Here is a 70,413-nt window from a genome sequence, read left to right as displayed (position 1 = left end):
AACGACCTGGTGTCCGAGTACCAGCAGTACCAGGACGCCACGGCCGACGAGCAGGGGGAGTTTGAGGAGGAGGAGGGCGAGGACGAGGCCTGAGCCCCGCGTGCGGCTGGACGTGGCCGGAGGCCCCGTGGCTGGAGGCCGGGAGGAGAGCGAGGGGGAGGGGGGCCTGCGGAAGGAGAGAAGCATGGGCTGGGGTCACCGCGGCCGGGCGCTGGTTCACAGGTGCTCTTCACTGTTGCCCGTCCCTTTTTTTTTTTTCCTCTTTGTAATATTGATGACATCCATGTAACATCTGCGATCTTTCTGAACTACTGTTGTAATGGCTAAAATCACATAAACGTTTGTGTCCTAATGGTGTCCTCTTTTCTGTCTCTTTATTATCAATTTAAATGTCACTTTCAGAACACATTATATTGAATCCTTCTTTCAGAAAAGCGAAGGGATGGGGAAAATCTCACATGAATTTACTGTTCAATGTGGTAAAACTGAACCAACCACAGTCACAGCCACTTTAGGCGGGGAGAGCAATCCGAACTTTAAGATGCCTTCAAGTAAATATGTTAGAGTTGAGAGATGCCTGCTTGAGGGCACACTGACTATTCTCATGGAGAAACCCTGCTATACCTTTATTTCCTCTACAAATAGTTACTACCTGCGCACAGCACAGAGAGTGGAAAGAAAGCCGCTCTTCCTCCTGTGTCTCGACGCATTTTCTTTCCCGGAGGGCAGGCATTCTTATATTGTTCTCTTTCTTGCGTCCTTGCAGAGATTTTCCATGAGTCTTGAAACCTACTGAGATTATGCCCTTTTTCTTTCTTCACAGGTTATGATACCAATACTGTTCTGCTGCCTTTTTTCACTAAACAGTGTATCTTTAAAATACAGAGCGGCCGCCTCCTTTCAATGGATAAATAGTTCCCATTACGTCGCTGCGCCATGTTTTATTTAACCAGTTCCCGACCAATGGACATGTAGGTTGCTTATGCTTTTATCTGATAGCGCCACAGTGAATAAGTCTGTCCATATATCGTTGTGTGAAGTACTCTAAGTGGAATATTCTGTCAAAGGGTGTATGATCCTGTGACATTTTAAGTTAATGAAATCCCCTGTACTTAGAAATCCCAACAGATTTATAAATTGTTAATAGACTAAAATTCTCAAGCAAACTTTCTCCCAGCAATTATGTTTATACTACATTACAAACTATTTGCACATTAACTACCTTTGGATTCATATGAAATTATAAATTCTGGATTATTGGAGAGTTTTACTTTTAATAGGTAAGCCACTATAATTTTCAGTTTATCGTGTTCCTACCATGCAGCTTTGAAATTTGGGATTTGACCCCAAGCCTGCCTCTAGACTTGAACTCAATCACCAAAGAAGCTGTGGGATTTTAACAAGTGACTTTTAGTAAAGATTATATGCTTCTGTGGGATCAGTTACACTTTGTCAAAATGTGCCAATGTTCTGCCTTAATCCGGGCCAGTCAGTTTCTCATTTTGGGAAGAGAAGTGAAGTGTAAGTAATAAGCAAATGTGCAAAACATATTTACGTACCCCTCTAGGAAGAAAAAAACACCAAGGAAACTGTAGGTTTATGATTTTCTCTAATTTTTAGACAAATTCAAAATTAGAGAAAATATTACTTTGAATCTGACCCTGTGTTCATTTCATTCTACTTGGTTCTATTCCTACTTAAGTGTGTTTTTTTTTTAAAGAAGAAAAACAAGGAGGAAGAGGCTGAAGTATGAAAACAGTTTCAAAGAAGAAGTGTGAGCAGCGCCGTTCTAAATAGTGTGAAAATAAGCTCATTCTACCAAATGCCCCCCAAGTGGGAATGAGGAGCGCTGCGCCTTCTGAATATTATACATCATAAAACTAGAGCCAGTGATGCGGAGGGTCAAACGGGTCAGGAGCAGGGGATTCTGCTTTAATTTTCTACATTTAACAATGAACAGGCAGGTGCATTTCCTGCTGAGCTAGTGTAACGCTTCCAACAACCTCGCTGAAGCGGAACATTGGTTTGAAGAGCTCTGATCACTTGGGGCAGCTGCCAGGGCCCCCTGGATCCCCCTTGGCCATGCCTTCCCACCACCTGTCAGACACATGATGGGTAACTTTGGAGACGAGAGGGAATCCTGCCAGGTGCCTCTTGGCATCCTGTAAGTGTCCTGCTTCTCTTTCCACCTTGTGAGAAAAGAGCTGACAGGAGGCACCCAGCAGGCCAGCCTGCCAGCCCGTCGGCACACGCACACACGCACACTGCCAGGGCTCGCTTCTGCATGAGCGGAACAGGGGTGCCAGACCGACCCGCCAAGCAGACGCTACAGGGCGAAGCTTTAGAAGCCCATTTGTATAAAGGGACTTGAAATGCACACATAGGAAAACACTGCAAAAGTAGGAAAATGCACAGAATAGCAGCTGAATTACGAGATACTTTTTGAAACTGTTACTTTCGTTTGTCATGTTAGCGTTGTGTGATGGGATTTAGTAGTGGGGGTGATGGTGACGGTGTGTGTTTTCGACACCATTTCTACAAAGTAATTCTTCCAGCCCTCCCTGAGGTGCCCCAGGAGGACACTCACTTCCGGTCAGGCATGGTACCCGAATTACGAGACCCACTGGGATGCGATGCAGGATTCTGAGGCTGGGGTTAGGGAGGGTGAGCTGGAGTCACCCCAAGCGTCTGAGAAGGAACGGGAACCCCAACGTGCTCCAGCTTCGCCTGCACCTCTGCCTCAGCCCTGAGCTGAGCTCCCATTTCATCACTACCTGTGCTAGATTAATAGAAATTTGAGCTAAAAGTAACCTGAAGAGGTCATCTAGTTGCACTTCCTTATTTTGTAAGTAAGGAGACGGAGGCTCAGAGAACTTTGTCTCATTTCACAGAACTTTCTGTACAAATCAGATCTTGGACTCTGTTCCTTTCTCTAGAGCCGCACCTCCCAGGTCCTGCTGTTTACAAGGCCACACGAGGATCATGAAGGAGGGAAAGAGAAGTGTCCCGGCTTCAAGGAAAAACCCAGAGGTGTGCCTGGGTCCACACTCAACCTTCCCCCATGGGCTGGGCACAGGGTCGAGTGCTTTGCCTCTGACGGGGTCAGTGTCAGGCAACGCTGGATCTCCTGATTCTAAAACACCACACGTATGTCCTACTGCAATTACGGTGGCAAGAAGAATACTCCATCGGGGGGTACTTATTGTGAAAATGAGTGGGAATTCATGAATATTCCTTGGAGTACCGCCTTTTACACCATTTACACCGCCTTTTACCCCATTTTAGTTGTAACTTGCGTTCTACACAACACTACTTGACAACTGGAATAATGCTGATTTATTTCCAGTGTGTAAGAGAAATTCTCTTGCAAGGTCATGCTTTTCTAAATGGCTCAAAGTTGAGCCATTTACTTGAAAACAGACTCATTCCCACCTGTGCTTCTTAGAGGCGTTTTCTCCTACCTCCCTGACCCTTCGTGCTTTTCTTAAGGCGTGCGTGCTGACACGTATGCAGAGAAGCTTAGCCTGGTGCCGTCTATTTCACTCAAGATGCTGCACAGTCATGACACAAAATTCACCATTTAAAAGAGTACAAGTCAGTGGGTTTGAGTATATTCACAGAGCTGTGCAAGTATCACCACTGTGTGATTCCAGAACATTTTCATCACCCACACCCACGTGCCGCCCCTCCGTTCCCCTCTCCCTCCAGCCCCTGGCAGCCACGAATCTGTCCCTACAAACTTGTCTTTTCTGGACATTTCATATACACGGAATCACACAACATGCGGTCTTTTGTGTCTGGCTTTTTAAATTCAGCATGTTTTCAAGGGTCATCCCTGTTGTAGCAGGTGTCAGTACTTCATGACATTTTACGGATGAATAATATTCCACTGTGTGCATATGCCATCTTCTGTGTATCCATCCATCAACGGATGGACATTTAGGTTGCTTCTACTTTTTAGCTAGTAAGAATAATACTGCTATGAGCATTCATGCACACTTTTTGTGTGTATGTGTGTTTTCATTTCTCCTGGGTCTATAACCAGGAGTGAAACTGCTGGGTCACGTGGTATAAAGTTATAGTCCTCGTGACTCCACCTAGGGATGTAGATGCCTTCAAGTTTGCCCAGGAGGCCAAGGTGGAATAGAGATCCGGTGAGCCTCAGGGTTTTCGTACTTGTGCATCTGTATAGAGTCTTAGAAACAGAGGGAACTGTAGAGGTGGCACGTGACTCCATCAGCTCATAAATTAGGAAACTAAGCCTCCAAGTAAGCAATGTCCTCAGGTCACTCTGTCCAGTTGAGGCTGACGTTCAGCTCCTAGCAACAGTGGCTTAGAGTTATTTTTTTCCTCTAACTTAAGACAGTCTAGAGACACCCAGTCCAGGCCCTTAGCTCTACAATATCTTCTTTATGCTCTACCCGTTGCTGCCATTGGCTTTCAACCTCGAGGTCTCCTTGGGCTGCAGGATGACTGCTGCAGCTCTGGTCATGGTGTCTGGGTTCTTGGCAAGAAGGGGGAAGGAGGGGGGTAGAGAGGCACCTTCTGGCTGAGTAAGCCACTTTAAAGACTTGTGCCAGGAGCCCCCTCCATGGCCTCTGCCTGCATTTCACTGGCCACGTTTTTTTTTTGCCATGGGTGCACAGAGAAGTAGGCTTTTAGACGCGCACACATTATCCCCCTGCCCCCGCCACCAACTCAGAGGTCCTTTTAGGAAGGAAGAAGTGGAGAATGGACACTGGATGGGTAACCAGAAGTTTCTCCCATAATCAGAGGGGGGGCTAAGGAGTGACATTAACCCCGATCTCTTAGCTCCTGCTGCATGGCTCTCTGCAGACATGAGTTTGCAAAGTGTTTCATGCCAAGAGTTCCCATTTTCTAAAACAGGGAGCTGAAGACTGAAGTGAAGAAGATTCTTGATTCAAATTCCTGGATCGAAATGTTTACTCCTCTCACGTCAGGACCTTCCTAACCTTTAGTCAGCTGATGCCAGCACATACCCATGGCTTCCAGGGAAATTCCTTTCAATGATCTGTAGTGCAGTGGCCACGTCAGCTTGCACCCATTGTGAACGTTTGTTTGGCCAAAGCAGTGGGATTTTTTTTCATGAATGTGTTCAGTGTGACCTGCACACCTGGTCACTGAGGAGAATGAACCAAGGCGACTTTGGTGAATTGGGTGGGAGGAGAGGGTACAGGGCATACACGGGGCGTGAGTGGCTGGGGGCCACCTGGGTCACGGGGACAGCCTGCCCAGGAGGACGCTGGTACATGCCAGGGAACAATGCAAGTCAGTGTGCTGGAGGGCCAGCCGGGGCGGGGAATCTGTGGGACAGCCACTTCCAGACGCAGCGGAGACCCCGGGGGGACAGCTGAGAGGGACGCGCCTTCGGAGGCTAAGACGGGAAGATTCAAGCCTTGAGAAGGTCAGGTCCTTCCAAGATAGTGCTCTGAAGAGCAAACTATACGGCAACGAGCCCGAATCAGGACAGCAACTGTTCAGCTTCGACTTTCTTTCAGATCTCTGGGCGGACAGGCATGATTTAGGGTCTCGTTTACAGGAAACGGGCAGGGAGTCAACATTTACCAAGTGCCGACTGCGTGCCAGGAATGTTACTGTGGAGACCACAGTGTAGAGGGGACACAGCTCTCAGTCACGTCATTTACTAACTCCGGGATCTTAATGAGTCACTTCACCTCTGTAAATTCCTTTATAAAACAGAGTCCTTACCCTACTTGTACAGAGGGTTAAAGGGCATTAGCTACGTGTAGTGATAAGAAAGTGGTGACATATGCAGGATTTATTGAACATGTAGGTTACATATTTGTCTCATTTCATCCTCTCAGAGATGCTGTACAGTTTAGGTGCTTTTCACTGTGTCCAAAATCAATTCAAAATTTACTTACAAAAGGGGTAAGGTTGGGAGACTGTTGGCTCACATAATTTAAAAGCCCAGCGCAGACCTTTCTGGCTGTCTCGTGGCTGCATCTGGAGCCTCTAAATAAGTTCGCAGAGCGTTGTCCTTCTCTGCTGCTCTCCTGGCTCTGCAGTTTTCCGTTGGGTTTCACGCTGAGGCAGGGTCTCCCCACCGAGTGGCTACTTTAGGTTCATTCCACCCTATTCCTAGAGACTCAGAGAAAAGAAGAACCCAGACTGGCCAGACAGATGTTGTGTGCCCATCCCTCAATCGGTCATGTGGTCAGAGAAAAGCAATGCTGGTTGACTAGCCTGGACTACCTGTCGTCCTGTGAGGTGGGCGAGTATGGGCCACATGCCTGGCAGTCTCATCCTTCCTTAGGGAACTGACCATTCCTGATAGAACTCGGGTTAAGTGACTTGCCCCCAAACCATTCAGCTCTAAGTGGAGGACCTGTGTATAAATCCCAGGGTTTTTCTGACTCCAAAGTGCGTGATGTTGTATATAGTTTTAAGAGATTAAAAACTAAGAAAAACAGATTTATCCGCAATATTTACCAATTCAGGTCACTTCATCTTTGTGGGTGGATCACATCTCCTTCTGCCTGAAAAACTTCCTTTACGTTTCTCGTAGTGCAGACCTGCTGGCCATGAATCTCTCGGCTTTTGTTTCGCTCAAAAAGGTATTTTGCCTCACTTTTCAAAGATATTTTCACTGGATATAGAATTCTAGGTGGACAACTTGTTTTCTATCAGCACTTTAAAGACATAATTCTATGGTCTCCTAACTTGTGCTGTATGAGACATCACCAATAATTATCAACCTTGTTTCCCTGTATGTAATGTTTTATTTTTCTGTCTAGCTGCTTTGAAGATGATTTCAAGATAATCACTATTTTCCAGCAGTTTTAAGGTGATGTGCCTTGGGGTGCTCTCCTCTTTTTTATTCTACTTGGGGTTTCTTGAGCTTCCTGAATCTGTGAGCTTATAGTTTCATTGAATTCATAAAATTTTCGACCATAATTTCTTCAAATATTTTTCCAACCCCCTACTTTATTCTGAGATTCCAACTGCATGCATTTTAGACTTCTTTTTAAAATAAATTTATTTATTTTATTTTTGGCTGTGTTGGGTCTTCATTGCTGCACGCGGGCTTCCTCTAATTGCGGCAAGTGGGGGCTACTCTTTGTTGCATTGTGTGGGCTTCTCATTGCGGTGGCTTCTCTTGTTGTGGAGCACGGGCTCTAGGCACGCGGGCTCCAGTAGTTGTGGTGTGTGGGCTCAGTAGTTGTGGCTCGTGGGCTCTAGAGCGCGCGCTCAGTAGTTGTGGCACACGGGCTTAGTTGCTCCATGGCATCTTCCCGGACCAGGGCTCGAACCCGTGTCCCCTGCATTGGCAGGCGGATTCTTAGCCCCTGCGCCACCAGGGAAGCCCCATTTTAGACTTCTTGACAGTTTCACACTTTACTGATAATCTGCTCATGTTTTGTTCAGTCTTTTCTCTGTGCTTCAAGTTTTGACTGCTGTACCTTCGATTCACTGTTCTCTGCTGTTGATCTCATACAAGTATTTTCCATCTCATACGTATATTTAATTTCTAGGAGTTCTATTGGTGTCTTCTAAAAATTTTCCATTTCTCTCCTCTTCGTGTTCATGTTTTCCTCTACTTTCTTGAGTGTATGGAGCATATGACACACTAACTGCTTTATGGTCCTTGTCTGTCACTTCATTATCTTTGTCATTTCCAGATGTATTGCTATAATTGTTCCTTCTCGGGGTTACGGGCCATATCTTCCCACTTCTTTGTATCTTTTGATTGGATGCCAGACATTGTGACTTTCACGGTGTTACTGCTGGATTCTGTTCTGGTCCTTTAAATGTTCTGGCACACAGTTACGTTACTTGGAATCAAATGGGTCCTTTGGAAACATGCTTCTAAGCTTTACGAGGGTAAATCCAAAGTAGTCTTTGATCCAGGGATAACTTAACCCCACCATTACAGCAATGCCCACTCATGACGAGGTGTTTCCAGTCTAGCTAATAGGAACACAAATCACTCCCAGCCCTGCATGAGCTCTAGGAACTGTTTTGTCTACTGCTTTCCGGCAGTTTTTCCCCCGTTCTTGAGCAGTAGTTTCCGACCTTACACGGGCACGTTTGTTCTCAGCCAGAGACACGAGAGGCCCTCTCTGCAGAGCCCCAGAGCTCTCTCTGTGATGCTCCTTCCTCTTGTGTTTTCTGCCTTGTGCCCCTGCCTGACTTGGGCCCTCTGAATTCTGATGTCTCGGTCCTCAGCTCACGGAGACCACCGAACCCTGTTGGCTTCCACTTCCCCCCGTCCCCACTGCAGCCTGGAAGCGGCGTCCAAACCGTCAGCTGGGGCAATCTCATGCTAACTCATCTCCCTTTCCTCAGTGGCCATTGATTGCCTGGTGTCCAACATCTTGAGAACCATTGTTTCATATATTTTGCCCAGGTTTTTAGTTGTTTCCGTCAGGAGGGTAATCCAGTTCCTGTTGCCCCATCTTGGCTGAAAGTAGAATTCCTCTCTTCATTTCCTTTTGATTAAAATGGTGGGGTTATTTTCCCCTTCCAACTACTAATTCTCTTACGGCAGTACCTGTCCTGTGTATTTGCTCTTGTATTCCTTTGAGTTTGGACTTCATTTATGATTTTTCTTTCTTTTTACTTTTTTTCTCACTTCTTTCACCTATTTAGAAATTTTTTCCCCAAGAATCTCATTTCAGAGTTTTTGTAACTTTAATGCATTTTTCTTTCATTCTGTTATCCTTTGCTTGATTTTTTTCTTTTTTAGATAATTTGAAATTTTAGGTTATAGTTTTCATCCATTTGAATCTGTTGTGGTTTTGGCATACTTATCTGTAGAGACATTATTCTGCTTATAATTCTCCTTGCTTTTATTAATAATTTTGTATGAGATTTGAGCACGATTTTTTTCTGTTGCCTATTTTAAAGCGAAATGGGTTTTCCTGTAGTTTTAGGCGTAAAAGAAAGGCCAGGATAGTTTTAAGAGCTGCATGGCTCTATTCCTCCCCCTTGTGTTGTTTTCAGAAAGTGATTTTTTTTTTTAACCAGCTTACTTTCTGAGATCTGCTCCAATCAGTCTCCCTTCCTCATTTTTACCAGGACCTTTTCTTTCCTTTGATGCTGTTAATCCCATCTTCCATATTATGGACTCTGCTTCCAGCAGCTTTTCTTACTATAAGGCTAGTTCTGAAAGGGAAATTTGATTTTTTAGTTTGATTAGGGTCAGTTTCTTGGCCTGTTTTTGATGGGGGCGGTGATAGAAGATGGTTGAGGGAGACTCAAAGCTGTGACCCCGCCACCGTCTTCCAAGGACCCTGGGATCCAGTCATTTCTGAAGTCTCGCTTCTATTTCATCATCCATTTACTTCGACAAATAATCTTTGGGCACCTGCCCCGAGCGTGACACTGTGCTAAGGATACAGATAGGAATAAACACACTCCAGCCTTCAAGGAGTTTCCAAGCCGCTGGGGAGACAAATAGAAGCACAATTAAGTGCAACCAGGGGTAGCTGCTGTAAAGATGCCATGGAAACACGGAGAAGGCGTCAACGCACCCTCATTGATTTGAAATCAGGCCAATTTCCATAGAAAAGCAACATTTACATCCCCCCAAACTGGAAGGTCTAATGTGACTCACATATTAATGAGAATCAGGGCTCTTGTAGGAGACAACGGGCTGGTTTAAACGATAGCTCTTGAAACAGCCAAGCTGTTATTATAGAAAACGTGGCTGTATAATTAGTGCCGTTTCCTGCACAGAGCTGCGTGCTTCTCACCATCACCATGAGCCTGGCCTCCCTCGGCTTTGTTTTCCTCTTCCCGCAGCAATCCTGACAGGTGTCTGGGAAGAAGCAGGGTGGCTGTGCTTGCTGTAGATGCTATCTCCTGCTCTTGGTGGCAGACACCCCAGACTGTAGCTTTCTGTCCTTCGGCGGAAAGGAGTCCTGCACTGAGTCCACCTGCATTCCTGACCCGTGCCGAGCCTCCCCGGCCCAGCCCCTCCCATCACCCCCGGAGGCCCACAGGCTGGCTCCTTGGCTGGCATTTCACACAATCGTGCCCCTTTGTTTGGATATTTCTCAGAAAAAGCCAGCGGGTGGATGTGAGTGCTGGCACAGGAGAGGGCAGGCTGCCATGCGCCCAGCTTCCGCCCACAGCAGTCTTTGTGGGCAGATCTTCATTGCACGACACCGACGTGCGCGTCTCGCGAGTGAAATTTTTTGGTTGTTTTTGGGTTTTTTAGTGTTGCATCTGGTATTCAGTTGTGCAAAGGTTAAGTGAGAGATTTTGAGGAGACGTAGATGTGGTTATGCTTGGGAGCCAGCACCATCTCTATGTGCAGTGTCTTCCTAGAGGTCCGGGAGCTCAGAAGCAACCCCTGAGGCCAGGAGGCGGGAGAGGGATGGTGTAAGCAAGGCCTTCCCCGTGTCAGCCTCAGCAACAGCATCCAGGAGGGGAGCCCGCTGAGGGCAAGCACCGCCCAAAGCTTTCTACCAAAAGTGGGGGTGGGGAGAGGACAGGAGTGTGGGAGAGACGGGGTCGGCTGCCAGCTGCCTTGGCTCACGGCCAGGCCTTGAGGTCACTGCAGGGCCAGCGCTGCTCCTGGCTTCTAGGGGTTCAGCGACACCCTGACTCGTCATACAGGGGAGGAGTTCCCTTTGCCAGATAAAGTCTGTAAGATGAGGTTAGAAAGTTCCTGGAGGAAATGAGAAATTCTAGGGCTTGGAAACAGAGGACTTCCAACCTCCGAGAGGCTCGTCCTAACTCGACCGTCTCCCACGTGGGCTCCCTCCCACCTCCCCTTCCTGGCTTTGACTGTGCCTGAGATGGTCGCCAACCAGACACGCGTGGTCATCCGGGCCGCCGTGGACCAGGGACGGGTCTCCTCTCTCTCTCACCCCCGCCCCGGCGGTTCTGTTCTGTCCCCTCAGTTACCCCCAGACCACTGAGGTGAAGCCACCTCCCCGTGGGGGCTTCTTGGACAAAGGCTTCAGGGGCGTCTCTCCTGCAGGTCTCAGGCCCTGGCCTGGCACCCCTCCCCCACCCCTGCCCACATCTCCTGTCCTGTCCAGCCGTCCTCGCTCACAGCTCATTGTCTGTGATAGCTGTGTCCTTCAGTGAGGTCCATGTGTCCCAGGGACACGGGCCAGACTGATCACACTGCAGACTGTGGGGCTCAGGGGGGCCCCTCGGTTCCTGGGACCATGTCTGCCCACAGTGGCATGGATGACAAGCTTCTTTTCACGTCCTCGCTTTCTTCACCCACTTTTAGACCGTTCACCGTGTCTCTGGCTCCTCTGAGCCTTTAGCGTGTACGCCCAGCAGGAAGTGACCAGAAATCTTGTGCTGTCAGAGCGCCAGGCAGCTCTGCCACCAGGGCCCGGGTGCAAGCACGTGTCATTCCGCTTACAAGCTGCGGGAACTGGGCAGGTACTTAATGCCTCCGGGCTTTCGTTTCTGCGCCTACGAAATAGGAACGGTTGCTATGCCTGCCCCGGGGGTCACATACAGACGCGGGCCCTAGAACAGCGCCTGGTACGCGGCAGCACCTGGTATTACCACCCGTGGTCATTGCTGCTGTTGGTAACATTCGAGGTGGTGGTGAGAACTGTCACCTCCTGAACATGGCGCCCTTCTGGAAGCCCTGGCCGTCTCTCAGGAGGCACGGCTGGTACCCAGGTCAGCGAGCAGGAGGTGGTGACACCGCGCACTGGGCGAGGAGGGGAGTGTGGAAACACTCTGGACGCTCCCCAGGTGTGACGCCGAACCATACGAAATCGCTGGGGCCGGGGAGAAAACCCCAGATTTCTGTTAATGTGACCCCACGCGTGTCCTGAGCAGTGGGGTCTCCCAGGCTCATCACAGGGGCAAGAGTGTCTGCGTCCCCAGGGGCTCCTCGAACTTTAACCTGCCGGCTCTTCCCCGGGGAGCTCGTTAAAATGCAGATTCTGACTCAGTCCGTCTGGGGTGGGGCCCGAAATCCTACACTTCTAACCTGCGCCCAGGGACGCACTGCTGCCCCACCGGCCAGGGAGGGGCAGGGCCCCTGGATGATGTCGGTGGGTGTTGAGTTCTAGCTGCAGAGATCCCAGAATAAATGTTTTCCTTGCAGCATTAGCATATTAAAAACACGATAAGACAAGGGGGTAGCAGAGTCTCTAGCAGCGTGTCACACTTCCACACCACCTGCTTGAAGGGGTCACAGTCTACCCATTTTGCTGCCAGCCCACGAAGCCTATGCAAAAGGACGCTTTTCTTCCCTTTCCTCACTGACCACTCACTGCAGACATTTACTGAGCGCCTCCACGTGAGGCAGGCTGGGCTACCGAGCGTGGGAAAATGTCTCAGTCATTCGGCATCCACACCTTTTTGCTGAACTGCATTTTGGTGTAAGCGCTCTGCCACCTGGCAGGGACTCCTGCCTGTGGAGATGCCTGTGGATGTGACCTGCTTCCAGGCCCTTCGCCCTGGTTGCCCTGCCCAGGCTAGAGACTGCTGAGGACTGGAAATGCTCCAGGGGCCTGTGCGTCATCCAGGGAGGTGACCTTTCACAGCCCAGCTGTTGGGACAGCATCCATAAACCTGTCCTGACCGACACCAAGCAGGCAGAGGTGGGGACAAGACCGACAGCCCGTCACATGTACAGAAAGAGAGCTGGCCAGGGCCGTAGCTCTGCTTCCCCCTGGAAACCCCTCAGATCTGGATATAATGAGATGAAAAGGGAATTCAGATGCTCCGCAGCTTCTAAAACTAGTTCTGTCTTGCTTCACCGAATGTTTGGAGCAGCTAATCTTCACTGATTTTGGCAGCTTTGTAGCCATTTCACTTTTATGCCCCTGAATTGCTAAAAATCACTTCTTTCTTTTTATGAGAAAAGGGTTTTGGAAAATATCTTATTTGCTTGCTCTTCTCTTGAAACCCTCCATTCACAACCTCCACACCCATTCAAAAACCACACACATGGAAACACAAAAGACCCCAAAGAGCCAAAACAATCTTGAGAAAGAATGAAGCTGGAAGAATCATGCTCCCTGACTTCAGACTATACTACAAAGCTACAGTAATCAAAACAGTATGGCACTGGCACAAAAACAGACACATAGATCAATGGAACAGGATAGAGAGTCCAGAAGTAAACCCACACACTTATGGTCAAGTAATCTACAAAAAAGGAGGCAAGCATATATAATGGAGAAAAGACGGCCTCTTCCATAAGTGGTGCTGGGAAAACTGGACAGCTATATGTAAAAGAATGAAATTAGAACACTCTCTAACACCACAGACAAAAATAAACTCAAGATGGATTAAAGACCTAAATATAAGATCAGAAATCATAAAACTCCTAGTAGACAACATAGGCAGAACACTCTGATATAAATAACAGCAATATTTTTTTGGATCTGTCTTCGAAAGGGAAGAAAATAAATGCAAAAATAAACAAATGGGACCTAATTAAACTTAAAAGCTTGTGCACATGAAAGGAAACCACAGACAAAATGAAAAGCCAACCTACTGAATGGAAGAAAACATTTGCAAACGATATGACTAATAAAGGGTTAATATCCAACATATATAAACAGCTCATACAACTTAACATGAAAAAAATCAAACAACTCGATTAAAAAATGGGCAGAAGACTTGAACAGACATTTTTCCAAAAAGGATATTCAGATGGCCAACAGACCATGAAAAGATGCTCAATATCATTAATCATCAGGGAAATGCAAATTAAAACCACAATGAGATATCACCTCCCACTGATGATGTCTCATGATGTCAGAATGGCTATCATCAAAAAGAACACAAATAACTAATGTTGGCAAGGGTGTGGGGAAAAGGGAACGCTTGTACGTCGGTGGTGGGAATGTAAATTGGTGCAGTCACTGTAGAAACAGTATGAGGTTTCACAAAAAACTAAAAATAGAACAACCATTTGACTGAGCAATTCCACTCCTGGGTATAGATCTGAAAAACAAAAACTCTAATTTGAAAAGATACATGCACCCCAATGTTCACAGCAGCATTATCTACAATTGCCAAGAAATGGAAGCAACCTAAGTGTCCATCAATAGATGAATGGATAAGGAAGATGTGGGGTGTGTGCACACACACACACAAATGGAATACTACTCAGCCATGAAAAAGAATGAAACTTTGCCATCTGCATTACCCTCTGCCTAAAGCATCAAGAAACATAACCAAGTAAGTGTGGCTGTGGCCAATGAAACTTAACTTATAGCACCTTCTTTGTAATAAACTTTTTGTAAATGACTGCTGACTTCTGCTCTATTACATTAAAATCTATTGGTCTATCTTGTACTTGGAATGGATGATTTTGACCATGCAGATGCCCTGAAAGGGTTTTAGGGACCCCCAGGGGGTCACTAGATCACACTTTGAGAACTACTGCTCTAATATTCTTGTTACACGAGGTAATAAGTTTCTTAAGATGAAAGCTACCTTCAGTTGGACCTTCTGTTTCTTGCAGCCAAAAGCATCTTTGCTGATAAACTCCTAGGTAGTTTCTCAAGCCAGAAATCGGAAAACCAGCTTCTATCTTGGATCCTGGGAAATGGCAAAGCCCACCACATTTCCTCCTACCAGTTTGCTGTGCCGGCAGGAGAGGAGAAATTGCAGATGCATGTCCAGACTTGGGAGGTCCCAAGAGCCCCCAGGAGCCTTGCTGGGCCCCGGAACATTGCAAGAGAGCTTCAGAAAGCTTCCGTGTTTTAACTGGGAGGAGCATATGTAGCTGGGAGAGAGCCAGGAGAACCAAAGAGACATTGTTTAGACAACAGGTGTATTAGTCAGGGTTCTTCAGAGAAGAACCAACAGAATAAGGAATTGCGGGCCAGGGAAGTCCCACCACCCGCCATCTGCAAGCTGGAGGTGCAGGAGAGCTGGTGGTGTGGTTCCAGTCTGAGTCCAAAGGCCTGAGAATCCCGAGAGTCGATGGTATAGGCCCCAGGCTGAGGGCAGAAGAAGACTGATGTCCCAGCTCAACAGTCGGGCAGAGAGAGCAAATTCTCCTTCCTCCATCTTTTTGTTCTATTCAGACCTCCGAAGGATTGGGTGACGCCCATCACATTGGGAAAAGCAGTTTGCTTCACTCACTTTGCTGATTAAAATGCTGATCTCGTCCAGAATCACCATCCCAGACACACCCAGAATCACATGTAACCAACTACCTGGGCACCCCATGGTCCAGTCACGTTGACACATACAATTAACTGTCACAACGGGACCAGGAAGGTAAGTCAGCACGAACTCTCTCCTGGGGGACGACGGGATGTGGGTACGCGAAAGGTGTGAGCGTGGGTAGATGACAGTGAAGGGGGAGAGCAAGACCCCCTCTCTGGGATGCTCTAGCACCACATATTCCGGCCCTAACGTGGAACCAGCCTCAGGGAGGAGAGGGGAGGACGAAACCCCCAGTGGACAGAGGGTCTTCTGAAGTTACAAAGATTAACCTACGTCGACTAAGTTGAGGTTGTCTTTTCCGCCAAACAGAGTCAGGGGCTCTTGAGATAGAAACTAAGGTTGATTTTAGAAAATTTAGGAAACTTTAAAACATTTTAATAAACATACATTTTTAGTTTATGTGCTAAAAATTCATCTTCTCTAACAATGGACATCATCAAATTCAAAAATTTTGCCAACCTGAAGAAAAATGATCTCACTCTCATTTTATTTATATTTCCTAATTATCAGCGAGGATAAGTACCATTCGTACGTCACTGGAGGCACTATTTTTGAATCCACTACGGTGCTTTTGAATCCTGTGCAATTAATGTTCACAAAATAGGACGCTCGAGGATCTGAAGAGAACCCACGGGCACAGAAACGGGCGCTGCTACTTCTACCTTCAAATTGAGTAGATTTACAGTTTGTCCGACATTAAGTAGACTGCTTACGGGACGAACTCTTCTAGTTCAAGCTGACCTCTGTCTTTGTGTGCCCTGCTCACCATGGATACTGAACTTTGTTCCAACACGCACCCCTCCTTGCCCACCTTCCTGCTCCCTCCGTCAGCATCTGCTGGGGCCAGGGCCACGGCCCCAGGCTGTGTTCAGGACTCTGCTACTTCCAAAGCCTCCCTTCTCTTTGCCAACATTCTAATGAGAGCAACACGCACTTCTCTGAATCTAGATTCCACATGCTGAGGCAAGTCATTCTCCATGCTGTGCTATTTCTTCTCTATATTAAACAGCCTCCATTTGCTTGCCTGCGGGGGTCATACTCATTTATAAGCTACTTTTATTAAAAACAAGATGCTACACGGGATAAAGAAGGCTGCCTCAAGTCTCACCACTGTAACGCGAGAGTTTCTTTCTTTTTTTTTAATTTTAGTGTCTAATCCTTCCTCAACAACAGACTTTTACATGCTGATAATGCTGTATCATTACCTAAGTATTTCCCTTGTGAGCACTGGACATCCATCTGCTATGTTTAGTCAACAAACATGATAAATCATAAAAACAATGGTATTACAAATCTGCATAATCCGTGGCTGTTTGTAAAATTCAAATATCATCACATCTCTTTATTTTCCTTTTTTCACTATTTTTCATTTACTTATTTATTCATGTGTTTATTCAACAAATTATTTATGGTGCTGGGCAATGGGGGTTCACCTATAAATAAGACAGACACTGTCCCTGCCCTTAAGAACCTCACAGTCTGGGAGAGGAGACACTGTCCCTGCCCTTAAGAACCTCCCAGCCTGGGAGGGGAGACAGACACCATCGTGTGATTTCCATGCATTTACCCACTTGACCAGGCATTCATGTTGTATTTGCATGAGCATCAAAACAGAGAATACCTGTTTTTTAAATGACTTGTTGTTCACATACAAGTGGCCCGAAGAGTGGCTGTCCTGTGTGTGTTTTAGCTGATGGAGTCATTTCCTCAAGGCTATAATAAAAGCAGAACCGCGAAAGGTACCTGAAGACTCGCCATCCACTCCTGGGGTTTAATCTCCAGATACCACTCCCGCCCTCCTACTGCGGCAGGACGGCCAGTCAGATAAAAACGCTCTTTTCAATGAGAAAAACAATTGAGCACTGAATATGTGAGAACAAGAAAAAGCGAGATAAAAATAGGACACACCAGCCGGCTTTGCGAGACGTATTTCTAACGGGTGGATGCGAATGCAGCTTTCTCACCAGAGTCCATCCTTTCTGGACTCTTCCACGTTAATAAGGAAGTCGGCGAGACAGTTAAGAAACTACCACTTATTCTAGTTTAACTCTAGGCCCGTTATGAGGAAAACTGTTTCACGTCTCAGGCCTAGAACTAATCATTAACCCTTGAAAAAACTTATTTAAAAAATAAAACTTAAAGCCTACAAGCTGAAAGGAGGGCAGCCAGCCCTAACCCTAGGATGCCTTTCGCTAATTTCAACCGTTATTAATGTTCCGCCCACTTTGTGACACTGGCTTGTGCGTATATTTTTTGCTGAATTATTTGAACACAGATTACAGGCATCACAACACTCCCCCTGAAGTGTCAGAGCACACCTCCTGAGGACAGAGACACCCTCTCCCACGACCGCCGTGCTGCTACCACACCCGGGAAGCGTGTCACCAGCTCCCAGGCTCAGCTAACACGCAGCTGCGCTGCCCAGGCGTCGTGTGCCGGCTGAACTGGCTGCTGGCCCTGCCGCCTGGGCACTGAGCCCTGTCTCCACCCTGTCCACTGCCTTCCAGAACCAAAAGCCCGACTTGGGGATGAGGCTGTCCGGAGACGTGCCAGGCACCTTCGCCCAGCAACTCAGACCCCTGATGCGGACGCCTGCCACGCCCGCGTCACCGAGGCCACGTCCCGACCCTGTGGGCCACCCTGACCCGGCCCGCGCTGCAGCTGTGCAGGCGTATTTCAAATGGCAAGTGAAGATGTTAATCGTGCGTCACAGGACTGGACACAGACATTCCGACCGCCGCCTGCACAGGACGCTGCCGAGAAAAACGGCTCTCAGCAGCAACGCCCGGGGGCTCCCATTTCACTAACACGTATGTCGGCAGAGAGGTGCTCGGAACAGCAAAGGCGCTTCAGCTTCCTAGAAAAGGGTAAGGAAATGCTCTGTATGGAGGAAGATCAAACCGTTGAAGGGGGAGGGAGACGCTGCCCCATTCTCCTGTCCCTCGCCTATCTCCCCCCTCCCCGAGCCTGTCCCAGTATCAGCGCAGGGGTTCAAATTCCTGAGGTCCCAGCGGCCACCTGCAGGGACCATCACAGGGCAAGCACGATGACAAAGACTCAGCGCCAGGATGACGGCCCCGTGGCACAGACACTTGCTGGCCCTGGTCACTTGCAGGTCAGGGCAGGATGAGGGCCCTGCAGGGCCGCTGCCCGCTGCCCGAGGGCAAGAGGTCCTGGGGTCAAGGGCACAGGCTCTCTGTGGCCGGCAAAGGGAGCCTGCTGTGAAGACAGAAAGCCTGAGGGAAAGGCAAGGCAGGGAGTGAAGGAAAATAGGAACAGGCTCACTGTTCCGACAGGCCAGACGCTCAATGAACGTGGTCCTTCAGTGAGAAGGAGTATCTTGTTGGACATTTAATCCCACCGGCAAGCTTTGGGCTTTCTGTTTTTGCCCACGGTAACGCCCCAACAAAGGGCTGCAGCCTTGCTGGTGCAGGAAAAGAGGGAAAGAGTGGACACTGGATGGACCACCCCCCTTCCTTTCACGCAGATGGTCCTGCGGGCTGTGTGGTGGTTACCTAGGAAACAGCGTGGATGTGAAACTCCAGGAAATGCGTGGTCAGGCGGCAGGAGATGCAATTGATTTTTTTTTTCTTTTTTTTTTTTTTTGCGGGCATTGCGTGATGCCAGGCCATTTTCTTAACCCCTCTGCACTAGTTTCCTCATGTCCGAGGAGGAGATCAGATCTACCTTGTGTGTGTGCGAGTGTGCACGAGCACGTGTGTGTGTGTGTAAGGCGCCTCGGCCGGCTGGTGGACATGGGGAGCTCAGTGTGGATGCTTTCCTTTCTATGCCCACTCACCAGGCACCACTGAATAACTGGGATGCAGATCTGGTAGAGAAACAGCTGAGGTGATGCACGTGAAGAGCCGGCACTGTGAACTGGGCCTTGCCCTCTCCACCGCTGGGGACCTTCCGCCACCATACGAAGGAGCATCACTAACCTGATGGGTGACAGACTGCTGGCCCAGCTGACGTCACGCTGACAGCCAGACAAGACAGCGAGTCACTGGACCAGCGAGCCGTCGACCGCCAGCCCTAGTGAAGTTGCCCAGGACACGGGGCCCCAGAGGGACTGGCCCTGGACAAATCACACTCAGCCACCCCTCAAACCTGGCTTAATAATAAGTGCTTTGTCTTAATCCATCAAACCTGAGGGCGGTTAGTTACAGAGCAAAAGATAGCAGAGGGGCTTCCCTGGTGGCGCAGTGGTTGAGAGTCCGCCTGCCGATGCAGGGGACACGCGTTCGTGCCCCGGTCTGGGAAGATCCCACATGCCGCGGAGTGGCTGGGCCCGTGAGCCATGGCCGCTGGGCCTGCGCGTCCGGAGCCTGTGCTCCGCAACAGGAGAGGCCACAACAGTGAGAGGCCAGCGTACCGCAAAAAAAAAAAAAAAAGATAGCAGAGATAATCACTATTACTAGGGCTTTCTTCCCGAGATGGCCATATTCCCCAGAATCCCCTCACCAACATCCTGTTCCCTACACCTGGCTGCCAGCATGCTGAGAGCCAAGGAGAAGCCTGGGGGTTCAGAATTCAGTAGTAATACTCACCACGTCCCCTGAATAAATGAGGGCCAACTACAAAGTCTGGGTGGGGGGCACAGTGTCCACACAGAAGACTGCCCTCACTTCTGACAGGTACAAGTTTGAGGGGTTCCCCAAACCACCCTCAGTTTCGATAATCTGCCAGAAGGACTCAGAGAACTCACTGAAAGCTGTTCTGCTCCTGCTTATGGTTTATCACAGGGAAAGCACGTGGGTTAAAATCAGCCGAGGGGGGAGAAACATGGGGGGTATGCCGGAGTGTCCGACAGAGGGCCAAGGGCCCAGTGGTCCTCTCCCCGTGCGGACACGGACACATTAAGCCCCTGCCGTCGATGTGAGACCACACACATGGAGCATCGCCCACGAGGTCGATGACCTGAACCTGTGAGCCCGCAGTTCCTACTGGGGCTTGACCACCTCCCGGCCTACCCAGCAGCCTCTTGCCCCAGCTCCTCCTGGACGCTGAGGCCTTTGGTCTCTAGTTCCTGGGAGGTCTCACCTGGTACCGTGTGGCCCAGAACCCCAACGGCAAGTCACTCCTTAGACACTCAGTGGCCAGAGGCCCCCAAGCACACAGCGCACTCATGTCAGGCAGGACATTCCAGGGGCCTGGAAGTCACCTCCCGGCAGCCGAGGGAAGAGACCAGACCTCTCCTGGGTGAGATTAATTCTCCACCACACAGGCCACCGCTGGCTTTTGGCCAAGGCTCTCTTACAGCAAAGCAGTCATCTTTGAGCATCTATACTTGATATAGTATTTATCAGACTGAGCAATAGGAAACAACCCATCGATTTATCCTACAAGGCCAGTACATATATTTCCATCTTTCTGTACTAAGTTGATTACTCTTTTCCCCTCGTGATAAACTTGTACAGAACTATGCAGCATAAAAATGAGCTGACAGTTGGGTCAACCCAGTTCTTCCCCAAGCCAGTCATTTTATTACGTCCTGAATAGGCTCTAACTCCATTTCTCACTATATTTGATCATCAACATCAGTATTATCATCAGACGTGTTTACATAAGGTGGTTGAGTCCCACCAACAAGGCCAGCGTCGCCCCCGTATCACAGTGTGGCAGCCTGACAAACGAAAGTCAAAAGGTTACACTTCATCAGAGTCCCACTGAGTCATCGACAATGGGACCAGGGCATCATCACAACCTACGACGCTCCGTGAGTGATGCCACCCAGTTCTGTAGGCTTCCACTCGACCATTCCGGTTCCAAAAGCAAGCATGGTGTCGGCAACAGACAGCCCCACCCTCTCAGGCAGCCGGTGTACCCGGGCTAAGCGCCCCCACCATCTCGTGTTCCGAGTCTCTCTCAAGGCACCAACATAAACGTTGGATTTCCTTCACTGCACAAACCATTTACTTACTCACTCCTTTATCCTCAGCTCCCGTTCCACATTTATCATCTGATTTTTAACAGACTTGTCCACCTCTGTTCGGAAAGGATGCTAGGCTCAGCCTCCATGCTGGGTTGGCAGCAGCAATGGTAGTCTGGCAAGCCCCCCCTTCAGTGCCCCCGTCCTTTCTGTAGGGGAGGGTTTTTGCCACATAAGATCAAGGCACGACCCACTCCCTCTGGCCCTTAGGGATTCTGACATAAAGATGGGAGGGCACAGTGAGAGTCTCTTGCTTAGGCATCAATCCTACTACTGGCCAGTGGATGCTGCCCTGGTCCCAGGACCACTGCATCCAGAAAACGGAAGTTGAGGTGATGTGGGAAACGGCTGTACAGTCATATCAGTATCCCTCCCACTTGTACCCCAGATACCACAGAAAAGTGGAGGAACCTCCCCGGTGGACCATCCACGGCCCCCTTCCTGTTGAGTGTGAGCACACATTCACAGAGGTGTGTAAGCTGGCCCTCCTTGCAGGAATCATTGCCCGTTCCAGTGATCCACCCAACTATTTCTCAGGATGAGAGTGGGGTCCTCGATGGGAAGAAATGCGACTCCGTGGTCCAAATTGGTACAATACCTTCTGTTCCAGTCCTTTTACAGTATTTCGTACAACTGCCCCTTCCACCAGGCACGCAAAACCTAACTCAGAGTGTCTACTGCCACGGCGGCGGGGGCGGGGGAAGCAGCACAGCGCCACCTGCCGGCGTGGGCATCACCCTCCCCCGGAGCAGCCTCCGTCCTTCCTGCACAGACTGTACGGCTGCCATTTTGTGCCTCACGAGGAGTATATCTAGATTCAGCCCATCTCTGCATTGCTGTGGTACCCACACGTCCACCGAGTTCGTGGACCCACGAGGCCACCTCAAGGATGGCCACCTGCCCGTCCCAACCTCTCCCGATCCCCGAAGGGGGAGCTTCTCGTGGGCAGCGAGCACGCCCTACACTGATGCACCCCTCAAACTCCCAGAGTGACTCCTACAGGGCTGTGCCCCACGCGGGCGGCCCTTTGACAGGCCAGGCTCCGCTGCCCGTCTGCCTGACCCTAGGGCCAGGCCATTGGCCACAACCCCTGAGTCATTAAAAGCCCAAACATGGAGGCAAGTAGCTCGCCTTCCAGGCCACGGAGCTGACGGCTTCCCTCCTCCTTCAGGTAGAGCGGCAGCTCTCCGGACGGGATGCTGTGCGCTCGCTTCAGAACTGCCAGCCACAAGCCAAGCAGCCCTTTGCTGGTCAGGAGAGTTGTTGACAGGGCGAACCAGGCGGCTGTAGAGTTAGTCCTGGGGGAGGTGCCCTCTCCTCCTCGTGTTCCGTCAGCACCCTTTCCTGTACGAACCATCTCCATCCACTACGGGACGCCCTTCGCACGCCCCTCTCTAGAGAGCATTTCTCTGACGTCACCCAAGACATTACGGGTCTTTCAGGTTCGAGGTTATCTTAGGTCCTTCAGCCATCGGGGCAGTTTCAAGTAATGTTCAAAGCAGGCTAGGAATGATCTTTGCAATGGAAATTTTCTGGAATTCTCCAGTGGGAATCCCAGCGGTCACTGCCAGGCGGGATCCACAGGCTTCTGCCATAAGCCCCGGTCTGCACCCGACGCGGGTCACCGTACAGATAATCTCTCCGTACTTCGCCCCGGTCGCGTGAGCAAGCTGGGGGCTCAGGCCATCTCCGTGACGACCCCTTGGCTGTCGAATCAACAGCAATAAAGCTGGGGGTGGCTTTACCTGCCTCCTGGTTTATAATACTAGGAAGGGGAGGCGTTCTCCAGTCAGACACAACATCTGTCCCCATGAAGCATTCAGGTAAAGGACACACAACCACTTCACAGAGTCTGCCGGAACATTTCAGTTTTCATCCAAACTTTCACCTCAGTCCCACCGACTCTTTCCTCCCCGTATCCTCCGAATCTAACTGTAGCTCTGGTAGCAGAGTGCACGGCCCCCGTGTCAAGGATCTCCCAAAGCACCTCCTCCCCCCGCCCCCCCCAAGCCTTCTGCCCCCTCACGGGCACACATCCTGGGCTCCCAGCTCGGGGCAGGGGAGGGGGATTGCCCAAGAGACCTGGGCTCTTAGCCAGTCTGTGCCCTGATTAGACTATGGGGCCGTCACCTCATGAAATTCTTGGTCAGCTGTCTCATTGTCATCTGTGCCTTCCAGCTTTTAAAATTCCTCCAAACCAAGGCGAACGAAGCAGATTTAGGGCCCTTCAATGTGGAGGAACCAGCAGAGGCTCCCATGGGTCCATCTGACTTCTGAGAGTGCTGCAGCAAGACCTTTATTCTGATCCCATCAACGTCTGCTTAACTTCTCCAATAGGAACCGCTCACAGATTTGAACCCCACTGGGACCGGCTCCGACTTTCCCCTTTGTCTCTTCCCCACTATCTCGCAGATCTCAGCCATCTGTGTCTTTGGCTTAACTATCCCGTTGGGTGGCAGCCCTGAGTTAGCTCGGAGCAGCCCGAATCCAAGCGTGGCGCAGCCTCGAGATGCACCCCGACACCCCACTTTCACTTGGCTTACTGCAGAGAACAACACGCAGGACGGACACTCATTCGCTTGTCCTTTGTTACTCCACATTTTCTCACGCGTCCAGTGAGCTAACTACTCAGGGGCTGGAGCCATGGTGAGACTTTTACCTCTGATAACTAAGTGCGGCACAGCTCCAGTTCTACACCTTGGCTGACCTGGGGTCCCCTAGGAACCACAGGTTCATCACCCCCCACCCCATCATCCCCCCTCTTCTTGAACCATATGTTTCCGTGAGTCAGGGTCACACGAGCAAATGTCACTTCTGACACCAACTGTGAAGCATCTGGGCCAACTGTGCGGTTGGAGGGAATGGTCCCCAAGACTATTCTTGCTTCAGACACCAACTGCAAGGTCAAAGGTCCCCAAGAGCACCCTCAGGTTTGGTAATTCACTAGGAGGACTCAGAACTTTACCGAAAGCTGTTACCCTCGCAGTGACAGTTCTGTTTTGTTTTCACAGGGAAAGGATACAGGCTAAGATCAGCCAAGGGAAGAACGCAAAGGGCTGAGTCCAGAGATGAACCAGACACAGGGCTTCTGTTGTCCTTCCATGGAGTCAGGACACGTCACTGCCCTGCATCCACGTGTGACACTGTGCACGGAGTATTGCCAGCCTGGGGCGCTCGCCTGGAGCTCCGTGTTCAGAGTTTCTCTTGGGCTTCAGGGGCGTGTTCGTGGACATCCCAGCCCACACGCCAAACCCCACCACTCCCTCTCCCCACACGGCCTCCCCTTGGTCCTAGAGGTGCACACGGCAGGCACCTTTTCTGTACTAAGTTTCAATAACCTGCCCTCAGGAAGACCCTGGGCTGGGAGAGAGGCTCATCTCTGCGCTAGAAGTGGGCTTGGAGCAGACTAGGCAGGAAGTTCAGACATCCTAGGATGTGGGACATGGTGCAGGGTCTGGTGGATATGACCTCTTGGCTCTATAAATGTCTCCCATGGGGCAGGGCAGGGCCCAAACTGGGAAGATCATGCCTGCGGTTGGATCAGATCCTGTTACTAGCGAATCTTACTGGCCCTTATCAAATTTTTAACCAGACTGCTTTCTTCTATCGCCATAACTGCACTATTACCTCTGATTTCAGCTTTCAGGCACTAGATGATCCAAAAGCTACCTGTGGCTATCTTCATGGGACAGAAGCGTGCTACAGCCACAAGTCCACCTGCAGAATCCTGGCTGCAGAAAGAGGCTCTGACCTTCCTTCCTTGCCAGGTTCTCAAGAAGCCTTAGAACAAGAGGCTAAGGGACTGGGAGGGCTCTCAAAAGGCTTGACCGTGCAGATCACGTGCGGACATGTGTGTCTGGAGCTGCGGCCGGTGGGCCACGCAGCCAGTTTGCCAGAACCTCTACGCTTTCCTCCTCTGCTTCAGGAAGTGACCAGCACCGTGCACAGTCTTACCGAGGACACACAGCAACACGAGAGAACTCCAGGAACTCAGTGAACGGTCCTCAACAGTCGTCTGCCATTGGGCATGCTCTGGGCTGCCCAAAGGGGCCCTGGGGCAGAGGTCAGGAGTAACGGCTGTGCATGCAATCCCATAAATGTCTATGCCGCCGCCCGAAATATTTACCGCAAACCGCAATCCCATAAACGTCTATGCCGCCGCCCAAAATATTTACCGCAAACGGAGAAATCCATCAGATTGCCACTGTCGCTCTCACGCTGCCATTTAAATACACTCCAGGCCCAACGTCTCACAGCCTTCTCAACCAACTGCCTTCCAACTTCAGATTGTGTTTTTACTCCCTCATTTAACCTGTAGTATTTTTTTAAAATAATATTCCTAAGCATACCTCTCGTGAAACCCCTGGTCTCTAAGAGCCTCTAACACCTGCCAGGCCAGGAACGTGCTCAGCAGATGGTAACAGCTGGTCCTCCAGGGCCACCAGGAACCTGGAAGCCCACCCAGCCCTGACAGCTAACCGAACTCACGTCAACCTCACACTTATTCATCCCTAGTAGCGTTTAACCACAGATTTTGTCTGTATAAAACAGGGGCAACGACCAGGTGTTCACAATTGCCCACCTCTTACCAAACTGCAGTCCGTCCCGCCTCCACGGCCCCCAGGCTGAAGCAAGCACACAGGTGAACGCTGCACCTGTAACAGGCTGAGGGTCTGCTGACGACAGAACCCTCTTCCGGCTGCAGCGAGCTGATTTCACATCTGCTTGTCCCACCCTCTCTTCCTCCCCGCCCACAAAGTTCACGCTAGCCCTGTTCACCCCTCCCTGCAGAGAAAAGCCTGTCCTCTTCCATCCTGCATGCTTGTTGCACGCTTCTGAGATCGGAGCACTCTCCCTACGGTAACACTCTTTTCCATTAAAGTCGCTCCATCTCTAAGTCTGAATGTGTCTTACTCGACAGTAGGGTCCCAGCTCTGGCCACTGCCCCCACGGGTGACCCGTCCATCAGCTGGGGTGCTGACACTCAGCCCTGCCGGGGGTGACAGCCCCCGCGGCTGTGGCCACTCTCCTCCTTCAGGGCTCCTCCCAGCTTTTCAGCCTGTCGCCATCATATGGCTGATGCGCGGCGGATTCCTAAGCCCCTCAGCAGCAGCTGCTGGAGGATCAGGGCAGGCAGCTATTGGTCTGTCTGGGTCTCCTCGACTGTCTGACCACAACGCTGCCGTTCCAAGGACAGGAGAGGGAGAAGGGAGCCATTTTTACTGATACTTCGGATGCCAGGCCGTCAAGCGGTTTTCTTTATTTCCAGTTTTGGGAGGTCATCAGCGATGAGCATGGGATCGACCCCACGGGCAGTTACCATGGAGACAGTGACCTGCAGCTGGAGAGAATCAACGTGTACTACAATGAAGCTGCCGGTGATTACTGGAAGCTTTCCTGCCCCCTCACCTTGCTTTCTGTTCTGCGGCAGACGCAATGTATTAGGAACATGCAAATGACAAAGAAAGGCTTCCTGCATGCATTTTTAACTGCTCAAAAACACACTTCAGAGCTCCTGAAGTCTCCTGCATGTTTGTCATGACGAGGCAGGCCATTATCTCCCTTTGTAGAGCAGAAGCCGCCTCTAATCTCCTACTTTTGTCTCATGCTGGAATTTTCCCTGCTGAATTCTGCCGTAAGAGGCCCAGAGAGCAGGGCGCTGTCTGTGATTCCTTTGCCTACCGCAGCTCTGAGTCCTGCTCTGTCCCCGCAGGTAACAAATACATGCCTCGGGCCATCCTGGTGGATCTGGAGCCGGGCACCATGGACTCGGTCAGGTCTGGACCCTTCGGCCAGATCTTCAGGCCCGACAACTTCGTGTTCGGTATGTAGCGTGGTCCCCGGGACTGGCTCGGGAGGCCCACTTCCTTCTAAATCCCGTGGAGGTCACAGCTCACTGCTGAGTGCCCCGCTGGAGGCTGCGTGTCCACAGAGGCCCTGAGTCCTGGCCTAACTGCCCCCGGTCCACGGGCTGTCGCTCTTCTGGTCCCTCTCCGCACAGCTCAAAGGACGGGGTCCGCCTGCAGAGGGTCCGTCCCACGGCAGAGCAGCCTGGGGAGGGCAGAGAATAAAGAGCGAAGGGAAGCTTCCAACAGCAGCTCCCAGGTGACTGGTCATCTCAGAGGACCAGTGACAACAGGCAAGCATTCCCTGGAGCGAAGGCCAAAGGCACAGGTTAGGAGCGGCTGAGACAGCTGCTTGGAGTGGCCTCTTCTGATCACGTGTGCCTCCACCCTGCCTGCTCCTAGTAGCTGATTTAAGTAGTTTAAATACTGAACGCAGGCCTGAGCAAACCGGCCGTGAACACGAGGCCCTTCCCCCAGACGCAGGCCCAGGTCCACCCAGTAATGAAACGTCCTTCCCCTACGATCCCAGCACTACTGGCAGAGTGGCAGGAAGCGCGACGTGGTCTTTGCAGCCCCACAAAGAAGCAGGACAGCTTCACCTGAGTCGCCAGAATGAGGTGGCTGCCTGGAAGCTGACGCGGTCAGAGCAGCGCTGGTGACAGCTCTCAGCTGGGAGCCACCCAGCCAGTTCTGGGTGCAAAGTCCCCCCACCCGACCCCAGATTGTAAAGGACTCGGATTCCTGTTTCATGGGGGTCCAGGAAGAGACTGGAGATGCTTAGCTAGTGAAGAGAGCACCTGGGGAGCATGAAAACTGCAGGAACTGAAAAGCACGGAGAAGACAGCGTCACCAGCTAAGGGCCCCGACCAGGACCCCGGGCTACGTGGCCTGTGTCGCTAGACGGGGAGGTACCTCCGAATGAGCACCTCCATAGCTGACTGTCCTTCCCAGGCCCCCTTCTGCGTGTCTTGCCTGTAACACCCCTCTGGAAGGAGACCAGTCAAGGACAGGCTGGAGGCTAAATAGCCCAGCTTCCCTGACTCAGGGGGGCAACTCAGTGATGGGGTCTCTTACGGACCCCAGTGCAGAATGCCGCTTCCTTCCTTCCTTTCCCCGCTCCGTCCCCATTGCCCTCCCAGGCTTCCTGGGATCAGCCCCCTAACAAACTTCCACTCAAATCCTTGTCTCAGGCCCAGAAATAAATCCAACCACCTACAGTCAATCTTCGACAAAGGAGGCAAGAACATACAACGGAGAAAAGCATCTCTTCAGCAAGTGGTGATGGGAAAACTGGACAGCCATGTGGAAATCAATGAAGTTAGAACACACCCTCTCAACACACAGAACAGTAAACTTGAAATGGCTTAAAGACTTAAACACAAACATGACACCATAAAACTCCTAGAAGAGACCATAGGCAAAACATTCTCTGACATAAATCGTAGCAATATTTTCTTAGGTCAGTCTCCCAAGGCAATAGAAATAAAAGCAAAAATAAACAAATAGGACCTAATCAAACTTAAAAGCAAAGGAAACCATAAACAAAACGAAAAGACAACCTATAGACTGGGAAAAAATACATGCAAATAATGCAACCGACGAGGGGTTAATTCCAAAATACGTAAACAGCTCATACGGCTCAATATCAAAAAAAGAACAAACAACTCAATCAAAAAATGAGAAGACCTAAACAGACATTTCTCCAAAGATATACAGGTGGCCAACAAACACATGAGGATATGCTCAACATCGCCAATTATCAGAGAAATGCAAATCAAAACTACCATGAGGTATCACCTCCCACCAGTCAGAACGGCCATCATCAAAACGTCTGCAAACAATAAATGCTGGAGACGGTGTGGAGAAAAGGGAGCCCTCTTGCACTGTTGGTGGGGCTGTGAATCGGTACAGCCCCCACAGAGAACAGTATGGAGGTTCCTCAAAAAGCTAAAAATAGAGTCACCATATGGTCCCAGCAATTCAACTCCTGGGTGTATATCCGGAAAAGACAAAAACTCTAATCCGAAAAGATACATGTACCCTAATGTTCATAGCAGCACTATTTACAATAGCCAAGATATAAAAGCAACCTAAATGTCCACCGATAGATGAACGGATAAAGAAGATGTGGTCTCTGTATACAATGGAATATGACTCAGCCATAACAAAGAATGAAATTCTGCCATTTGCAGCAACATGGATGGACCTAGAGGATATTATACTAAGTGAAGTAAGTCAGACAGAGAAAGACAAATACTGTATATCACTTATATGTGGAATCTAAAAAAATAATACAAATGAATTTATTTACAAAACAGAAACAGACTCACAGACATAGAAAACAAACTTACGGTTTCCAAAAGGGAAAGGGGGAGGGGGAGGGATAAATTAGGAGCTTGGGATTAACATATACACACTACTATATATAAAATAGATAAGCAACGAGGATTTCCTGTATAGCACAGGGAACTATATTCAACAGCTTGTAATAACCTATAACGGAAAAGAATCTGAAAAAGAAATATATATAAAACTGATCACTTTGCTGTTCACCTGAAACGCAATACTGTAAATCAACTATACTTCAATAAAGTAATAACATATTTAAAAGAGCATTTTATAATTAAAACGAATAGAGTAAAATCCTTGTTTCAGGGCAGGGGCACTGACCTCAGACCAAAGGGGAGGCCGTGGTGCACTTTTCTCGTGCACTGTGTGCAACACGCTGCCGCAGCCCGATGGCGGGACCCTCATAACAAACTTACGGTGTCTGGCGGGGTGCAGCAGGTTCTCTGCTGGGGGCCATGCACAGCCGACCGTCCAGGCTGCTCCAGCTGCAGCTCGGGTCCCCCAGCACCCCTCAGGTGGTTAGCAGAATCCAGTTGCCCGCAGTCTGGGGTCTGAGGCCCCTGCTGGCTTCCTGGCGGTCGGCCAGAGGCCGTGCTCAGCTCCTGGAGGTGCCCGCCGACACCAGTACGTGGCCCGCAACCCGGCAGCCTCACCTTCAAGGCCACCAGGAGAGGACCTCCACTGCACTGAAACTCTGAAGGCTTCTGCCACCAGCTGGAGCAAATTCTCCCTTAAAGGGCTCACGTGATTAGTGAAGGCGCGGCCAGGTAATCTCCCTATTTTAAGGTCAACTGATTTGGGGCCTGAATTACACCTGCAGAATCCCTTCCCACAGCACTGAGATTAGCGTTTGATTGAATAACTGGGAAAAGGTGTGTGCACCCGGGGCTGGTGAACTTTGGGGCTTCGAGTTCTGCCTACCAGGAACGGACAGCTTGGGGACCGAAACAAACATGGTTCCTGGAACCTCGGTTCCGACGATCTGGATCTGCGTTCATAAAGGACGTGAGTTTTCTACTTAGTAGCTGTAGGGCTTTAGGCAAGTATTTTAATCTCTCTGAGCCTTAGTCCTGTCCAGGAAGCTGCTTCAGAACAGGCTTTGTGGCTTCTTGTCAGGAATTCTGCGCGGGGGACCGAGACAGGCTAGTTCTGGAATATCTTTCACTGTTTGAATATTTGATTTTCAGGTCCCTTTGACCACAGAAGTCTATGCCTCTACGTGATCATTCTTGGAAGAGTTAATATACTTGCTCATCAGAATAAGGCCTTAATGGATTGGTATTAAATTATCTTCTTGGTAAGGATTTTCATGAGGGGGTGGAGTCTGTGTGCTCAAGGTGGGGGAAGGGCAGCAAGAGGTGGGCAAAAATGAAGAAGGCAGCTGAGCCAGCCTTGCAACCTCCCTGAGGACTGGCTCCAGTTCAGTGGTTCAAATTTGCCAGTGCAGGAAGTTAGGACGGAAACTTCTGTCTTAGGCTCTGGACTCGCAGCAGCAGCCCCGCAGGGACAGGCCCCACTCGGACGTACGCCTGCGCTTCCTGGTTCCCTTGTCTTGCTTTCACATCACCTCCTTCCAGCCCAGCAGTAAGGCCGGAGAGCAGGTCTGGGCCTGCGTTAACACTGGTCAGCCTCGACAGCTCACCTGTGCCCCATCCTCGGCTTCATTCCTCCGACCTCAGTCCTGGGATCTCAGAGGGACCCAAGCTCGCATGAATTACAAAACTATGCAACCAATGAAATGAGAACACTTCCTAATATCATACACAAAAATAAACTCAAAATGGATTAAAGACCTAAATGTAAGACCAGACGCTGCACAACTCTCAGAGGAAAACACAGGCAGAACACTCTATGACGTAAATCACCGCAAGATTCTTTTTGACCCACCTCCTAGAGAAATGGAAATAAAAACTAAAATAAACAAATGGGACCCAATGGAACTTAAAAGCTTTTGCACAGCAAAGGAAACCATAAACAAGATGAAAAGACAACTCTCAGAATGGGAGAAAATATTTGCAAATGAAGGAACTGACAAAGGATTAACCTCCAAAATACACAAGCAGCTCATGCAGCTCAATAACAAACAAACAAACAACCCAATCCAAACATGGGCAGAAGATCTGAACAGACATTTCTCCAAAGAAGATATACAGATGGCTAACAAACACATGAAAGGATGCTCAACATCACTAATCATTGGAGAAATGCAAATCAAAACTACAATGAGGTGTCACCTCACACCAGTCAGAATGGCCATCATCAAGAAATCTACAAACAATAAATGCTGGAGAGGGTGTGGAGAAAAGGGACCCCTCTTGCACTGTTAGTGGGAGTGTAAATTGATACAGCCACTATGGAGAACAGTATGGAGGTTCCTTAAAAAACTAAAAATGGAACTACCATACAACCAAGCAATCCCACTACTGGGCATATACCCTGAGAAAACCATAATTCAAAAAGGGTCATGTACCACAATGTTCATTGCAGCTCTATTTATAATAGCCAGGACATGGAAGCAACCTAAGTGTCCATCGACAGATGAATGGATAAAGAAGCTGTGGCACATATATACAGTGGAATATTACTCAGCCATAAAAAGGAACGAAATTCAGTTATTTGTAGTGAGGTGGATGGACCTAGAATCTGTCATACAGAGTGAAGTAAGTCAAAAAGAGAAAAACAAATACCATATGCTAACACATATATATGGAATCTAAAAAAAAAAAAAAGGTTCTGAAGAACCTAGGGGCAGGACAGGAATAAAGACACAGATGTAGAGAATGGACTTGAGGACATGGGGAGGGGGAAGGATACACTGGGACAAAGTGAGAGAGTGGCATGGACTTATATACACTACCAAATGTAAAACAGATGGCTAGTGGGAAGCAGCCGCATAGCACAAGGAGATCAGCTCGGTGCTTTGTGGCCACCTAGAGGGGTGGGATAGGGAGGATGGGAGGGAGACACAAGAGGGAGGGGATATGGGGACATATGTATACGTATAGCTGATTCACTTTGTTATAAAGCAGAAACTAACACACCATTGTAAAGCAATGATACTCCAATAAAGATGTTAAAAAAAACCCCACAAAACTATGCAACTGTAAAAGTCACCTGCGAATCTGCACGGTATACACGTACTCCACGAGTTAACTAAAATTTGACTGTGCAACGCCCAGTACACAGAAGTGTCTGGCTGCACATTGCTTCTCTATCCTGTAATTCACCAAATCTCTCCCCGCTTCACCCGAAGCAAGCAAGCGGTCCTCGGCCATGCGCCCCCTGCCGGCCAGTGAGGGGAAATGACTGGTCCAAGACGTCTGGTTTCCTCCCAGGCAAAGCGCACGCACGTGCCTCTCACCCTCCCTCTTCACAGCTCTGTTCGAGCTCTCTCAGGGCATCCCTTTCCTATATAATGCGTCTCTATCTTCTTTAATCTCCATCTTTCTTCTAGTTATCAAAAAATTTTAAAGTATTCCTTTATATCCAGACAATGATACTAATTGTGAAGGATGGATGATCCAGTTGTTTAAGGGCTGTGTGCATCTAAGATACTCCTGCTCCTGGAGGCGCCACCCATACCATATCAAAAGTATTTAAATTTCCGTTTTGTAAAGTTTTTATTTTATTATAACTTATATGTTATGATATAAAAGTTAAGTTGCATTTGACTAATTGATGTGCTATGTTTCATTTAATTAAACATTAATTTAACTATTGCAGGTTTTTCTTTTCATATTTTGGAGTTGTCACCTCCACACCCCATCTTCTCAGGTCCTGAAAACTAGCACGGGCTATGCTTACAGGTACCCAGTGGAAAACTGGCTTTGCTGATAAGATTAAAAGAGTAGACCTAACAAATACTTCTTCTAATTAAGAAAAACAAGAAAATATTGGCAGCAAGTTACAAAAGCATCAGACTACGAGTGTTCAACAAAATTTGGTATAATCAATAATAAATGTAACAAAATTAATCCGCCCCGTAGTTGAAATGATGCTTGTTACTGGTTTTGTACCACATGACAACTAGGCATAGATAATAACTGATGATAAACAAGTAGCATTTCTTCACAGTCAAATAAAGCATGTCTGGGACTTAGTTGGCAAACAAAGGAGGGAACTGTGAACAGGAAAACAATTTGGGGGTTTCTCTGAAGACTCCTGGCCGCACAAGTGAGGAGGTCCCGGAGACTGTATTTTCCCAGAACTTCAGTGCTCGAAGGTCCGATAAACACTCTTAAGAGGTACCTCAATATGATTTTATAGTTAAAAAAGGCACTGCATATTTCAAGTGCATCTTCCCTGGCGGATTTTACAAGTTTGGTGGTAAGTGGCTGCTCGCCCCTCTGCAAAGACTATTCTAGAGAAAGCTGTGCAGACCACGTGGTGGGGGGCACGGTGTGGGCCGGGAGTCTTGTGTTACAGGTGAAAAGCCTGGCAGTTGGGATGGGGCATGGGTGAGCCAGGGAGCCCCCGGAGAGCAGAGGGTGGTGACGGAGGGAACAGGACCGCAGCAGCCTGGCTGGATACCCAATGCCTACTTGCTGTTCACCTCTGCCCTGCACACTTTCAGCAGAAGACAGAATGATTAGGCTCTGCAGGGCTTACTGGCTTTCTCACCTCGGAGAGGGGAATACCGACGTCAGTCTTTTCCATAATCTGTTTGCCTTGAAACAGAGCAAACCCTGGGCTCTGGAGCTTCCGAGAAAATGACCAGCACCCCGTCCGTGCCCAGCTTGGCCCCGTGGCCATCAGCACGGCTGGCCTCACCAAAAGTCTCTGGCAACTCAGATTTTGGTGTGAAGAAAGCCTGCATTCAGAAGACAAGTGACGAGGGAGCCAGAAAGTTGGAAAGTGGGGGGAAAAGGCTCTCTCAGGTTTCATGCCTCCTGCAGGGGCTGGTCCAGTCTGTGCCCTGCCCTCGGGGTGCCTGTGCTTAGAACTGCCCTGCACAGCTCGGGGACGCCCATCGACCTGCAGACCCTCAGGGTTTGGGGGTGGGGAGGAACATCCTCAGCTCCCCGCTTAGGAGCTCTGCAGCTCGTCATTCCCACAACACCTTTCCTTGCTGTGCACAGCCTCGTGGACTAGAGGCCAGGATTGTAACATGGAAGTGTGTGCACTGTATTACGAGGCACAGAGGAGGGCACATTGTGGAGAGACTGACATTGGCGCTGAGCCCTGATTTATGGAGAAGAGCTCCCTGGAAGGAGGGAAGGAAACAGTGATGCCAACTGCAATAGCTAAGATTGCTATAACACTATACAGTCTCCGGGACCCCCTCACTTGTGCGGACAGGGGGTCTTCTAGGTGCTTTCCCATATTAATTCATTCAGTCCTCAAAACAACCCCAGGAAGCAGGTACTGTTATTATTCCGCTTTACAGATGAGGCAATAGAGGCACAGAGAGGTCAAGTAACTTGCCCTAGATCACACAGCTAATAAGTGGCAGAGTCAGGATTTGCACCCACTCCATCCATCCAGGGCCTGTGCTCTTAACCACTCAGGGAATGTGGGGTGGGCTGAATAGGGGAAATTCACTCCAGTCCTGTGAAAAGCCTTGGCCATGGGAAGCAGAGTTTGCTCAGAGAATTTGGTACGGTCCAGGTTCTCTAGGTTACGGGGAAAATGGTAGCGGTTGGAAAAAGGTTACACATATTTGAGAATTTGTGAGATTATGTCTCATTTAAGTCATAACATAAGAATAACAGTATCTTTCATTCTTAATGTCCAAGGCAAAAATGACTGAAACCATGTTTTAAAGGAACAAACAAAAATATCTAAATAACCCACGAAAGGGAAAAAAAGGAAAATATCAAACGCGAACAGTGAAAAAAATACATCTAGAGGAGTGTGGAAAGACGTACTTGTGTTCTTTAGTATTTTATAAATTTTCTAATTTTGTATTCAGAAAATATGTATACATGAAATGCGTTCTTACCACAATAAAAATATGTATGTATATATACAACATACGTGTATATTACACACACAGTGTACGATACATTTTTTTCAATTATGAAAGGTCCAGATTGACAATTCTAGTAAAAATAATCCATACTGGGACATGAAACATTCCAGAAGATAGCTGAGAAACATTACATATATTTACTCTAAATTATTACTGTCTGGGGCAAAAATGTATAAACTGGTGGCGCTGACATCTTTAAAGTAAATTAAACTGGAGTTCAGACTGTTGGTGCTTTAGACAGTCTTTATAAAAAGGAAGCACCTCAAATGCTTCCAGCAAAATTCCTCCATCTTCATCAAGAGATGCTTTTACTGAAAACCTGGAAATGTGCGCAGTCACGGGAGCAGCGAGGCTGTTTCAGACGTTTCAGGGGAAAGAGGGATCGAGGTGCCTCATCCCTCGGGCCTTCTCCGAGGGCACAAACAAATAGGATGTGACCGTTCCAGGATAATGGATACAATTTTATTGCTAAGATGGTTCTTGGGTTTTCATTATTCTACAGAGGAAGCTGATGTTCTCAAAATTTCAGGACCCCAGCTAATATATTTCAACTAGATCCCATCAGTCACTTAGCAACGCATCAAGCAACGGTAATTACCACCATCACGGTGCCAGGCATTCAGAGGGTACTTTCACTAAGAGGCTCTCAGCGGGAGGCAGGAGAGGGGGAAGGGCAGGCAGAGCCCTTTAGTAAGACACAGGCCTAGCCTTCCACAGGGAACTCACACCTTCCCCCTCCAGTCTGAATTTTGTCATCGTCACCCCAAAGTCCCTTAGGGGTGGGAGTGGCCCAGACGCAGTCGATGACATCAGGCCCAAAGCAGGAAATGGCCCACGGTAGGCAGACACTGACTCACCTCCCCCATCACCCTGCCCGACAGCCAGAAGAGCTGTTCCTTTTAGACACACAGAGAAGCCAGCAACAACCCCCTTCGCCCCAGACCTCGTCAAAGCCTAAGCCAGGGAACAGAGGTTCCGTGGGCCCCGTTTCCTGCTGTTGTCTGCACAGGTGCCGTGTGCCCATGTGGTGGCGTTTGGGTCACGCATATGGCAGAGGAGGGCAGCTCAGAGTCCTCGGGTGTGTCACCTTAGGTCGGGCAAGCGCTATTTCCAACTCTGCCCGCGTGCTTCTCTGATTATACAGGAACAGACATGGGGCGGGTGCCGGGGAGGAAGCAGGCCGGGTGCACACTGGGTGGCAGTGAGGCAGCCTTTGCTGCCAGGGATCCCCAGAGGCCCCGGCCTGCTGGAATCAATGCTGTCACTTAATATTTGTGAACTGAGCATTCAGCGAGTAAGCGTCTCTCATCTTCACAACGTAACAAAACGACCCGACCAGGACACAGAAAAGTGGACACCCTCCACGCGTAGAGAGATGCCCACCTGTTAAGGTCCCCTTGTCCCCAGTACCATCCCTTCCAGGTCTCATCTTCTGCTTCTACTCGGCCCCAAATCCCCACCTTGAATGAAACAATGAAGGCCAAGACACAGTAATCTCTAGAAAATCTTCGTGGAACTGTGTAATCACAGAAGTTACCTGGAGCAGAGCTGTTCTCTGGAGAGGTTCTGGAAGGCTCCAGCTGGTCGTGAAGAGCCCAGGGAGCGGAAGCTGGGGGTAGCGGTGGTGAGAAGGTCGAGCCAAGCCCTAGGCATGGGGGTACAGCATCAGTGGGATGGGCTGAGCGAGGGGAGCCCAGCAGCACCGGGAGGGAGAGAGGAGGAGGGAGCCTAAGAGATACACCCCCATCCCAGGAGGGGGAACCAGGCACCTGCCTGCCCGCAGAGGGACTCCGAGGACTGGCTTCCCGAAGCAGGGGTGATGAAGCTGTGACTTTGCCCACCAGTAACATGACAAATGGGCTTAATATGTATAAGGACAGGATCACCTTGGGTTTTATGCGGGCATTTTTGCTCCATAAACTTGACCCGCTTTCATACAGAGCTTCTCGTTTCCTACTCACAAAGCTGGCTGCAGGGCACCTATAATTATCATTTTATAGCTGGAGAAACTGGTCTCAGAGAGAAAGAGAAGGAAGCAGTCCCTGGTCTCCACTCCCTGGCCACCCGTTCAGGATGGTTCGTAGGGATAATTACGGTTGGACCTTACCTCACCCTGACTAAGCCTTTGAAACTCACCTGGGCTTTCTCTTCGTAGAAGGAAGCTAGATGCCTTCACTTACAGGCTTTGTGGCTGGTGGCTGGTCAACTCTTTGAGCCTCCTTTTCCAAGCCGTGAACTTGGGATGGTAATAATGTTTACTCTAGAACAGCAGAAATAGAATGTGAGCCACGTAGGTAATTTAAAATTTTCTAGTCGTCACTGTGCGTCTGGCAGTCATTTAAAAAATTTAACAGAAGCAAGTGAAATTAATTTCAAAAATATATCCAAGATATTCTTTTGATAAGTAATCAATATAAAAATTAGTAATGGAATATTTTACATTCTTTAAACTTCGTGAGTCCATGAAACCGCATGAGTATTTTACACGAAAGCACACCCCAGTTCAGACTCCCAGGGTTCAGGTGTTGAGTGGCCACATGCGGCTGGTGGCCTGGAGCTGGAGGTCGAGCCCCATACGGTGGCTGTGGGCACGAGGGGACATAACGCGTGGAAGGCACGTGCTCGGGCTGACGCCGGGATGCCATGCTCGCTGGGACACCCAGGCGCGCACGCGATATTCTGCACATGCAAGCGGCCTGTGCGAGGACCCAGGACCCAAAGCACACGCGAGACAGGCCCAGGCGCCAAGGCACTTCTCCAGGCCCCTCCCCCACCGACCGCCTTCCACACGTGGGCAGAGGCGGAGGGCGCCCACCCCGCCATCCCTGGCCCCCCGAAGACAGCCATTCTCGGCCCGCACCGGGACCCCCATCCTCCCCGCCCCGCACCCCCTCCCCGCGGTTGCACCCGCCGCCATTCCCACCCCGAAAAGGAGGAGATCGAGGCCGCGGGCCCGGGACCCTGCCCGGGAGGCAGGGAGCCTAGGGACGCCGCAAACCCTACGGGAAAGGCTGGGCTGCCCACCACGGGCACCCCGCGCAGCCCACCCCGGCCGGAACCTCGCGCCGCGCCCCGGCTCCCCCTCGCGGTGCCGCAGTCCCCTCGCCCCTCCGCGCCGCCCCCGCGCCCCGCCCGCTGACGTCACCGAGCGGGGGCGGGGCATCCGCTATAAAAGGCGCGGCCGGAGGGGCGGCGGCAGGTTTCTGCGCCCGTGTCCGCCGCCTTTCGCTGCGCACAGCCTAGCCTAGGGCCCGCGCCTCCACCCGCTCCGCAGCCGGCACCATGCGCGAGATCGTGCACATCCAGGCGGGCCAGTGCGGCAACCAGATCGGCGCCAAGGTGCGCGCCGGGGCGGGCCGGGCAGGGGGCGTTGGGTCCCCAGGGTGAAGACCTAGGAGGGGTCGGGAAGGGGTGGCGGGTCCCCAGGGTGAAGGCCGGGGGGGGGGAGGGGGAGGGGGGGCGGGTCCCCAGGGTGTGCGCCAGGGCCCGGGAGGGGCCGGGGAAGGGGCGGCGGATCCGCAGGGTGCGCGCCAGGGCCCGGGAGGGGGCGACGGGTCCGCAGGGTGAAGACCGAGGAGGGGTCGGGGAAGGGTGGCGGGGCCCCGGGTGCGCGCGAGGGGCGGGAGGGGGGTGGCAGGTCCCCAGGGTGCGCGCCAGGGCCCGGGAGGGGGCCGCCGCCCCGGGTGGCGCGTTCTCGGCGCGGGCTCGGGGCGGGGCCCAGGAACCACAGAACCTGCCGCGGTGCGCGCGGCGACGCAGCTGTGTGTGATTAATCAAGGCCCCTTTGAAATTTCCTCGGACCCGGCCCTTCTGAGGGACGCGGTTGGTATTTCCCTGGTTGACTAGCCTCTGAGATTTGGATAGGGCCTTTGGTCGTGATAATCCAGTGGCCTCATATGGAATTTAATTTGTATATTTTGTCTGTAGTTTGAATGAAAAAATGCAGTGTCATTGGGTGACAGATGTTATGGAGACTTCTCGTGGGTCCGAAAGACAGGGATGTTAGATCCCTTAATGCGAGCACCAGCTAGACAGAATGACGTATAACGTCGGAGTCTGATTCCCGCCTGCGCGGCGGCAGGTGGCCGTCCTGGGCTGTGACTGTCGCCCGCAGTGGGCGAGGCGCCACGGGCATGGTGCATGGGTGTGGGCGGGCGCCTGCACGAGGACGTGGTCTCTTTCAGAACCGCCATATTGCCCCCCCAGCCCCCCCCCCCCCTTTCCTGCTGCAAATTCACAATGCAGCCTGCAGCCTGCGCCCGCACCGTGGCCAGCTCCAGCCACTGCCCCCCGCATGCTCCTGGGCTCCTGCCCGCGCTACCCCACCATTCCGCTGCTGCAGTCAGTGGCCGGAGGGCAGTAAGATGTCAGCGCCTAACACTAAGCCGCTTGGAGAGCTGGGTCGGGTTTGTGCCAGGAAACACGGATCCCTGCCGGCAGCCGCAGGGCGGGGTCCACCTGTGTGGGTCCTGCCAGGACCCGTCCATCAGCTGGGGTGCTGACACTCAGCCCTGCCGGGGGTGACAGCCCCCGCGGCTGTGGCCACTCTCCTCCTTCAGGGCTCCTCCCAGCTTTTCAGCCTGTCGCCATCATATGGCTGATGCGCGGCGGATTCCTGAGCCCCTCAGCAGCAGCTGCTGGAGGATCAGGGCAGGCAGCTATTGGTCTGTCTGGGTCTCCTCGACTGTCTGACCACAACGCCGCCGTTCCAAGGACAGGAGAGGGAGAAGGGAGCCATTTTTACTGATACTTTGGATGCCAGGCCGCCAAGCGGTTTTCTTTATTTCCAGTTTTGGGAGGTCATCAGCGATGAGCATGGGATCGACCCCACGGGCAGTTACCATGGAGACAGTGACCTGCAGCTGGAGAGAATCAACGTGTACTACAATGAAGCTGCCGGTGATTATTGGAAGCTTTCCTGCCCCCTCACCTTGCTTTCTGTTCTGCGGCAGACGCAATGTATTAGGAACATGCAAATGACAAAGAAAGGCTTCCTGCATGCATTTTTAACTGCTCAAAAACACACTTCAGAGCTCCTGAAGTCTCCTGCATGTTTGTCATGACGAGGCAGGCCATTATCTCCCTTTGTAGAGCAGAAACCGCCTCTAATCTCCTACTTTTGTCTCATCTGGAATGTTCCCTGCTGAATTCTGCCGTAAGAGGCCCAGAGAGCAGGGCGCTGTCTGTGATTCCTTTGCCTACCGCAGCTCTGAGTCCTGCTCTGTCCCCGCAGGTAACAAATATGTGCCTCGGGCCATCCTGGTGGATCTGGAGCCGGGCACCATGGACTCGGTCAGGTCTGGACCCTTCGGCCAGATCTTCAGGCCCGACAACTTCGTGTTCGGTATGTAGCGTGGTCCCCGGGCACCGGCTCGGGAGGCCCACTTCCTTCTGAATCCCGTGGAGGTCACAGCTCACTGCTGAGTGCCCCGCTGGAGGCTGCGTGTCCACAGAGGCCCTGAGTCCTGGCCTAACTGCCCCCGGTCCACGGGCTGTCGCTCCTCTGGTCCCTCTCCGCACAGCTCAAAGGACGGGGTCCGCCTGCAGAGGGTCCGTCCCACGGCAGAGCAGCCTGGGGAGGGCAGAGAATAAAGAGCGAAGGGAAGCTTCCAACAGCAGCTCCCAGGTGACTGGTCATCTCAGAGGACCAGTGACAACAGGCAAGCATTTCCTGGAGCGAAGGCCAAAGGCACAGGTTAGGAGCGGCTGAGACAGCTGCTTGGAGTGGCCTCTTCTGATCACGTGTGCCTCCACCCTGCCTGTTCCTTGTAGCTGATTTAAGTATTTACATAAGGTTCTTTGTTCTTAATTTTAAACCAATTGGGTTTTGTTAAACCATCTTCTTAATTAACTGCCTCATATGAACTAACCTTTTTGCTTTATTAGATCTCCAGTGTTTTTGAGGGTCACTGGTATAGAAAAATTGTTTGTAGGTAGGAAGGGTTTCTAAAAGAGAAGAATCTGTCATCTCTAAATCTAGTGCAGAGTCAAAATGACAGAATCTGGAATTCCTTGCTAGTTTTCTTGTCTGATATTCTCCTTTCCCTCCGGCAGGCCAGAGCGGTGCCGGCAACAACTGGGCCAAGGGCCACTACACGGAGGGCGCGGAGCTGGTGGACTCGGTCCTGGACGTGGTCCGGAAGGAGTCAGAAAGCTGTGACTGTCTGCAGGGCTTCCAGCTGACCCACTCGCTGGGGGGCGGCACCGGGTCCGGGATGGGCACCCTCCTCATCAGCAAGATCCGCGAGGAGTACCCCGACCGCATCATGAACACCTTCAGCGTGATGCCCTCGCCCAAGGTGTCGGACACGGTGGTGGAGCCCTACAACGCCACGCTGTCCGTGCACCAGCTGGTGGAGAACACGGACGAGACCTACTCCATTGACAACGAGGCGCTGTACGACATCTGCTTCCGCACCCTGAAGCTGACCACGCCCACCTACGGGGACCTCAACCACCTGGTGTCGGCCACCATGAGCGGGGTCACCACGTGCCTGCGCTTCCCGGGCCAGCTCAACGCCGACCTGCGCAAGCTGGCCGTGAACATGGTGCCCTTCCCGCGCCTGCACTTCTTCATGCCCGGCTTCGCGCCGCTGACCAGCCGGGGCAGCCAGCAGTACCGCGCACTGACGGTGCCCGAGCTCACGCAGCAGATGTTCGACTCCAAGAACATGATGGCCGCCTGCGACCCGCGCCACGGCCGCTACCTGACCGTGGCCGCCATCTTCCGGGGCCGCATGTCCATGAAGGAGGTGGACGAGCAGATGCTCAACGTGCAGAACAAGAACAGCAGCTACTTCGTCGAGTGGATCCCCAACAACGTGAAGACGGCCGTGTGCGACATCCCGCCCCGCGGGCTCAAGATGTCGGCCACCTTCATCGGCAACAGCACGGCCATCCAGGAGCTGTTCAAGCGCATCTCGGAGCAGTTCACGGCCATGTTCCGCCGCAAGGCCTTCCTGCACTGGTACACGGGCGAGGGCATGGACGAGATGGAGTTCACCGAGGCCGAGAGCAACATGAACGACCTGGTGTCCGAGTACCAGCAGTACCAGGACGCCACGGCCGACGAGCAGGGGGAGTTTGAGGAGGAGGAGGGCGAGGACGAGGCCTGAGCCCCGTGTGCGGCTGGACGTGGCCGGAGGCCAGGAGGAGAGCGAGGGGGAGGCCTGAGAACTTCTGAAATAGGTCGTGCATCCTTAGTGAACTTCTGTTGTCCTCAGTCAAGCATGGTCCTTCTATTTGTATACTATGGTGCTCAGTCTTGCCTCTGTCAGAAATTCACACTGTTGGTGTAATAACGTGGGACTCCTCTGGAAACTGCAGTGTTGTCTAAGATATCTATACTAATAAAAAAGCATGTGTCCAAATCCCGTGGTCTCTTAATTTTTATTGCAAACAATTTTTATTCTTTCACTAAATGTTTCCTAAGTGTTTCCAGATTTAGTAATTTTAAGAAAACAGGATTTCTACTTTCATGTTTTTAATTAATAGCCTTTCCTCTCTTTTAATAAAGAGAGACCAGAAGGCATATTTTTAGCTTCACTGACCCAAAGTATTCAAGGAAAGGAGCCCAGGTGTGTGGAGGTGGATAGAGATCTGGGGACAAAGCCGACCTTCCTCCTCGGCTTGCTGTGGTTGCAGCAACCCCGTGAACGTGTGGAATCCAGGGCCCCGGGCGAGGGCTGTCTTCAGCTTAGCCACTTCTCTGTGAACAATGTGATGAATACAAAGACCAGTGCACGCTTGCACCTCTCAGATAAAAGGCACCGAGTAAATTCAACTCATCTTAGAGGAGCGGTCGTGAACGCTACAAATGCTTCACTGAACATTAACCTGAAAGTAAAGTAAATCATGATAGCAATTTATTTTTTAAGACAATGGTAGAAATTAACAACACTGAAAAATCAGGTTTAATTTTTGTAGCTATGAAAGCTAGAGGATGCTTATCATTGCTGTTGGATTAGGAGCCGTTTGTGGGGAGGCGCGGGGAGCCTGGAAAGGCAGGTGAACTGGGGGGTGACCCGCAGGTGGGTTTCCAAGGCAGCACCAGGCTCAAGCCCCAGGCTCGGGATTCACAGGTCACATGTCCTCGGGGACACTGTCACTGCAGGAAGTCTTCCGCTAACTTGTTGAATTCACCTGCAAAACGTAAATGCAGGTTGTGCTTGCCCTCTGGCATCAGATGCAACCTAAAAAAAAAGATTATGGTTAGCGGCACATCACCTAAAAACCTGTTACCCTCCCTATTGTTTCATGAAAACCTCAAGTGAGAAACTGCCCTGGTTTTTTTTCCATCACCTCTATTAGGAAGAAAGTGTAAGGTACATCTTATGAATGGTCCCAGAAGAGAGACATAACAGTGACAGAGCACACACACTGTGCTTGGAATTGAATCAGGTAAGAAATAGTTTGACTGCAAACCTGACAGAGTGGGAGATGTAATTGGTGGTTACCTAAGAAAAAAAATCTTTTTAATAACATTAGTTTTGAGAGAGAGGGTTGGAAAGATGATAAAAAGAGGAAGTGTGCAGAATCCACTGGATTGGAACCTCTTGGAATATCTATGTAGTGGGAAAACCCAAATCAGAATTCACAGCCCCCCGTAGGCCTGTTGTTCAAGGTTCCAAATCACCCCGTCATTTTGGAGGACTGAGCAGGTCTGCATACAAGCCACCAGACGAAGGGTAAGTAAACGTTCCTGAAGCTCGTGAGGGCGGCAGGAACCTGCCTTAGCCACCCGCCCTTGGTCGTGCAGCTGTCAAGACACCTCACCATCCTCGGGAGGCTTCTTCCTTTCAACAGGGCTTTGGTCAAATGTGGCTGGTCTGCAGTTTCTTTAATAAAGGCAGACTTCTGAGTTACACATTCTATTTATTGGCTATAAAAGTGCAGACAGTAAGTTTTAAACAAATTAAAGGTTCTAGGATATAAGCACAAGTCTGACTTGTTCCGTCCACAATACAGTTAGACGTTAAAAGGACTACACTGGGGCAAACTGCCAGTTACTGCATTTCCTGCTTCTCTGCGCTTTCCACGGGGTGGGGAGCTGAGAGCTCTAGGGACCTCAGTGAACATGAGGGAGGACGCATGGCAAGAGGGAGCTTGGAACAGAGCTGTCCCTGTGCGATGCTGGGCCTCCTGCAAACAACCACACGGGGACTGCGGGGGTGTGAGGGAACCCAGACTATCAAGATCACTGGCTTGAAAGGAGGATCTGTTGCTGGCATCTTTCTGAGGCCCTGGGGAAGGTTAATAACACCATTAACAATAACCAGGGCATTTCCAAGTCAACGTTAATGCTATTCAGAAAAGAAGTATGAGCTGCACCACCCCAGAGAAGGGACCAGCTGCCCTCCAGAGGGACGGGGCTCACAGGGACAGTCACGGCCTCTGTTCTCAGGAGACAGGAAAGAACCAACTGCCGAGGATGCTGGCAGTCACAGAAGGGCATGTCTGGGATACCCTGCACCTTCCAACGTGGACCAAGCTGGACTCTGAAGCAGAGACCCACCCTGCCAAACCTGCAAGTCCTCCTGTGTGGGGAGCCAACCCACTCCCATTATTTGTTCAGACGCCCAAGAAGGAAGGAGAGACAGCAGCTGCGATCCCGTCTTTTAGCCTCAGTGCTGTCTGTGTTCTCCCAGTAGTAATCTCAGTCTCGGGAAATAACAACTGGGCCCCTCGTTAAAAATAGGGGAACCCTGCTCCGAGGCATCTACATTCAGAACTGCACTGGACTGAGGATGGGCAGACAGAGGGACGGACAGACAGATGGATAAATGAGGGTATGAATAAGACAGCTCTGCTCCTTGATAGCTGTTGGGGTCATTTCGGGGTCCTCAACACAGCCTTCCCTGAGGTCTGATACAGAGGTCACTATCCCTGACATGTGCTCCTCTTGGGGCAGCACTGCCCCGGACGGGTGTAAATACGGGGCTGCCAAGGCAGCGTGGCCACTGCTGCTGACCCAGACTCTCACCCACTTAACAAAGGATCAAATCACGCGCTCCTGGAGAGTGGTGTTCAAACAATCACACTTTCCAGGAAAACGAGTAGGAAATTCCCCACTGCCAGACACACGGCTCAGCTGGAGAGGATGGACCCCTCGGGGGTAGATGCTAGATCCTATTTGCTGGGGCAGGTTCGTCACTGCATTTAGCACCTTTAGAAAAAGAAATGTGACTCTAGACCTTTTGAGGAATTCAAGTCCCTCTAGTCTCCCTCCACCTCTCCTGGACAGTCCTTGGACGACGCTCCCTACGTGCGAGTGGGCGAAGGAGAAACAGGCTGAAGGCGCTGGCTATTATGGGGGCAAGACAACCCAGTCTGACCAACGTAGGCTCTTTACCAGCAAGCGACAGCATCTCCCTGAACCGCAGCTGCTCACCTGGAAAGTGGGGACGGTAACAGTGTCCACCCCAGAGGGTTATTCTGAAGATGAAATTATCTCTGGGCGCACAGTAGACACTTAATACACGTTCGCTATTCGTCCATTATTCTATCTGTATTGTGCTTCACAATGTAAGAAAGTCGTTATGAAGGTTCCAGTTATGTACAGCGTATCAACAAAATGTTCCAAGTTGGAGACAATTTATTTACGTTTGCTGGCGACCACAATCGACCGCAATTGGAAAATTCTTACCTTAAAGAGATTTTAGACCTAAATGTAAGGCCACACACTATAAAACTCTTAGAGGAAAACGTAGGTAGGACACTCTATGGCATAAATCACAGCAAGATCCTTTTTGAACCACCTCCTAGAGAAATGAAAATAAATGGGACCTAATGAAACTTAAAAGCTTTTGCAGAGCAAAGGAAACCATAAACAAGACGAAAAGACAACTCTCAGAATGGGAGAAAATATTTGCAAACGAAGCAACTGACAAAGGATTAATCTCCAAAATATACGAGCAGCTCATACAGCTCAATATCAAAAAAACAAACCATCCAATCCAAAAATGGGCAGAAGACCTAAACAGACATTTCTCCAAAGACGAAATACGGATTGCCAACAAACACATGAAAGGATGCTCAACATCACTAATCATTAGAGAAATGCAAATCAAAACTACAATGAGGTATCACCTCACACCAGTCAGAATGGCCATCATCAAAAAATCTACAAACAATAAATGCTGGAGAGGGTGTGGAGAAAAGGGAACCCTCTTGCACTGTTGGTGGGAATGTAAATTGATACAGCCACTATGGAGAACAGTATGGAGGTTCCTTAAAAAGCTAAAAATAGAACTACCATACGACCCAGCAATCCCACTACTGGGCACAGACCCTGAGAAAACCGTAATTCAAAAAGAGTCATGTACCACAATGTTCATTGCAGCTCTATTTACAATAGCCAGGACATGGAAGCAACCTAAGTGTCCATCGACAGATGAGTGGATAAAGAAGATGTGGCACATATGTACAATGGAATATTACTCAGCCATAAAGAGAAACAAAATTGAGTTATTTGTAGTGAGGTGGATGGACCTAGAGTCTGTCATACAGAGTGAAGTCAGTCAGAAAGAGAAAAACAAATATCGTATGCTAACGCATATATATGGAATCTAAAATAAAAATGGTTCTCATGAACCTAGGGGCAGGACAGGAATAAAGATGCAAACGTAGAGAACGAACTTGAGGACACAGCAGGGGGAAAGGAAAGCTGGGACGAAGTGAGAGAGTGGCATGGACATATTTACACTATCAAATGTAAAACAGATAGCTAGTGGGAAGCAGCCGCATAGCACAGGGAGATCAGCTTGGTGCTCTGTGACCACCTAGAGGGGTGGAATAGGGAGGGTGAGAGGGAGACGCAAGAGGGAGGGGATATGGGGATATATGTATACGTATAGCTGATTCACTTTGTTATACAGCAGAAACTAACACACCATTGTAAAGCAATTATACTCCAATAAAGGTGTTAAAAAAACGATTTTAGAAAATGTCATGGGTGAGATTTGTCTAGAAAGGATGAGCCCCTCCCTTCCCCCCACTGTGAGACACCAGGACCCGGCTTTGTAAGGATGAGGCTGGTCCTGTTTGGAGTTAATCCTGGAACCTGGCCCTAAAGCGGTTCTTGAGCTGCCTGCAGTCAGAGAGGAGGAACTAGAAACAGCAGCTGAGGAGGGGGTGGGAAGGGTCATCCGGGCAGCTGAGGGGGGTGCGTCCCCCTTCCTTCGGTGTCTGCCGGACCCCCTCTCCACGGAACCGGAACGAACCTGCTGCCAGCACAAGACCGTTTTACTTCGCGCCCGCAGGGGCACGCCACCCCCCTGCTCACCTTGGAGGTCTGGGGCCATCTTCCCACCGCTGGCCAGACTGGACAAGGCCAGGAAGCTGCAGAGCGAGGCCCCTCCTTCCTCCTGTGATCAGACAGAGGCCAGCACCTGACCCACGACCTGGGGAACCCAGGCACCCTTAGCGCTCCCACCGCCAGGCCAAGACCTCTGAGGACAGCTCCTGCCAGCTGCCCTCCGCCAGGGCTGGGTTTACGTGTCAACCTGGCTGAGCCACAGGTGCCTTTGGTCAGACATGATTCTGGGTGTGTGTGTGAGGGTGTTTCAGGATGAGAGTCCATCTGAATCAGCAGACTGAGCACAGCAGACTGCCCTCCCCACGTGGGTGGGCCTCATCCAATCAGTTGACGGCCCGAATAGCACAAACGGCTGGCCCTCTCCTGAGCAAGAGGAACTCCTCCTGCCTGTCTTCAAACTGGGGCACTGGCTTTTTCCTGCCTTCAGACTCGCACTGCAACATCAGCTCTTTCTGGTTCTCTGGTCTTCAGAGTCAGACTGAACCACAGCATGAGCTCTCCTGGGCCTCCAGCTGCTGACTGCAGATCTTGGACTTCTCAGCCTCTGTAGCTGCACAAGCCAATGCCTTACTCCCATAGTAAATCAATCCTCTCTCACTATAGATATATTACATGTCCACACATGTATACGATATATAAATACGTGTGTGTGCACACGTACAGCTGACTGAGGGCAATGTGCCTGACTGCCCATCGAGCTCTACCCTGCTGTCTCCTGGGCCCCAGACCACCTACACCCACACCAGCATTCCATCCATGAAGGCAGCTACCGTGTGCCGAATTCTTATTCGTCTGAACGTGCACATACATCCCCATTCATTCCTCAGAAAGTTATCTGAGATGACAGGCATCACCATCCCCATGTGACACACAGGAAACAGAGGTACAGAAACACGTCCACCTCCTTACGGGCACGATTCATCACCAGCACCGCCCCCCCCCGGGTCCGTCTGAGCCACTGCTGTGCTGTAGCCACCGCGGCTGCAAATGCTGCTCAGGGCCCCCAAACCCTGACTCTGGTCTCCAGGCGCGACTCCGTTTCCCACCCCTCCCCTCTGGCCCACACAGAGCCCAAGGCCCCACCTCTCTGCACACGTGGACTCCAGCCCTCGTCCTTCCTTCCGGGTCCGTTCTCTGGCCCCAGAACCTGCAGGTGGACTCCACAACACACTTTCCGGGCCTGAGTCACCACTCAGGGACCCCTGCCACCCACAGATGTGGCCGTGCAATGCTCGCATTCTTCCTTTCACCGTGTACCAAGTGCTTTGAGGCCGAACTAGACCGCGTCCGGGACAGAGGATGGCCTGCTCGCTGCTGCTAGTAAGGTGCCAGTAAGGGGCCGCGTGGCCTCAGAACGGTGAGTAAGTGGAGGAGCAGAAAGAGACAGCCAAGCTGTGCCCGGAGGCTGGGTGGCCCTGGCCAGGCAGGGAAGGGGCAAGGGGCGCGGGACTCCAGGCAGGGAAGGGGCAAGGGGCTGGTCACGCGTAGCCGGGTCTGAACCCAGATCCTGATCTCTGCTGGGCCCCCAATTTCTGAGATCTGAGAACCTCCTCAGAAACGTACTGTTGTGGGCTGAGCCGCGCCTCCCAATTCGCATGTTGAAGTCCTAACCCCAGTACCTCAGTGTGACTGTGCTTGGATATCAGGTCTTTAAAGAGGTATTATGTTAAAGTGAGGTCACACAGGTGGGCCCTAATCTAATCTGATGGGTGTCCTTATGAGAAGAGATCAGGACACAGATGCCCACACAGAGCGACGACCGTGTGAGGACACAGGGAGAACGTGGCACCTGCACACCAAGGAGAAAGGCCTCAGGACAGACCAACCCCTTGCCACCCTGATCTTGGACGTCCAGCCTCTAGACTGTGAGGGCCTCAATGTCCGTAGTTTCAGCCGCCCAGCGTGCGGTCTTTGTCACAGCAGCCAGAGCTGATGACCACGCACGGCGAGCACCCCGTGTCTCCACTGCAGCGCGGTGGTCACACCCTCCGTGAAGCCCCACCCTCTCCTGAGCCAGATCAGCCCTTCTGCTTCCAGGGGCCCGTCCACGCCAGCCCCGAAGGGTCCGAAGGGCGCAGGCTCTGCTCGGCGCCAACTGTGACAGCAAGCTGGGTGGCCCCGAGGACCAGGCATGCTCGGCAACTGGAGGCGCTCAAGCAGAGGCTGGCTAGACAGGCAGGCGGCGGTGTCAGTGCTGTGCGATCTAGGAGGGAGGGCTGGCCGAGCGGGGGAAAATCACAGCGACCACTATCTTATGCTTTGTATCTGGGACTGCAGAAGAGTTTGTTAGGAGGAAGGGCTCAACTGCCTAAAAACAAAATCTAAAATCACTGAACTTGAGTGATCTCTGAGGTCTCTGTCTCCAGGAGATGCTGTGGTTCTTCTCCAGCAAAAAGAAGAGAGAGAGACAATTGTCACAGGCAGGAAGTGGGCCTGCTGAGCACCCACCCTGCGCTCGGCCCCCTTCCAGGAGAGAAAGGCATTCGTTTCACACCTGATTATCTATTTGTAGTACAATCTTTGAGCGACACACTTGTGCCTTTAATTCTTTAATCATAAATGTACCTGGCAGGGAAATGAAACCCCAAGTTCGTCGGAAGCACCTGCACTCGGAGTTGCCCCCCTGGGGTGAGAGGCCTGTGCACAGTCGGAGGGCGACCTTGGTGCTCAAGGAATCGACCCTCTTTTTGTGGGTCCAGAATTAACCACCGTGTTTTAGGTTCACGCCCAACATAAAGGGCTCTTCTGGCAGAGGAAGGGAGCAAGTGTAACACTTTACTCTCAACTCATTTTTTCCAAAGAATCCTGCTCTAAGAAAATGACCTTCCATAAGAGAGTGTACTAAAACCATTAACATCTGAATGGCAAGGGAATATTCTTCTCCCATATTGATGTATCCTGTTGCTAGGAGATGGGTCTGGAGCAGAATTCCTTAATTAAACTTTCCTGCAGACTTTTACTGAATCTGGCTCTCTAAGGGACACACTGCATTTATCATGAGACTCACTGTGCAAAAACCTGTCATTTCTGAAGTTAGAAGACAATTAACCAGGTCAGCAAGCATATAACACAGGCATCTTACCATCATATTAAAATAAGAGTATGTTTATGAGAGGCAGCTGTGCTGTGGGGGAACGCACTGTATTAGGAGGAAAAAACCCCAGGATTTGTCGTTTACTAGCCATGCAACCTTGGAAGATTACTTAACACGTCTCAGCCTTGATTTTCTCATCTGTAAATTGGGACAAAATCTTTTCCCATAAGGTTGTTGTGAAGTATGTAATCATATGTGAAATGCCTTTTAAATATAAAATGCTCTTTGGACACAGGAATTAGACAGGAATTGTAGGAATGCTGTTTTACTGCAGAATAAGAAGCGTGTCTCCCACATTTAAAAATTCTCTGAGACATTTGTTAAAATCGATCACGGAATAACTAGTATGATTAGGAGGTAGAGGAGCTGTTTCTACTCTCCCTGCTGGACCGTGGGGACTCTCAGCTCAGGGACCACTGCTGACCTACCAGGCAGGGCTGGCCTGCAGGGCATCGGAATCGGCTCATGGAGAGTCAGGGCGGGGGCGGGGGGGCGGGAGGGTGTTCTTAGGTCACTAACAACGCCAATTTCCAAAGAATTCTGTACAATTCCAAAGACGTCCTGACTAATGACAGCAGCTCTGGAATTCATATACAGTCTCTGAAGGGATCAAGGCTCACTTGGGTGTTTATTTTCCAGTAGGTTTGCTTAAAAAAAACAAAGCCAGGCCACCAGCTCCTGGTCACATCCCATTTTCTCCTTCAGGATGTGCATCACTGCATATCAAGGAAATTCTGAGCTTGCTCAACGTGGAATTTTCATCTTGATATAAGCACCAGCAGAAGCTGGCTCCCGTGTCAGCCAAAGTATTTAAATTATAAATTTCTGTTCCATATAAAAACAAATGGGATTGAAGAACAGAATTTCTGCTGACATGTCTTATTAGGTTCTCTGGCGTCCCCAGGCTGGCTGGCAGAAACGGGGCTACACAGACAAGGAATGTGTCTCTGCCATTTAATCGAATGGGCCACCAGCACAGCTGGCTTGGCAGACGCTGCTGTTTTGTGATTCTGAATAACAGGTTCTCCTCTGATGTGTACATATTTAAGGCTGAAATAACACGAAAAGTTTACAACATAATTTTAAGTGGGAAAAAAGCAGGAATCAGAGTTGAATATGACTGTATCTATGTTAAAAGAACTAGAAAGGAGTAGTGCACAAAACTGCTATTAATGGAGGTATTTAAATGGATGGTAAGCAACGGCGATTGCTTTCTTCTTTTGATTTTACAAACCTTCTTTACTGGGTGAGTAGTGCTTTTATAACGAAAGTTCCCAAATGATAGGTGACTGTTTAGGCTGATGTGCTGCAGCCCTCAGAGCTCCTGCCCTCGGATTCCAGGGCTCCTTGGTCCCCTGTTCCCTAAATACAGCAGGACTGTTGGTTCACACGGGACAAAAATCCCTCCTCTCGGGCGGGATGCACCTGAAAAACCCAACCCTCATGCTTCTTCTCTTCCTAGAGCTTCTCCCGGTTACCTCCCAAGCCCCCAGGGCAGAGTGCTGGCTCACGCTGGACTCACCGTGACCCCTTCACGTGTTTGTGTATGAAGTCGGCATGGAAGCTCGGGACCAGAGGGTCCTTCTCACCGTGCACGATTAGGGTGGGGCACTGAACCAGGGGCAGCAGGTGCCGACAGATGTTACCTGAAAGACACGGAGACTCTGTTTTCCCGTGACCCTCCTAGGGGTGGGGAGGCGCAGAGCGCGGACAAACCTCCCCCACCCCCACCCCCCGCCCTTAGCATCTGTCTCTACGAGACTGGCCTGGATCAGTCGGGGTCTGAGTGCCTTCCAGCTCGGACATTCTTTGGGTTTCCTTTTCTGTTTCTCTCCTGGCTTTTTTCTTTTAAGCTCTACCAGTGAACAAGCACTCTTGCCTGATTTAAATTCATAATTCATGAAAACAGTAGTTAAAACAAACAAAAACCCTACAAGTCTCTATATTACGTGGGGCCGTTCGCTGTCCGCCAAACGATGGTAGGCGCTTGCTACCTGAAAAGCTCCTCCCGTGAAATAGTGTCTTCAGTGGGGCCCTCTGGCCCTCAAGCCTGTGTCCCTCACAGTGAAGATACAACTGCAGCTGTGCAGAAGCTGCTGTCCATCCGTCCCGCCCCAACACCCCTGACAGAGGCTCTCACCCTGATATGTGGCAGCATTTCTAAGGCTCACATGGCACAAGTCAGGTTCCACTTCCTGTCCTGCCATTTCCTGCTGGGGAAATCTTGGGGGTGCCCTAACTCCATGAGTTTTTTGGCCTCTCTCGGTTGGTCAGGGACAATCATACATCCCCAGGGTGGCTGTACCGCTAAGAGGCGGTGCCCTGCTCCCAGCAGGCACCCCAGAGCTAGCCCTGTCCTCCCCAGCTGCCCTGAGAAAGCCGGGGTCCCTGGGTGCTGTCCAGGCAGTGGCTCCTCCCTCCTCTTGGGTGGGGGTCACTGCCTGCTGGCCCTGGGGGGGCCGCACCCACCACTGAGCAGCCCCGTGGTGATTAACGCCAGTGTTCCCGAGCCCACCCCGCGTGTCAGGAGCCGTCCCAGTGACTCGGCACCCGTGAGCCACAGGAGGTCCAGGCTTTAACTCGTACAGTAGCACAACTGCTCGTAACTCAAGTACTTTTACAGTAGTAGCGGTTAACCTTTTCCTGAGCACTCACCCTGGAGCTGGTACTGTACCAAAGCCGCGCGTATGGAACCTCACGTGTGAGTATACACATGAAGCCTCACATGTACAACCTCACGTGGAATATATATATAAAACCTCACGTATGTAACCTCACATAGTATACAAAACCTCACCTACCTTATATACACGTGTGTATGTATAAAAACACCTCACCTCACGTATATCATCCTCACAGCAGCTTCCTGGGGTAGTTCCCAGTATCTCCAGTTCACAGACCCGGAACTGCTGCTCAGAGAGGCTAAGCGACCTGCCTGAACCCACTCAAACGGCAGCCACGTGGCAAAGCCAGACTCCACCCCCGGGCCTGACTCCAGATCTGGCGCTCAATCCCGAAACTGAACTGAGCAGCCATAGCCTCGCGTACAAGACAAGGGCTCCTGTCAGAGGAATCAGTACTGAGGGGAGATAAGTTTGTTAACAGCCTTGCCGTAGACGATTCATACATTTCCAGATTCTCTGTGTCATGACACTTTCTCCCTCACTTTCCCTCTTTAATACACTGCATTTTTTAGAGTTTCAGGGTTACAGCAGGACTGAGTGGGAGGCAGAGAGCTCCCACGTACCCCTAACCCCACACACGCACAACCTCCTCCATCGTCGATACCCCGTCAGACACTTCTTACAACAGATGAACCTGCACGGACGCCCCATCACCTCCCTGAGTCCGGGGTATTCCCCGGGCACACAGTCTTGGTGGACACATTTGGTGGGTCTGAACAAATGCATAATGACGTGGATGCAATGATGATATTATACAGAGCGTTTTCACTGTCCTAAAATTCCTCTGTGTGGCTACTCTAAGATGTGTACAGTGGGATCTCGTTGTTGTCTGGCCCATCTTTTATTCGGGTTGTTTTCTTATTGTTCAGTTTTAAGAGTTTTTTGTATATTTGGATACAAGTCCTTTAGCAAATATTTTCTCCCAGTCTGTAGTTGTCTTTTCATTCTCCTGAAATACATTTCAAGGACCTGTTTCTATGGGTGGATACTGCATTTGAACAGGATATACTTGCTATTTTGAACTTAAACCAAAAAAGTAACATTTCCAAATGTCCTTCTCATTATGAAAGTTTTGACAGATGACTCATTCTGGAAATGATTACTGAATAGACCAAACTGGTACCTGAATCACAACAATTTTGTAACTGAATGTGCTTCAAGATTAGATCTTACCTAGTCTCGATTCTTTTAGCAATTAGAAAAGTGAGAGACTACAAATGTAAATAGCTATAAAAAATAGACTTTAATTCAGAATTTCTCTTCAGGATGTCAATTCTTCCTGTTATTGGAAACCATGTTAATTTTTCAGATAAAGACAGGAAGACATCTGTCACAGCTAAAGTGACACAACTTAGCTCGGAACTTGGGAAAGGACTGAATACTTTCTTCCTCATACTAATTCTTCTGGGGCTGAAGGTCATGACAGAGAATCCCTCCTTTTCTGTCCTAGTAACAGAAGATGTAGTGGGGTGCACCTCTAAATGTGAAAAAGAGAAAATCTGGTGTCTGTTTTCTAATTACCCATCCTGGAATTAGAAAGTGAAGAGTATCTGAGGCTTCTGGAGAATGATTTTGCCATCATACACACAAAGGATTCGGAGGAAAAAGAACAGTCTGCTATGAGAGACTCAACAATGTGACCCTTTGTGCGCATGGTCTGTCTCTGGTGCAAGGCGGGTCTATCACACAAGAACTCGCATTGTACACGATCACCAGCACCCTCTGTTCACACATCACTGTGGAAGGACAGTGGGCGAGCGCGTTAATCCCCGAGGAATCCTCGAGCATCTGGGGGACTCAAGCAGCCTCTCTAATGAGCAAAGGGACCGTTGAATAGCTCACGTAACCTACCATCTGGAAGATGCTTAAACTGCTTTATGCCATCCACCCACTTTTCACAGGTTCTGGCCAAGTAGTCGAACCCATAGAGGGCTTCCAGAGGCTTTCTTGTTCTCTCACTCCATTTAGACACGTCTCGGATACCTGAAAGACATATGTGTGGGCAAGAATGGGTTTAGTCTCAGACTAGAGTTCATCTGTAAATACTCCAAGCGCAGTGCACTCAGAGCTGTGGCCCTGGCTGTCCTGCCAGCTGGCAGTGTTCCCCCAGTCTCCACGTGGCTCACGCTGGCTTCGCCCAGGTCGGCCAGGCCTTCCCCGACCCTGCCCTCCATCACTCTGCTCAGGGCTGGTCACTTTCAGTGGCTTCTGTGTCCGTGGTGAGGGCCAAGTGCTGGGTCCCCACCAAGATGTGAGCTCTGTGTGTGGGGTTTTGCTTTGTTTTGTCCCCCACTGTGGCCCTCAGGCACAAAAGAGGGACCAGTAGATTCTTACCAAGTGAATGAAATTGATCTAAAATTAATGCTTTCTGTTAAAGGTATAAGATAAAAGCAGACATTCCCCTAATTAGGGTCATCTAAGTGAAAATGACATTATTTATAACAGGAGTTTTTTCTGAACTGCATTTATGTACGTTGAGAAATGCACACACATCATTCATTCTAATTTCTGCCACTGCAGGCACATGGGTGTAACTACTAACTACAAACTATATTACAGATGACTCTCTGTTAAGAAAGGAAATAACGGCTAAAAGCCACCTTTAAAGTGAACTGCCGTCTGAGGCAGGCTGACCCTGATAGAGACAGTGCCTGCCTTTCACTTGCTCACTCTTCTGAACCCGCAGACGGACGCCCAGGGTTGAGTCCAGAGGCTAAGGACGCTGAACTGCTCTGCACAAAACTGAGAAGACTCCAGATGGGGTCAAGGGCGGGGTTGGTGGGGAGATGCAGAGAAGAAGCCAGAAAATGAAGAGGTGGCAGGAGACCTGGGAAGAAGGAAGAGGAGAGAGGGGCTGGCACGACGGCATGAAGACGGCCCGTGAGAAATGCCCCAGAGATGGCTCTGCCCTTGGCTGTGTAGCAGACCACATCCTCGGGAAGGCCCTCTTGCAGTGGAACAACTAGCTCTTTCATAATATATAATTTTTGTTGCACTGCTGGAGTTTGCAGTAATTGATGGAAACTAGAGTGTGTATGTGTGTGTGTGTGTATGCGTGTGTGTGTGTGTGTGTCTGTGTGTAAGAGAATCCTGAAAACAGAGCAAAGAGTGGTAAGACCACTCAAAGGCAGGGTTGCTTCAGGGGAAGGTGACTGTTGGCTGGCGGAGGGAGGACACAGCTGAACCTGAGATGGAAATGGTCCCAACCTGGTACCATCCATAGTTCCCAAGAGGAGTAAATGGACATCCTCTCTGAAGGAAAGTGTTCTCAACTTATGCTCACTGTCTTTTTTGTTTGTTTTCAGATTAAGAGTAAGCAAATATCCACTCCTCATCAAAGATCACAAGGCGGGCTTCCCTGGTGGCGCAGTGGTTGAGAGTCCGCCTGCCGATGCAGGGGACGCGGGTTCGTGACCCGGTCCGGGAAGATTCCACATGCCGCGGAGTGGTTGGGCCCGTGAGCCATGGCCGCTGAGCCTGCGCGTCCGCAACAGGAGAGGCCACAGCAGTGAGAGGCCCGTGTACCGCAAAAAAAAAAAAAAAAAAAAAAAAAAAAAAAAAAAAAAAAAAAAGACCACAAGGCAATCAGAATCTTTGTAAAGATAACGAAACAACTAGAAAATTGGAAGAGAAAGCTTAAGAAATTATGCAGAGCCCTACACACAGAGACACAGAGATGAATAGAAACGGGGAGATGGAAATGCTCGGTCTACAAAGTTCAATCAGTCCCCAAAGGAGGAGAGGGAGGAGGGACAAGAGGGGGAAGGTGGGGGGGGGGGAAGGGGACTCACTGTCAGAGGGAATCAGCAGGTGACAGTGTGTCTCAGAACTGATAAAAGAATCCAGACAAAAGTTAAATGTAGCCCAAATAGGATAAACAAAAAAGAAATCCAACACGGGGTAGTAAAACAGAAGTGTACCAAAGAAAAAGAGAAAATCTGAAAAAGGGCCAGAGATCAGACATATCACTCCAAAGGAAGGACAGTCAGACCCACACAGCAGGTACGGAAGGCAGAAGACGCCAGAACAGCAGAGAAGATGCGCTTCCACTTCTATTTCTGTACTTATAGCCAAACCGTGTTTCAAGAGTGCGCGTGAAATAAACATTTTTAAGTAAGAGCTGAGTTGACTATTACCGGACCTGCCCTTAAAGAACTTCTGAAGAACAATTTCAGGGAGAAGAAAGAGGGCCTTAGAAGGGACATGTGAGGGGGAAGGAAGAAAGGTGAGCAAAGAGCTGACAGACGCGTCAGCAAACGTAAGAGCAGCTCAACGTTACAGGTCATTTATGCCTCAACTAAAAACTCACCAAGGCAATGAGAAAATAAAACATTGTACCATTTCCTCACATGAAAATTAAATAGTTCTGTCCAGAAAGAAAGCAAAAAGACAAGTCACACACTGGTAGCACAACTACTAACACAATGACTAACCAGCAAGGAGTTAGTAATCAGGTTACTAAAAACCAAAAAACAAAGTAACACTGCACATCAATAACATTGTGCTCATATCAGAAGTGCTCTATGCTTGAGTTGGGTGGGGTCTCCTGGGTGCTGGTTCTGTTGTTACACTTCCTAACATACACCTGTGAAACATACTGTGTTATTTACATGTATCATATATTACACGTAAAAATTTAAAAACCAGTAAAAAGACACAAATAGGTAAAATGCAAAAGAAGAAACCCCAGTGGTGCATAAACACATGAAAAGATTCTCAATTTCATTAGTAACAGGAAAATGCAAATTAAGACCTCCAATAAAATACCATCTTACACCCATTTGGCCAGAATTAAGAGCTCTGATAGTCCCAAGTTCCTGTTGAGGATCTAAGCTAAGGTGGTGGAAGTGTAAGCTTCTTTTGCTGGAAAATGATCTGCCACCTGAAAGGGCACATCTGCAAGCACGGCGCAGCCGCCCCAGCACGGGCATCCTCCCCAGGGAGGTCTGCTCACACGCCGAGCACGCACACAAGGATGCTCACAGCAACACTAGGAGGAAAGAGAGGGAGGATAAAGTGCAACAGGTGTGCCCAACAGAACGCCACACAGCAACGTCACGAACGAACCTCAGAAACGGCGTTCTAAGAAAACTATGTGTAAAAAGTGAGTCACAGAAAATGCCATATAGTATGAAGGCACCCTGTTTAGCTCAAAAACAAATAAAACTAAATTATGTGTCGTTTAGGGATATGAATGTATGTGACGATAGTGTCTTCAAGACGGCACATGGATGGACAACTCAGGCTGGAAGCAGCGCGCGGGCCAGCAGTGACTGACCTTGTGCTCCTTGGTGGGTCCATTCACGTCGCAGGTGTTGCCTTATATGGGTCAAATATTATACAGTTAAACTAAACTTCAGCTATGAAATAATCAAAATAAAAATATTATCTATTATATGTTCGACATTTAATTTATAGAGATGCTATACATGTATGCGTTATTTATATAAAATTAAGCATATAAAATATTTGTTTTATAAATATACATTGTTTTATAGTATATATCCTATTATATAAGATATATGCTAAAATACATATTTTAAAGTGTATTACCTTATAACACATTTAAGAAGGAGCGGAAGTAAACGACGGGATGTCCGCCTCAGTGAGGAGGCCTTCCCGAGGAGGGTTTTGTTTCTTAGTTCTGTTAAGAAAACACGCTGACAAATTGGGGCAATGGAGCCTCAGGAGCAGTGGCGACGCAGGAGGGAAGCCACGGCGGGGCCGGGCGTCATCACCCACACACCTGCTGTCGCCTCCTGAAGAGAAACAGAGGGGCCGAAGGCTGGAGCCAGGAAAGTGGGGGAAGCCTCAGTCAGTTGCACTTTCGCCCCAGGGGCCCCCAGACCTCAGTGCGCCCTCCTCTCGTCCCGCGAGCCCAGTGCTCTCAATCTGGGCAGCTTGCTGGGGGCGCCACGACTCCTGAGTTGCCACAGCTGGAACGCCTGGTGGGCGAGGAGGCCCCCAGCACAGGCCTGGGTAGCAAGCCCAGGCTGGAGGCAAGCACCCCTCTGGGTCTCCAGCAGTCACAGCGCTGGTCCCCTCTACCAGAGCCTCAGCTTGACACCAACAGGCAGTGGGCCAGGTCTGCCCACGGGCTGTACTCTGCCAGCCCCTGTTCCCCGTCTCTAAAAATCCTCAGAGATAAGCTTGAAGGACAACCTTAAAAAGTGTGACTAGCACAACGATTCTTTATCAAAGTATGCGGGTTCACGTTTGAATACAATGTTCCCTTCCACACTCACTACTTGAAATGAGCCTGTAAATAACACTTCATGTCAACCCCCTCCTTCCTTGAGGGTCACTATCACAGCAGGAAATGTAAATACGAACTTTACTTATTAGCCTTTTCCTGACTCATATAAAGTGTCACTTCTGGAAATAGGAAACTTGAAAATACAGACTAGTTAAATTGCATTACTCTCCTGAGAACTCACCACCTTCCCACATTACAGCCGAGGAAACGGATGAGACATGACTTGTCAACTCACATCAAAACAAGGCCTGAGAAAGGTCGGGGGAGGGGAGGCTGCTCTCCAGGTGGAGGGACTTACCCCGATAAATCTCCTCGTCCTGGTCGGTCACGTAGGCGTTGGCCCCCCAGATCACCATCTTGTTGATGTAGGACGGGTATCTTGCAGCTGCAATGAGGGCTGTTATCCCACCATCACTCCACCCCAGCAAAGAGACCTTCTTAAACTTCAGCATCTGTGACAAATACCACGAAATGCACAGGTCATGGCTCCTCGCCGCGGAGAGAGCTTGATCAACCTCAAGTATCAGAATCGACACAGCTGTGGTGTGTGGAGTGTCAACTGGCCATTAAAGAAAAATCCTAGAGTCCACCATTTGACGACATAAATGCTTCTCTCAATTAGTTGTGGTGCAAATATGATGGTCATAAAAACTAAGTACATAGTACTGTTTTGAATGATGAGGGGACCACATCTTCTGGTTGGATAAAGTCTCAAGGAACCAGAAACAGTGGAGATCAGCTGTACTTGGACGTGACAACGTGTGTGCGTCCGTGCAGGTCTGAGCGAAGACTTTGAGGACAGGTATGCAGATCAGAGAGGGAAACGGGAGAGTCGCTGCATCTCGTAAAGCCACTGACTGCAACTATGGGAAGAACTGGCTACAGAAAGGCCGGGAAAGAATGATGGTGGTTACACTGATCTTCGGGTGATCAGCCAGGCTCCAAGAATGTGTTTGACAGGGAAGATGAGCATCTCAGAGATGCTGGCGAGAAGTAAACACTGAATGACTGGGGAAATTTAAAGAAGTAACGAATATCAGTCCAAGACACCTGCTGATGGGACTCTAAATTGGTGTGACTACTATGGATAATACTTTGGCACTATCTTGTAGAATGAATATCTGCATCTCCCGTCACTCAGCAAGTCATCTCCTAAATGTGCACGGAGCTCTCACACACATGTACCAGGACAGGTCCAGGAAGTCCACACCAGCACTGTCTGCAATAGCAAAACATGAGCGCCACAACTTCCATGCACAACACAATGTTCACCGCACTTCCGTGTATAATTGCATGCACGCACACACGCACACGCACACACACACACACACAAGGCAACTTAGAGATGATTTAGCTACCATCAGGAGAGGGGGGTTAAGACACAGTGTATCCATACAACAGAATACTAAGTGCCTATTATAAAACTGAAGTAAATTTGTATTTATTGGCATGGAAGTAACTCCTTGATCAACTGTTCAATGAACAGTAAGCTGGAAAATCATTAGGTATAGTAGGATGCCATCAATACAGAACTGTGTGCTTATACATGTAATAAGATTGCCCAGAAAGGTAGAGCCTCAAAGTCTTGGTAGCAGTACCTCTAAATAGTTAGATTGTTTGATATATCTGTTTTCCTCTTTATACCCATTTGAACCCTGAATTCTCTATAGGAGTAACGTGGTATTACCCTTGAAGAAACAACAAACAAAAACAAAATAAATGAAGACAGGCCCAGCCACCCTCCTCCTCTGGGCTCTTGCCTAAGAGACCCACCTTCATCAAATCAACAGCATCTTTTGCATCCCTTTCAAAAAATTCTACTGGGAAATCTCGATCTGGGGGTCTGGAATGTCCGTACCCTCGGGGATCCCAGGCAACCACCGTGAAGAGCTTCTTATTCAGGTTCTCAATCTGAGGTCCAAAATCAGTCTCTCCACTTCCTAAAAGCAGTCACTTGGTTACACTCCAGTAAATGCTTTCATTGTTTCAAGCACACTACATCAGAAGCAGAAACAACTACAAACTGAAAGTAACTATAGTTTCTACTCAAAGTTAGACCTCAGCTGTAACCAGCAAAGCAGCTTCCTTTCCTGCTGGAGTTCAGACCTACCCCCCACCTCCCCCTAGTGGCTACTATGAGAAGGACAGAGGTCCTGATTTTTCATTTGGTCCTGTATCATTTCAGCACGTTTGATCTGTCTTCAGCTTATTCGTGCTTTTTATTAAAAAAAAAAAAAAATCATGAAACTGCATAGAAATAAACTTACTGATACAACATGCTTCTGGGTTATTTTTTCTTTCTTTTTTTAAAAAATGACTGTTACAAATGAGAGAGATCTTAATAATATGTGTAGACACATTAATGAGGTTTGATCCTAGTCATTCAAAGCAGAATTCTAAAATCCCAGATGTCTTTTACTAAGCTAATGTGAATAGCCCTGAAGGTTTTATTTTATGGTTATAACTAGAAACCAGAAAATTAAACTAAAACACTGAAATGAGGGGGGAGGGAAGGGTGCGGAGGGAAGAAATCAAGTTAGTTTGTTTCATGACAACTGTATGAACCAGCGTATGTTAGCAAGTAGAGCCACGTTCTCAGGCCGGCGGCGGACCTGACCGGCAGCCCCCAGCCTGCCCACACGGTCACGGCCACCGTGTGCACAGGCAGGCGTGTCTTGTGTGGTCCACACAGTGTGGAAGGCCAGACTCCCAAGGAGCCCAGTCCAAGGGCAAGTCAGCATCTCATTTCTAAGCTCTGCTTGATTTCTGGGGACTCACAGCTCAGGTCACAAATGGATACTAAACATCTCGCTTAATAAACGGGCAATTATTAGAAAATGTCTTTCAATGCTGCAGGATCATTTAATGTCATCAAGGATGATGATGTCACTCTTCCTGACAAGATATACCTTCCTCAGCATCAGGTAAATCACCCAGAAAACCCAAGCTGAAAACGTAACTGGATTTCCAGCACACGTCTACTGCTCTGACATCTCAAGCTTCTCTCATGATCACTGAACTGGAGGGTCTTCCAGGGAACTGTGCTGAAAGAGGGGCAGGAGGTGAGAAGGTGGGAAAAGGCAACAGTGTAACTAAAGACCAATTGCAGAAACAATAATACCTGGCACACAGGTATACATTTGAAGACCAGTGCAAAGACCATTTGAATACTAAAACCTTAATGAAATGACTTTAAGGAATAGTTACCGATATATGATACCTGAGACAGAAACACATCAACACTGGTTGCCCGTGGGTAGGGGAACTGCATGCTGGGGGACAGTAGTTTAGGGGAGAAACTTGCTGTTCGATTTTTGAATCAGGTTAATGTTTTACACAAGCAAAAACTAAATTGCCAAAAGCTTTTTATACCTGGATAATGACAGCAATACTGAAACAATGGCAAACTGTTCATTGCTTTAGCTCTACGTCAGCCATTGGAGTAAATATGGTCCTCCATTACAACAGCTCAAGGGAAAAAGATACTAAATATTATCTGGACAGAGACGCCTCAATAGCTACAACAGTGCCACTATCAGCTGAGGCTACATCGAGCTGAACCATCATGTGACTGAAAAATTTTAGCATTTTACTTTTAAGAGAAGGAAGCAAATCATAAGGAAATAAGTATATACTGGGATTACTTAACTAAATTAAAAATAAAACAATACTAAAACCCTTAAAACCAAATTTGAGATGCCCTGGGATCACTGGAAATTCTCCCCCACCCCGAACTTTCTACATCTAAACTACTCATCTATAAGAGGAGATCGCAACCCACCTGGCTTTACCACGCTCCGTTCACGCCAAACTAATTCCGACCTTCAAAAAGTCTTTAAGCCCAGTTTTGTTCTTAGCTCTGATCTTAGCTGAACATATAGTCAAGTACAACAGGGCAATCAGTCCAACTTTGAGCAGCAGAAGTCTCACATCCTGGAACCCCTCAATTCCAGGCAAACTGGGCTGCTGGTCACCCACTCATCTCCTTCCTTCACCCATCCCTTCTTCCCACAATGCTTTCCTTGACCCGTCATCCCCCTAAGTTGTAAGCAACTACACAGTGTTGGACTTGCATGGGAGAAAACTGGGTATTTAAAGGAATAAAAACTGCATAAAGTAGAAAGGTATCTTTCTACATCACCTAAAACTGACTGTAGCAAGTATTACTTAAAGCATCTCAGCAAAGCACTAAAGTTAATCATCAAGCCTGGGCATCCGGGATTGTGAACGCAGCACAGATGACACAGCATGCAGAGCATTCGGTAAAAACCTCCAGACCCAACATTCCTGGGAGCAGCAGGACCGCGTGCTCTCCACCTCCAGTCCGCAGGTAGTGCAGGTGGACGCCGTTCACAGCCACTTTGGCGGAGGTCACAGAGGAGCTGGAAGAGAAAAGCCCCATCCCCAGAGGAAAACTACTGAGCAGCACAAATGTGAGGACAGAGCCAGGCTTTTATACGCGAATCGCCTGCAGCGCCCTCCCCAGGTCCCTCGGATTATCCTGATACATGCTTCAGTCTTCCAGACCTAAAAAGGGACCCGTGTGTCTCCTCCCCACCACACTGCAGATCTGGGCTGCGTCTCCATGTTTGAACATCCTACAGCACCAGCTCAGGGCTTATCCCACAGAGGCACCGAGAGGCCTGCTGAAGTCAATGGCCACACAGGCCACCCTACAGGCCCACGCTGGGGTGCCAAGGTGCAGGCTGATGTGGGAGCCCCCGCTGTGGAATGCCAGGTGGGCACCAGCACAGACCCTGGAGCCACTCGTCTAGGCCTCAGCAGGTCCAGAGGAGGCAGCCGGACCTTAAGCTGCATTGGTGGCGTTCCCAAGGATGAGGCTGGTCTCAGGGTCCAGGGGGAAGGCCCTGATCCCGAGGCTGTCCTGTAGGCATCTGGCCTCTCCATTCTCCAGCCAGCCACATGAGGGCCCCCTGGTCAGGAATGCCCGTCTGCACCAATGTGGCCAGACTGGTTTTAAGATGTTGAAATGTTTCTGCGTTGACTGTTAGATAGGCAGGTCCATATCAAAGCCCTCCCCACGCCAGCCCTCCCTGGCCCAAGACCTCCCACGCTGCAGCATCTAACCGTGTGCCACCCCAGGGGCTCTGCCCTGGGCAGCGTCCTCAACTGCTCTTGCGGAAGCTCCAGGATGGCAACGTGAGGGTGCACACCAACACGGCACATACAGGGCCCTGCATCAGGCCCTAGGAGCCTCCCATCAACTCCCCAGATGGCTGCGGGACACGCAGAAGGGACGGAAAGGCGTGCCAGGACAGATGCTGGAACAAATGTGCCAGATACAGGCACATCGAGTCTTAACACACAACTTCTGGAAAAATATGACAGACCTGAGTGGTAGTAAGGCCTGACATAACTACTGATATGAGCTCGTCATCCTCAGAAATATTACGGGAGGAGCAATAATAGCAGCACTGAGCCATGGTCGTGTCGCACAGACCCTGCTGTTACTTGTGAGTAACATCCTGCTCCTCAGACAGCTCCAGAATCAAGATAAGGCGAATAAGGCTCCACTGACAAGAGTCATTTCAGGAAACATGGTTTACATCCATTCATCGGCAAGAGGAAGCGTCGTCTGCACACCCTCAGGGAGGGGAGAAGCTGTCAGACGCCTGCGTTCAACACAGGAAACGAGGCAGCTCCCCAGACAGACACAGGTGCCCAGCGCTCGCTCAGCTCAGCTAAGGGAGACTGTGCACCTCTATCACTCCTCGTGCCCTCCAGGTTCTCGAGAGGCCCCCTTCCCAGCAGTGTGAAGGACATGCTTGAAGAGGCATTTTGCACCGTGAAGACGTCATGTATAATGAGGCCCCCCCATCTCTCTCGAGGTCTGAGCCACTGGGTTTCACACCCAGGGGCTGCTGGCTCTCAGGCCTGTACCCCTCCAGGGCCGGGCTCACACGGGCTTCCCTTTCGTGGCCAGTCCGAAGTCTCTCCAGCCAAAGGCCTTGGACTTCCCTCTGTGCTCTGCCATATTGGTGTTTTGACTCCCCATTCCAAATTTCTTTTCTTCTAATTATCCCCATCCCACATTCTTCTGGCTGCCTAAGAAGATAGAGATAAAACCTGGCAGTCTAGAATTGGGCGTGATGGGAGCTCAATGGCAGGGAAGGGTTACTAGGGCGGAGGACTTTGAAGGTGGCTTCAGAGAGATGGAGAGATTCTATCAGGCTTGGGTGGAGGTACCTGGAACAGACTGAAAAAGCAGCATCTGAGATGAACTTCCAAGATGGGTACAACTCTGAAGAAAGAATGTGATGGGGAGGGTGCTTGTACAAGAAGAAATGGCATGACCAAAGGCCCAGGGGTTGGGGACACACGTGGGGACCGGGCAAGCTCAGCCTGGCAAGAGCACGGGGGCGGAGAGGGAGCAAAGGTTGGGGCCAAGTGGGGAAGGGGTTTGCAGCCAGGCTATCGGGCAGGAAATGTGCCTGGCGTTCTGTCACCAACACCTTGTCTGTCGTCACACCTGAGGGAACTGCCATTATCCACCAGTCTACCCCTGGGGTTACTGGAGGCTCCCAAAACCTTGCATCCATCCCCAGGTTGGGGAAACAGGACAGAAAACTGTTCGTGTACAAAAGCAAATCAATTTCAAACATAAGAAAAAAGTTTTATTTGAAAAAATAATAGTTATTGAATGATCTTCCACATAAATATACTTGAAAGGAGTGTTGCATTTTCCCTCCAGCTTATCAAAGGGCTCTCAGATGAGTCAGGCCTCCGATAACATTGTTAAAAGAGCGCTGAGACAAAAGCAGGCTGCAGAGCCCAGGCCTTGGAATGGCCCTGACATGGGCTCATCACTTTGAACCCCATTCAAGACACCAAATTTTCCAAACTCTCAGGTAGGAAAAAGGATAGATAGAAAACTTAAAGAAAAATGAACCCCTTTCTCTTGGGCTATCAATTTCTCCCTCCCATTAATCACTTCTCTAACCCAGGTGTTCTTAAGCAGATGTGTTCATTACAATCACCTGTGGAGTTAAAAATACACCTGCCTGGGGCTTCCCTGGTGGCGCAGTGGTTGAGAGTCCGCCTGCCGATGCAGGGGACACGGGTTCGTGCCCCGGTCCGGGAGGATCCCACATGCCGCGGAGCGGCTGGGCCCGTGGGCCATGGCTGCTGAGCCTACGCGTCCAGAGCCTGTGCTCCGCAACGGGAGAGGCCACAACAGTGAGAGGCCTGCGTACCGCAAAAAAAAAAAAAAAAAACACCTGCCTGGGACAATCCTGGGAGACCCACTCAGTAATTCTGGGGTAGAGCCGTGGCATGTGCTTTCTAAAACACTGAAACTCTGAAATATTATTCACTCGTTCACGTATACCCTGAACCCCTACTTTGGGCTGGGTGCTCCATGTTGCCTGGGAGGCGGCAGGCAAGACAGTTCAGTCCGCAACCAGCAGCTCTACGCACTTTGCCAAGTATGAGGAGACACCGGGGTGCGCGCAGCAGACAACACGCTCACCACAGCCGCAGCAACACCTACACAGCTACACGCTCGGCCCCTTTTATGAGAGCATTTCCTGCCCCCACTATACCAGTGGGACTCAAACTTAGATTTGAATCATCTGGCATACCTTCAAATCTCCAGATGCCCAAGCTGCGTTAAATCAAAACCTCTGGGCTGGTACCCAGGCATCTGTAGTGTTTAAGTTCTCCAAGAGACTCCAATAGACAACCGAGGTTGAGAAAGTTTGTATTGAGTTAATTTCTTAGAGGAGAGAAAAATCCTGTCTCCTTTTTTAAAAACAGCCTGCAGGAAGGCATGCTCAGCCAGAAGAGCCCAGATCCTGCCTCACTTTTGTCCTGGAATCCCTCCTTTTGGGAGGCCGGACAAGCAAGTTTGTGGAAGGGAAGGGGGTCAGGAGCAATACAACAGCAAGTACTTCCTGATGAGGGGGCTGAGCTGCCCCCTCCCGTCAGGAGGGAGAGATCCCTGTGGGAGCAGGCAAGAATGTAACCATCTGGGGCAAAGAATTAAACTAGAACTAACATACAGTTTAATTGTTAAACTAGATAATGTCCTCTGATAAGAGCTTACTTATCTCATTCATTTTGCTGTGTGATGCACATTAGACTCAACCTAATTTTACCGCTGAGGAATAGAGCTTAGGTAACTGGCCCCAGTCACTCTGCTGGTAACTTGCAAAGCCAAAATGAGCGCCTGAATGTCGACACCTGGAATGTCACACTTTGCTTAGGAATTAAAATGGGGGCCACCTAATAAGTCCTCCATATTCTCTGTACCTTGTATGTTCAGCTATTTCTTTTGTACATTTTTTCCAAAGTAACCATTAGCTACAACAAAGCATTAGCGATGCCCAGGGCTTGGATTAACATGAATTTGGAGGACTTATTTTTACATCTTCTATACACTGTATTATTATTTAGATATTCATATTTGTATCATTATTAATTGTAACTACTAATTACTTAACTCCTATTATGTCCCAGGCCTTTTACGCTCATTGTCTCAAACCCTCAGAACAATTCTGCAGGGCACGAGGCTTAGAGAGGGTAAGTAACTTGCTCCTGTTGGTGCTTCTTCTGTAACCTCCCGGCTGAACAGAGTCCCCAGTGGGGCTAGGCACCGGGGCCACATTCACCCTGACTGCTGGACAGAAGGTGAGGGCAGGCGCCAGGGGAAGGCGGGTCTCTGATGCTCAGACAGAGCATCCCCAGGTTGGACTGGAAAACATCTCTCTTCAGGCAGGCTGTTAGGTTCTGTAAAGTTATTAATATCGTAAATGCACGTAACACAATTTCAGGTGGAAAAGGCTTTCCTGCCCAGGCCCTGGGATAAACCACTTTGCAGATTATGAAATACAAAGAGTCAGAGTTCCAAACAGCAGACTTACAGGGAAGGTTTTGGAATGCAACTCAATTGTAGGTTAGGCACCTGCTGTTCTGAAGCAAAGGTCTTACAGGAGTGCTTTTGCCTACTTAACACTGGACTGCCTTCTTGTTTCCGGATTAACCACCACCACTGCTTGTTTTCCCCATCACAGATCATATCAATTTGCAACTGCATTTATAAAACGGCAGTTGAAAATCCAGAGAAACCTGTTTTTCAGAGATATTTTAGGAGGAACGATTTGCACTGCTAAGTGGACGGGGCCTTCTTGCAATCATTTAATAACTTATCGTAACCGATACTGGCGCCATCACAGGAACCCCATTTCAATCGCTTTCTGCAAATGGGACACTGGATAAATAGGCATTTTTCAACGTTGACTTACAGAGCTGCATGGTCAGATCTCTCCTTTCTCCTTCCAAATGAGAAGCTTCCCAACAGGTGAGGTTCTGAAGGCCAGGTACCTTCCTAGTCATGAGTGGAACTGACCCAGCACCAGGGGTGTGTGTGTGGGGGGGGTGTGTGGGGTGTGTGTGTGTGTGTGTGTGTGTGTGTGCGCGCGCGCAGGTACGCAGGAAATAAAGTAAAACAAGCTTCACGCTGCTCCAACCGCATATCCTGCGCACTCTCCCTTGAGACCGACAGCACCCACTTTTAAGACTGTGGGTCAGAGACAAAGCCTGTGCGGGAGGGCATGTCACAAGACAGAAAGGCAGATTCCTGGGCGTCTCCACAACCTGTGCCCTCAGCACCTCGGGGAGCCATCTCCCCGCTTCCCGAGGTGATTCTTCTGAACATTAAAGCTCGAGGCGGGCAAGCGGGGCGAAGGAGACCCAGGGCCTTGGGGCCCGCGACTCCGAGAGCTGATGGGGCGCAGGCACTGCCAGGCTGGCCTGACAGGAGCGCGCGCGAGCACTGCCCGCAGGCGTGGAGGGCTGCGCGGAACGCGGGCCGGGAGCGAGGGTCTCCCACCGCCGGACCCTCGCCGCTCCCGGCGCCGCACCTCGGCCCGGCGCCGCACTTCGGCCCAGCGCACCGCCCCGCCGCCCGCGCTCGGGTCACGGGTTAAAGGGCAAGGGGCCGGGGAGGCCATGACCACGCGTGTCCTCAGCCCGGCCCCTGGCCAGCGGCTCCCCTCACGCCGCCCCGAGCGCGCGGACAACGACGCGGGGGCTCCCGAAGGGGAGCGACGCCATTACCTGAACGCAGCCACGGGCTCAGCCTGGGGAACGTGGACCCCGGGCTTCAGCGTGGAGAGAAAGAGCCGCAGCCGCCGCGCGCCCGAGAGGGCCTGCGCCGCCGCCGCCGCCGCCACCATGGTCACTGGTCGCGCTCGCGCCGGAAGCGCGCATGCGTCGGGTCTCCCGGCCACCCTGAGCCCGCCCCACCGCGCCGCCCCGAGCACGCATGCGCCGGGCCCCTGGCATCCCTGAGCGCCCCCCGCCGCGCCGGAGGCGCGCGTGCGCCGGGTCTCCTGGCAGCACTGAGCCCGCACCTGCCCAACCGCCCCGATCACGCATGCGCCGGGCCCACAGGCAGCCGTCGCCGCTCGGCGACCGGTCTAGGCTCATGGCCGGAACCCCTTGGCTTCTCGCTGGTCCCTGACAGGAGCTGGGCTCGCGATCCCCGGAGGCGCCGGCACAGAGCGTCTTCCCTGGGTGCCAGCTCTGGCTCAGCGGTGACCGGCGTCTCGCCCTCACGGAGGAGTGGGCCCGGGGCCCCCGGCCTGGCTGCTGACTGGGATGATGGGGTTGGTTTATTTTCTTCCCACCGCCTCACACCCACTAGGATCCGCGTCCTCAGAAATCCCAGAAATTAATGAGTGTCGACGAGGGCGTGGAGAGTGGTGCGGGGGGGGGGGGGGCCGCGAAAATTAAATTAGAGCTTCCGTTCTATCCTGCAGACAAGCAAGGCCTCGGGTA

The 70,413-nt window shown here is 50.2% G+C and overlaps 3 protein-coding genes and 1 long non-coding RNA gene across 6 annotated transcripts in view; 2 read left to right on the top strand and 2 right to left on the bottom strand.

Moving 5' to 3' along the window:
- The window catches only part of LOC113631678 (tubulin beta-2B chain), a 3,038-nt gene extending 2,685 nt beyond the window's left edge, over positions 1-353 (top strand). The window contains exon 4 of the mRNA XM_027128252.1: positions 1-353. This exon is cut by the window's left edge and continues 968 nt beyond it. Coding sequence (XP_026984053.1) covers positions 1-93 — 93 coding nt within the window. The 3' untranslated portion in view covers positions 94-353.
- A 31,983-nt stretch (positions 354-32,336) lies between these two features.
- Positions 32,337-38,358, bottom strand: LOC113631682 (uncharacterized). The gene is made up of 3 exons (XR_003437495.1): positions 38,187-38,358; positions 37,400-37,523; positions 32,337-36,908 (listed from the first exon to the last, which is right to left on the bottom strand). It is a non-coding gene; the product is annotated as an uncharacterized LOC113631682 (long non-coding RNA).
- Positions 38,359-38,470: 112 nt separating this feature from the next.
- On the top strand, positions 38,471-42,633 carry LOC113631677 (tubulin beta-2A chain). The gene is made up of 4 exons (XM_027128251.1): positions 38,471-38,602; positions 40,054-40,162; positions 40,497-40,607; positions 41,318-42,633. The coding sequence occupies exons 1-4, from the start codon at positions 38,546-38,548 to the stop codon at positions 42,376-42,378; spliced, it is 1,338 nt and encodes a 445-aa protein (XP_026984052.1). The 5' UTR covers positions 38,471-38,545; the 3' UTR covers positions 42,379-42,633.
- Positions 42,634-43,106: 473 nt separating this feature from the next.
- Positions 43,107-69,832, bottom strand: BPHL (biphenyl hydrolase like). Of its 3 annotated transcripts, none has more exons than XM_027128254.1 (7): positions 69,691-69,824; positions 63,892-63,995; positions 61,387-61,553; positions 59,912-60,065; positions 55,209-55,340; positions 52,196-52,319; positions 43,107-43,455 (listed from the first exon to the last, which is right to left on the bottom strand). In XM_027128254.1, exons 1-7 carry the CDS (start codon positions 69,807-69,809, stop codon positions 43,368-43,370), a joined length of 888 nt encoding a protein of 295 aa, XP_026984055.1. In that variant the 5' UTR covers positions 69,810-69,824; the 3' UTR covers positions 43,107-43,367. The 3 variants fall into 3 exon arrangements, with proteins under 3 accessions (XP_026984055.1, XP_026984056.1, XP_026984054.1); XM_027128253.1 differs by lacking the exon at positions 43,107-43,455 and adding an exon at positions 47,094-51,723; XM_027128255.1 differs by lacking the exon at positions 52,196-52,319 and having other exon boundaries at positions 69,691-69,832.
- Positions 69,833-70,413: the final 581 nt, after the last annotated feature.

The sequence above is a fragment of the Aethalodelphis obliquidens genome, unplaced genomic scaffold, assembly GCF_003676395.1.
Source record: "Aethalodelphis obliquidens isolate GAN/ISIS:26980383/991018 unplaced genomic scaffold, ASM367639v1 scaffold34, whole genome shotgun sequence".
Lineage (NCBI taxonomy): Eukaryota > Metazoa > Chordata > Mammalia > Artiodactyla > Delphinidae > Aethalodelphis > Aethalodelphis obliquidens.
The sequence above is the reverse complement of the archived record's forward strand: the minus strand, read 5'-3'. Positions and strand labels throughout refer to the sequence as shown.

Coding starts and splice junctions, on each gene's coding strand:
- LOC113631677 (XM_027128251.1), top strand. CDS start 38,546: ATGCGCGAGATCGTGCACATCCAGGCGGGCCAGTGCGGCAACCAGATC. Junction 40,163..40,496: donor GTACTACAATGAAGCTGCCG/GTGATTATTGGA, acceptor CTGTCCCCGCAG/GTAACAAATATGTGCCTCGG. Junction 40,608..41,317: donor GCCCGACAACTTCGTGTTCG/GTATGTAGCGTG, acceptor TCCCTCCGGCAG/GCCAGAGCGGTGCCGGCAAC.
- BPHL (XM_027128253.1), bottom strand. CDS start 69,809: ATGGTGGCGGCGGCGGCGGCGGCGCAGGCCCTCTCGGGCGCGCGGCGG. Junction 60,066..61,386: donor ATGCTGTTGATTTGATGAAG/GTGGGTCTCTTA, acceptor TATTTGTCACAG/ATGCTGAAGTTTAAGAAGGT. Junction 51,724..52,195: donor AAACACGTGAAGGGGTCACG/GTGAGTCCAGCG, acceptor GTGTTATTTCAG/CCTTAAATATGTACACATCA.